The 71,545-nt window shown below is 36.5% G+C and overlaps 10 protein-coding genes and 6 pseudogenes across 10 annotated transcripts; 8 read left to right on the top strand and 8 right to left on the bottom strand.

Moving 5' to 3' along the window:
- Nucleotides 1-101: 101 nt before the first annotated feature.
- LOC149016855 (putative calcium-binding protein CML19) lies at nucleotides 102-1,049 on the bottom strand. The gene has a single exon (XM_089156131.1). It carries the CDS (start codon nucleotides 1,046-1,048, stop codon nucleotides 305-307), a length of 744 nt encoding a protein of 247 aa, XP_089012257.1. The 5' UTR covers nucleotide 1,049; the 3' UTR covers nucleotides 102-304.
- Nucleotides 1,050-4,911: 3,862 nt separating this feature from the next.
- LOC149016854 (putative calcium-binding protein CML41 pseudogene) lies at nucleotides 4,912-5,905 on the top strand (annotated as a pseudogene).
- Nucleotides 5,906-8,766: 2,861 nt separating this feature from the next.
- Nucleotides 8,767-9,505, top strand: LOC149016853 (putative calcium-binding protein CML41). The gene has a single exon (XM_089156130.1). It carries the CDS (start codon nucleotides 8,850-8,852, stop codon nucleotides 9,462-9,464), a length of 615 nt encoding a protein of 204 aa, XP_089012256.1. The 5' UTR covers nucleotides 8,767-8,849; the 3' UTR covers nucleotides 9,465-9,505.
- A 3,579-nt stretch (nucleotides 9,506-13,084) lies between these two features.
- Nucleotides 13,085-14,028, top strand: LOC149016852 (putative calcium-binding protein CML41 pseudogene; annotated as a pseudogene).
- Nucleotides 14,029-14,643: 615 nt separating this feature from the next.
- Nucleotides 14,644-16,026, top strand: LOC149016851 (aspartic proteinase CDR1-like). The gene has a single exon (XM_089156827.1). The coding sequence runs from the start codon at nucleotides 14,644-14,646 to the stop codon at nucleotides 16,024-16,026; it is 1,383 nt and encodes a 460-aa protein (XP_089012953.1).
- Nucleotides 16,027-22,078: 6,052 nt separating this feature from the next.
- LOC149016850 (putative calcium-binding protein CML41 pseudogene) lies at nucleotides 22,079-22,803 on the top strand (annotated as a pseudogene).
- A 3,098-nt stretch (nucleotides 22,804-25,901) lies between these two features.
- On the top strand, nucleotides 25,902-27,299 carry LOC149016849 (putative aspartic protease At2g35615). Its single transcript, XM_089156826.1, has one exon. It carries the CDS (start codon nucleotides 25,902-25,904, stop codon nucleotides 27,297-27,299), a length of 1,398 nt encoding a protein of 465 aa, XP_089012952.1.
- A 1,201-nt stretch (nucleotides 27,300-28,500) lies between these two features.
- On the top strand, nucleotides 28,501-29,489 carry LOC149016848 (putative calcium-binding protein CML41). The gene has a single exon (XM_089156181.1). It carries the CDS (start codon nucleotides 28,581-28,583, stop codon nucleotides 29,190-29,192), a length of 612 nt encoding a protein of 203 aa, XP_089012307.1. The 5' UTR covers nucleotides 28,501-28,580; the 3' UTR covers nucleotides 29,193-29,489.
- A 5,563-nt stretch (nucleotides 29,490-35,052) lies between these two features.
- LOC149016847 (putative calcium-binding protein CML41 pseudogene) lies at nucleotides 35,053-35,919 on the top strand (annotated as a pseudogene).
- A 504-nt stretch (nucleotides 35,920-36,423) lies between these two features.
- LOC149016846 (NAC domain-containing protein 30 pseudogene) lies at nucleotides 36,424-38,323 on the bottom strand (annotated as a pseudogene).
- A 5,608-nt stretch (nucleotides 38,324-43,931) lies between these two features.
- On the bottom strand, nucleotides 43,932-45,335 carry LOC149016845 (putative aspartic protease At2g35615). Its single transcript, XM_089156825.1, has one exon. The coding sequence runs from the start codon at nucleotides 45,333-45,335 to the stop codon at nucleotides 43,932-43,934; it is 1,404 nt and encodes a 467-aa protein (XP_089012951.1).
- Nucleotides 45,336-46,873: 1,538 nt separating this feature from the next.
- On the bottom strand, nucleotides 46,874-48,028 carry LOC149016844 (NAC domain-containing protein 30 pseudogene; annotated as a pseudogene).
- A 5,639-nt stretch (nucleotides 48,029-53,667) lies between these two features.
- Nucleotides 53,668-55,068, bottom strand: LOC149016843 (putative aspartic protease At2g35615). Its single transcript, XM_089156824.1, has one exon. It carries the CDS (start codon nucleotides 55,066-55,068, stop codon nucleotides 53,668-53,670), a length of 1,401 nt encoding a protein of 466 aa, XP_089012950.1.
- Nucleotides 55,069-56,084: 1,016 nt separating this feature from the next.
- On the bottom strand, nucleotides 56,085-57,251 carry LOC149016842 (NAC domain-containing protein 30-like). The gene is made up of 2 exons (XM_089156823.1): nucleotides 57,092-57,251; nucleotides 56,085-56,428 (listed from the first exon to the last, which is right to left on the bottom strand). Exons 1-2 carry the CDS (start codon nucleotides 57,249-57,251, stop codon nucleotides 56,085-56,087), a joined length of 504 nt encoding a protein of 167 aa, XP_089012949.1.
- A 5,315-nt stretch (nucleotides 57,252-62,566) lies between these two features.
- Nucleotides 62,567-63,970, bottom strand: LOC149016841 (aspartic proteinase CDR1-like). Its single transcript, XM_089156822.1, has one exon. The coding sequence runs from the start codon at nucleotides 63,968-63,970 to the stop codon at nucleotides 62,567-62,569; it is 1,404 nt and encodes a 467-aa protein (XP_089012948.1).
- A 2,792-nt stretch (nucleotides 63,971-66,762) lies between these two features.
- Nucleotides 66,763-68,091, bottom strand: LOC149016840 (putative aspartic protease At2g35615). The gene has a single exon (XM_089156821.1). The coding sequence runs from the start codon at nucleotides 68,089-68,091 to the stop codon at nucleotides 66,763-66,765; it is 1,329 nt and encodes a 442-aa protein (XP_089012947.1).
- Between the last annotated feature and the right edge of the window lie 3,454 nt (nucleotides 68,092-71,545).

Genomic DNA, 71,545 nt, shown 5'->3' with positions numbered 1-71,545 from the left:
TTGCTATGACCGGCTTGATAACGACCGTGTGAAAAAAAAAAAATCATGTATGTGGGATGGTTGGTCATTCTCTCACAACTGAAAAATGCAAATTGCCACAATTTAGATAACAAGACACAACAAGCTTGATCTTCATAACCAAGAATACAAATAAAACATGTACATAAAACACTACCAGTGTTAAGGCCATTATTTACGTCCTCAAGACTTATTTGCATATGCTAGCTAGCACACAAAGAAACACGCACAACACTTAAGAGCATATACCAGTACAAACATGCAACTGGTGCAAACACTGAAACCATTAAGCAGCCATCATCTGCTGAAACTCACTGAAACCAAGCATGCCATCGCCGTCGCAGTCAAATGCTAGTATGATTTTCTTACACTCTTCCTCTGATACTTTATATCCAAGGCAATTGAACATCCTGTGCAATCCCTCTGGTTTAATGACCCCAGAACCCTTCTCCACAACGAACATCTCGAAGGTCCTTCTCAGATCTTCCTCCCCAGCTTCACGTACCATCAACTTCACAAAAGTATCGAAGTCCAGCGTCAGATTATCACCACCTGCTGATTCAAGATCATCGATCACAGCTTTAGCCTCCTCAGCAGACATGAACTCCTTGATGGAGGCAAGGTAGCATCTGAGTTCAGCGCCAGAGATAATCCCATTACCATCAGCATCAAAGTGACGAAATATTTGTTGCAGTTCTTCTTTTCTTTCTTGTTCTTTGCAATTGGGTGGGATGATTTGAGTATCACCTTCAGGAGGACATGGTTCACGCTTGGGAGGAGGACATGGTTCACGCTTGGGAGGAGCATTTAGAGTAGCCATCTTAGTTTTAGACACACGAAGGCTCAGGTCGAACTTGGAATGATGATGAAAGCGGTGGATGCTGAGCATGAAGCTCTTGTTGTGGAACCATTTGAATAAAGTTGGCTTGGAAACATGAGCAGTTGCCATTAGAGCAGGAAGGCTAGGTGAGTATTTGTTGCTTATAATTGCTTGAGGCCCAAAGCTCGTTGCTGTGATGGAAATGAACATCGAAAGACAATTATTTATAGACTTACAAAGGAAGGCCAAACCAACCCACAGATGCAAAGTTTGGAGCCAACTGGTTCTATTGGATCACAAAATTGAGTGGAGTAGAAATTCTAGCGTCACACACTACTTCATTATCAGATACCAAATTCGCATGTCATACAGATGCAAGGCTCCATTCCTACGTCGACCTAGAATGAGGTAAGAGCTAAAACAAACATGTAAAACACAGTTTTGTTTAGGTATACTTAATGAGGTTCTCTATTATATGCCCAAAGCTATAAGCCAAGATAAGAAGAAGTAAATTATTTCCCCTTGTTTATTCTAGTTTCATTGGGTGGCCTATAGAGGAAATTATATAATAAACTATAAGAACTATTTAAAAAAAAATCAGTAAAACAAACCCAAAAGAAAATAAGAAAGAGAAGGGTTCACAGTAGCCCAGACCCCCAACAAGAAAAGCTTTGTAAGGATCTTTGCAAGCAAAAATATAGGGGTGGTAAGATCCATACTTCTCAGTGGCCGGAGAGGTCATGGGTTCGACCCTTGCAGAAAACAAAGCTCCCCCTGAAGATGTAATCGAGGTGCATGCATGTTGACCCGGATGGCGAGGGTAGAAAATCCAGAATTGCTTATGTGAGATGAATTCGATGTTATCTAAATGCAACCTCTTTTTACCTAATTAACATTGTATAAGCATAATATATTATGTATTGCACCAAAGAAGAAAATTAAATATATTATCATGTGTTGACAAAAAATGAAGCTTGGTTCAATTAATAGTGAAACCTGCCTCAAGAAATCAGGAGCTACCTTGTTCAGGAAGATCTAGTGAAAATAATACCTGGTTCAGTTATTCCTGAAAGAGAACGAGTTTGAGAAGTAGTTATAAACCCAGACATATATAGTAGTGACAGATGAATAGAGCCAGTGAGTATCATCCATATAAAAGTGACGTGTTGAACTAAATTGGGTCGGGAAGAGCAGGTAAGTATTCCCAGAACACGAATTAAGTTCCAAGTGAATGATACAGACCAAGATTGTTCAGTTCCCTGCAGTGAGTTAGTATCCACTTACGTAAGAAGGAAAGTAATGGAACTTGATTCGGCAGAAATAAGGAAGTGACGTTTTGGTAAAATATGGTATCTTAAATGTCATTTTATGAAATCATTTATTGTTAAAATAAACACGAGGAAATTAAAAACATAAATAGAAACAAAAACAATAAAATATGAAGATTTAACATGGTCCACACGTCAATGTAGTCTGTTACGTGACTTACGTCCATGGACAAGGAAGAAGAAAATATTACTATGAAGAAGAAGAAAATAATGGAAATTTCTCAATCAATCATTAGAATTGTGTTACAAAAACTTTCATCCAAAACCTTAAGGCAAAACCCCCAATCTCACGATAACTTTATAGGAAAACTTGGGTACATCTTTATAGATTTTAAATAAGTAAATGGATCGACCTATCAAGCTCAGGTTATACAATACTGCATGCACTTGTACCCCGTCATTAATCGAGATTAGTGATGGGTTCACATTTTGCTTTCATCACAAAGATCTCCTGAATTGGGCCATTTAGGTTGCTCACTAAAACATGTCCGTGTAGGTTCTCTTAGTAGACCTTAAAGTAATGTTGGGTCCCTTTAGTACAATATATTACTAAACTAACACAATTAGTCACTGTGAATTATTTTCAAATTTCAAGCTTGTAGGAACCAAAATACCCTACAAGGTTTTTAATACGATGTGATATGGTGAGGTAGAAAAAGCTCACCATCCTTCTCCATACCACTAAAAGTGTACAGTAATCCCAATATTGTAAACCCAACTATTGCCATCGTTAGATGGTCCCCTATGTACCACCATTTCCCTAACAGCAACAAAAATGTCAAATTCTTACCTATCTTTCAAAACTGAAATTTCTTGTTTCTGACCGACGGCGACAACGATGACGATGAAGAAGGATTAAAATTAGGAAAAATAACAAAATCTTACCTTTGGATTCAAGAACAAACTGAACGCCAACATTGTCTTCTCAAGCATTCTCCTTTGAAAAACCTCTAGGTTTCGGAAATCCATTTTCCATTACTCTTTCATCTTAGTCTCAGTCTCTACCGTGAAGACCCTCCCGCTTTGAATCGGGAGTTTTTGGTCTCCAAGACTTCAGAGCAAATTAAATGTTTCCTTCTTTTTTTCACTTTGTTCCTTTTTCAGTAAAATTTCACATTTCATTATCATCTCTTGTTGTTGGTGTTCAATGGCAGAGTTAATGTTGCCGTCAGTCTTCAACCAGGGGCGGAATCAGGATTCAACATTGGGAATGGCCGAAGAATGAAAGTCCAGATCACCTTCCCGTTGAGGAAGCACTACGACTACATCCTCAGGGAAGCTTTTATATAATTAATATAGGCGTGGCTTCGCCCCTGGCCTCGAGGGGATTCGAACTCTGACCTCCTATATGGAAGCACTAATATTTCTTCGCCACACATATTGTGTGGGCCCTTATAAGACCCACTGGGGTCCCACCTCTAAATTATTTTATTATATTAAGGCATATACCCACATATATTTTGTGGGGCCCACACATATTTGAAAAAATAGGTAAATTATTGATAATGATATTTTTCCTCTCAAAATATAGGTAAATTAAAGCCAAAAAAAAAAAAAAAAAAGAAAAAAACAAAAGAAAAAAAGAAAGAGACACATGACTTGAACCCTAAAAAGTTATAGAAGAATTTTTCTAAATTTTTCTTAATTCACGCTTATAGAAAGGAAAGAGAATAAATTGGAAGAAAAGAGGAGAGAGGAGAGAATAAATAGGGTTTGAGGTTGTTTCTAATTAAGAATTATATTTTAAATACCTAATAAGATTTATAAGATTTTTTTTCTTCAAAAATTTCTTTAACCCATGTCTATAAAAAGATAAGAGAATAATATGAAGAAAATATGAGAAAAAAGAGAGGAAAGAATAAATAGGGATTCAGGACTTAATTTTTAATTAGAAATGACATTTATATTCATTATTATACTTTTAAAAATTATTTTCATTATTAAGAAGGGGGAGGAAATAGTGATGTTTCACATGTAAGAAAATAAATAATTAAAATAACTAAAGAAATTAATCAAAATTATCAAAAAATGGGTGGGCCAAAAATGGGTGGGCCAATGTAAGTCCGCCTTTGTCTTCAACTGCTGCGGATATTGTCCATTGGTCTTCAATAGCAGATAATCTCGTGGAAAATGAAAGTGACGTTGGTGGAATGCTTAAAGAAGACTATTCTGAATGCCTAAAGGATATTTTAGTTATACATTATATTAAACAACTTAGGGGCATTTTGGTTTATCTAGATTTTTAATTTGAAAACACTTAATGTTAGATAAAAAGTCAGTTCGTTGGAACTCAGATGTAATATATTGCACTATAAGGACTCAACAAATAGTTTAGGGCTACTCAGAGGACTCACACGTAAATTAATTAATTAATTTATTTTTATTCATCATTTGAAACATGAGATGACAAGGTTCCAAACGTACATCTAAGGCCTGGTTTTCATAAGTTCAATGTGTTCTTTCAGTTAGTGATTGCTGCAACTTCTTTTCTCCACCCTTTTTCGTAAGCATCCATTCCGGAAAGGTAGGACAAGTTGATGCGGCCGTCTGTGACGTAGAGAATGTCGGCTTTGTTGATGGTCTCTTTTACGCTGGGTTATTGCACTCGAACGAAGCTGCCATGCAGCTTCCTATGCCGCCCCAAAGCACTATGAGACGTAACGCAACAACCAACTACTAATTCTGTGTGTCCATCATGTCTATCTATATTGCATCTCCTTCAATTCCCATCTATATAAACCTTTCTCATGTTCAATCGTTTCTCAGAACTAGAAACATAGACTAACCAATCCACTGATCCAGCCTTCCTGATCCGATGGCAAGTGCTGCTGTTTCCAAGCCGTCATCATTAGGTAAATGGTTCTCTAAAAACAACAAAAGTTTCAGGTTAAGCTTCCAACGCCTTCTTCCTTCCAAATCTGACCTTTCAAGTCGTAATTTCTCTCTACCTCATGCAACTGAGCTTAGTGATCTTACTCCTCCTCCTCCTCCACCTCCTAAAGATGGCTCGTATTCCTCTGGAAGTTCTACTCCAAGAAGTGTACTCAGAGATCGATCAAGAAAGGACGAGCTCCAAGAAGTATTCAGTTATTTCGACACCGATAATGATGGGAAGATATCGGCTCACGAACTCAGATCCTACTTTGCGTCCGTGGGGGAGTACATATCGCACCAGGAAGCTCAAGGCGTGATCAATGATCTTGATGCAGATGGTGACAATTTGATTGACTTTGAGGATTTTATGAAGTTGATGGAACATGAAGCTGGACATGATGAGGATCTTAGAAGGGCCTTTGAAATGTTTGAAGTGGAGAAAGGATCTGGGTGCATTACTCCTAAGGGTTTGCAGAAGATGTTCAGACGCCTTGGAGACGAAATACCTCATGAAGAGTGCAAGGCAATGATACAGATATTCGATCTTGATGGTGATGGGGTTCTTGGTTTTAATGAATTCCAGCAGATGATGGCTTAGTTATATATGTCAAATTTTAGTATTTGTTGTATGTCTCATGTGTGTGTGTGTGGAGATATGTTTGTGTATGTTAGCATATGTGCTAGCAAAGGGTATTAGCACTTGCTTATAACAATAATAATTTTCCATTGCTTAATTGACAAAATGTAAGTTGTAAGTGTGATTATTAGCACTAGGTCTGCAATGGACAAGTTTGCATGTAATGAATTTGAATATGAAAAAGGTTTCTAGTTTGGCAATTTGACTGAGAGTTGGTTTATTAACTAGTTCTTTCTATTAATGATAGGTCTTTGGATTCGTCTTCGCAAGGATTGCTCATACAAAACCTTAATTTTAATGGACTCTCATTGCATGGAGTGTTTACAAGTATCTGAATTCAGATGATTTGAATAGATAATTACTGCATGTTGCCCCTCTATGCTTTGGTTTTATTACTATTTTATCCCTTGTAATTTTTAAGATTACTAATCCAACCTTTAACTTTGTCCACAAGAACTAATGCCCCTTACCGTTAAGCTTTGTTAGTTTAGTGATGATGTGTCATCTATATATTTTCTCAAAATCCCAAAAATAACCCTGGACTTATCTCTTTACTTATTTCTCTTTTGTCAGTTATAATACTACTCTTAATTAACTATGGGGGGAAATTAACATTGAATCTTTTTTTTTCTTCTTTAAAATGAAATCATCGAATAAAGGAAAGATGTGATTGAATAAAACTCAAAATAGAAACTAAATATGAGAAACGATCAAATTTAATTCTAAGTTGGAAATTGAAAATCACCTAATATATGTTAACCATTGTGCATGATACCAAATTTCCTATCAATTAACATCTTATATGCTAATTTGTTTGTAAAACTTCCATCACTGTGATTGTGGAAAATTTGAGTTAATCTTGAGAGTTTCAACAACCATAATCGTGTGGTCCCACCAATCCTCGAATTAAATTCTCAGAAGAAACAAAAAGAAAAGTAATTTCAGGACAACGCTTCCATTGAAGATGAACCTTATCTGAAAAATCCATGTATTTATATTTTTTAGTGCAATAGTAAGACCCTCATTAACAAGTATCACGGTGCAACAGAAATCATTGTTGTTTTGTTCTTTTGTGTAAATTCCAAGAATTACAACACTCATACAAAGATTCATTTGTTTTCTTCCAAATATGTGCTCCTACTATTTGATCTTAAATTTACATTCATAAATAGTTCATCTTCACCACAATGCACATTTTGATGGAATTAAGGATAAAGAAGCAAGATCTCAAGAGGAAATTCATTCACAAATTTTCTTGATTTGAGTCTTCATTAATTTTAAATGTAGATGGCTGGTATTTTTTCAAATCCAAATTTGATTCTAAAATATAAAATTTTAAAGATATAATTGGCATTCAATATAGTTTCTATAAATGAGGGTAATGTCATCTTTTTGACTTCTTAATTTTAACGAAGGGCAAAATAGACATTACACATTCAATGTTAACAACCACTTATAACACCATTAGAGGTGGGGGTGGGGTGGGGGGGGGGTTTAGGCAATAGTAATTTCATAAACAATAAAATTTCATTAGTAATAAAATCAAAGTATAGGGGGCAACAGTAATTATCCCTATTTTGAACTATACAAAAGTTTGAGTTTAGCTAGAATTCATCTTGAACTGTACAAGAGGGTTGTTGATGATGATGCCATCATGCATCACTTGGGAATATCCTGGTTAGGCTCTTCTCTACTGGATTGCTTGAGAGACTCCCCTGGCTATCGGCCTTCTAGTTTGACCACAACATCCCTAGACATTTAGGACAAAGCTTCAAATGATCAAAAAGTGAAATTTATGTCATTGAAAACCTTTTTGACACTGTTTTTTATAGGGATATTTTTAAAAATAAATAGTGATTTAATTGTTTTCAGTGTGAAATTTGACAAATATATCCAATGAAAATCCAATTTTGGGGTCTCTGTGTTTTTTAAACATAAGTGAGGGTGTCAGTGCTTTAAGGCCTCCATTTTGGGGTGCCACTACAATTTGCTCTAATTTTTTATATTTTAGAATAAGAAAGGAACAAAGCCATCCATCATTTTGGATATCTATGCAGATATAGGATATGGTTATAGCTAGAGATCTACAACTCTAAAGGGAAGGCAATGAGTCTAGAATCTAGATCATATCCTTGTACAATGATGGATGCCAAAGACTGTTTATAAACCAGGAATGCACTAAATTGGAAATGTGATCAACTCTACTGTAGGTCGCATGGTGCATTCTTTCCAACTGATTCCTACAGTACCTTTGATTTTTTTTTTTGGGGGGGGGGGGGGGGTTGGAAGGATTAGGAAGGAAGTGACCTTGTTTCATTGGAAAAAAGAGAGAACATATTTATGCTTTTTTGGGGGGTTGGCATGGGTGTGAATCAGATTTTGATTGGATAGTGCAATGGCGTGCATGGTGCTTGTGGTGCCTATTGTCGAATGAACGTCACATGAACTTCAGTAAATCGTAGGCACTCAAAATGCCATGGACACATATAATCAACTCAAGTGAAAAAAATTGGTTTTCTTTAAACAAACCGAACTTTATTTTGAGTGGCTGGGATTTAATAGGATCCACATGGCCACCATGTTTTTTTTTTGGTAATAGACACCATCATGTGAGAGACACTACCCAAGCAAGATCCAAAACCAACAAAACTAATTAAAGCAAAGAAGAGCAAATATGAAATATTTTACTTCCTCTATCTTGTGTCATAGGTTTTTAATATAAAATGCCAAAAACCTAACATATTTGTCCAAACAAAAACGCTTATTCTATAACTATTAATGATATTCATCCCCCTCCCTCCAACCCAAAAGGAAAAATAGAAAAATTCAATGATCTTATATACTTCTTTCATGCCTAATGTTTGTTTTACATGAGAAAAGTCTGCTTCCTTTTAGTTCTGTGACCCAAGCGAAGCTTCCATGAAACTTCCGCGAATTTTCGTTCGGTGAAGAAGACAACAATGGCTGATGCACCTAACGAAGGATATTGCTTCTATGAGATGGAATATTTTACCAAAAAAAGATGGAATATTTTAGAACTTCAACCGAACCAGTCCTTTCACTAACAGAAAAAGTCTATAAATTTCTCTGGATGTTCTTTTGCTTCCATCACAGCAACGAGCTTCAAGCGACAACTAACTAGCAGAAAACACTACCTGGCCTTCCTGCTCTAATGGCGACTGCTATTGTTTCCAAGCCAACATTATCCAAATGGTTCTCCAACAAGAGTTTCATGCTCAGCGTCCATCGATTTCATCATTCCAAATTCAACCTGAGCCTTTCTCAGACGGAGATTGTCACTCCTTCTCCCAAGGATGAATTATGTCCTCCTGAGAGTGCTACTCAAGGAACACCGAAAGAACAATCAAGAAAGGATGAACTCCAAGAAATATTTCGTCACTTTGATGCTGATGGTAATGGGAACATCTCAGGTGCTGAACTTAGATCATACCTTGCATCCATTGGGGAGTTCATGTCCCCTGAGGAAGCTCAAGCTGTGGTCGATGATCTTGATGCAGCAGGCGGCGACAATTTGACGCTGGACTTTGATGATTTTGCGAAGTTGATGGACCGCGAAGGTGGGGAGGACGATCTGAAAAGAGCCTTTGAAATGTTCGTGGTGGAGAAGGGTTCTGGGACCATTACACCAGAGGGATTGCAGAGGATGTTCAGTAGCCTTGGGTACAAAATAACAAATGATGAGTGCAAGACCATCATACAAGCATTCGACTGCGATGGTGATGGTGTGCTTGGTTTCCCTGAGTTTCAGAAGATGATGATGGTTTAATATTATCCAATTTCGCACCTCTCCTGTGTTTGTGTAAGCTACTATTTATGCAAATAATTTCATATCTCCTGTTTGGTTAAGAAACTGCAATGTAAGTGGAGTTAGCTCCGAGGACTCTTATTGTCCGGAAGACAAGTGGGTATCTGTTGTTATGCTTAAGGTGGGTGTTTTATTTTTATCTTTCCCTTCTTAACTCTTTGTTGGATTGGTTTCATATATGAGTATTTGACCCTCTATTGGTATGGAATATATCTCAAAATAATAGAATAAAGTTGATGGTAGTACTCAAGATGCTCGACTGAATGTCTATAAGCTCAACACTGGGACCAATATCTATAGTTTGTAATTGATTCCCAAAAAGTTACCCAATAATGAACTTAGGATGAGAACCAGTTAATGGTATTGTGAGAGGCTGGCCGACTGGGCTAGAGGAGAACTTGATTCAATGCATTTGGATGAGGTTGAGAACATATGGTGGTCATTTTTATTGGTATCGTGTTCAAGTCTGATCTTAGAGGACTCCATGAGTATTGCCTTCTCCCAAAAGGCATCAAAAAGTCCTTGATAGCCGAGGCAAGAGGTGAATCCAACATTTGCGAAGTAGATGCACATATTGTGTTTTCTTTAAGTCCTTGAGACTCTTGTGTGCTTGCACACTTCAATTCACATCAATGGCAGTGGCCGAAAATGGACTCATGTTTTCATGGGGAAACAAGTTCTTTTTAAAAAAAAAGTTTTTAAAGTTACATACGATCTTCGATACCTTAAAGACTTGTGCACAAACAATTCTAATACTAACAACTCTAGAGCGGACTTAACCTCTTTCCATCGCGCTCTATCTAGCTTTGTGTTGACAAGCATTCCAATGTGTTAATTTTCTCTTTTTTTCATTTATTATATTGCTTAATGTTAGAATGAACACCACCAAAATACAAATATAGATAGAAACAAAATGAAAGGAACATAAAGATCTAAAATGGTTCACACACTAATGTGATGTGCTACATCCACGGGTGAGGAAGAACTTTCCATGTTAAAACAAACACCACGAAGTAGTGAATGAAAATAAAATAATAATAAAAAAGCCGAAATGAACAAATAGAGTTTAAACGTGACATACAAACCAATGCGATGTGCTACGTCCATGGGCAAAGTGGAAGAACTTTTTCACTATGTGAAAGAAGTATAGAAGATCTCACAACTAGTTTCCAAGAAATAACATTATAAGAACTCTCACCCAAAACCCTAAAAAAAAAATCCCAAACCTCTCAATAATGTGGTAGGTGAACATAATATACATATATATCGACTCTAATCGGGTGAATTGGTTGACCCACAGGTCGGGGTGAATTGGTTGACCCACAGGTCGGGTCATACCGTACTAACTTTTTATAAGCATAATATTATGTATTCTACTAGAGAAGCAAATTAAATATTTATCATGTGTTGGTAATAGTGAAACCTGCCTTAAGAAATCAGGAGCCACCTTGTTCAGGAAGATCTAGTGAAAGTGATACCAGGTTATTCAGTTATCCCTGAAAGAGAATGAGTTTGAGAAGTAGTTATAAACCCAGATATAGTTGTGACAGATGAATAATGCCAATGAGTATCATCCATAAGTGACATGTTGAACTAACTTGGGTAGGGAAGAGCAAGCAAGTATTCCCACAACACGAATTAAGTTCCAAGTGAATAATACAAACCAAGCTTTTCTAGTTCCTGCACTGAGTTAGTGTCTACTCACATAAGAAGGATACTTATTGAACTTGATTCAGTGGAAATAAGGAAGTGATGTGATGGTAAAGTATGATATCTTAAATGCCATTTTATGAAATCATTTCTTGTTAAAATAAACACCAAAAAATTAAGAACATAAATAGAAACAAAACAATAAAATACGGAGATTTAACATGGTCCACACATCAATGCAATGTGTTATGTCCATGGACAAAGAAGAAGAAAATATCACTATGTAGTAGAAGAAAATAATGGAAATCTCTCAATCAATCATCAAAATGGTGTTACAAAAATTTTCACCCAAAACTCTAAGGCAAAAATCCCAAATCTCACAATAAATTTATAGGAAAACCTAGGTACATCTTTATAGATTTAAATGAGTCAAAGGTCGACCTATCAGGCTTGGGTTATACAATATTGCATTGCACTTGTACTCCCACCATTAATTGAGATCAATGATAGGTTCACCTTTTGCTTCCATCACAAAGATCCAGAATGGGGTCATTCGGGTTGTACACTAAAATATGTCAATGTGAGTCTACCTTTGAAGTCAAGGTACAAGATTTGGGTCACGACAACTTCTTCTTCTTTCTATTTTTTATTTTTTATTTTTATGTGTGGGTCTTCTTAGTAGACCCTAAGTCCTTTTAGTGCAATATATTGTATCTGCATCCCAACTAGACTAACATAGTTACTCACCATCAGATGGTACCGTACCCTGCATACCACCACTTCCCCGTCAACAACAAAAAAAAGAGTCAATTTATTACCTACCTTTTACAACATAATTCCTTGTTTCTGATCTAATACCACCGACAACAAAAATAATGATGATGAAAATCAATAAAATTAGAAAAAATAGCGAAATCTTACCATTGGATTCAAGAACAAACTGAAACCAACACCACTTCTCGAGCATTCTCCTCTGAAAAAACTCCAAGTTTTGGATTTCCATCTTCATTGCTCTTTTGTCTCCGTCTCAACCTCTACTTTGAAGACCTTCGCACTTTGAATCGGTAGTTTTTGGTCTCCAAGACTTCAGAGCAAATTAAATGTGATTTGCCTTTATTTCACATTTCTTTTTCCTTTTTTTTTTTTGGGGGGGGGGGTGGGCAAAATTTCACATTCCTTCTCATCTCTTGCTTTTGGTGTTCAATGGCTGAGTTAATCTCGCCTCCAGTCTTCAATGGAGGTGAAAATTGTCGGTTAAAAAAAAAAAAAAGAAGAAGAAGAAGTTAGTTTAGCTTTAAGTGGTAGACTATTGTGAATGACTAAATGACATTTTAGTTATTTTATATTAAGCAACCTGAGGGGTATTTTGGTTCGTTCAAGTTTCTTAATTTGAAAACATTTAAAAGTGGATAATATTGTTGGTTTGGTTGAGACCCAGACGTAATGTATTGTACTATGGGACCTAACATTAGTTTATGGTTTACTTAGAAAACCCATTTGTAAAAAACTTTTTTTCTTTTTGTTTTTTTTTTTTTAAATTCATCAGCTAAAACGTGAGATGACTAGGTTCCAAAAGAACATCTAGGGCCTGCTTATTAGTTCAATGTGTTCTTTCAATTAGTAATTGCTGCAACTTCTTTTCTCCAACCTTACGTAAGCATCGAATCCATTCCGGAAGGTAGGACAAATTGGTGCCGTCTGTGACCTAAAAACTGTCGGCGTTGTTTGATTGTCTCTTTTACGCTGGGTTATTGCACTCGAACGAAGCTGCCATGCAGCTTCCTATTCCACCCTAAAGCACCATGAGACGTAACGCAACAAACCAATTTGTAATTCTGTGTGTCCATGTCCATCTAATGTTGCATCTCTTTCCCATCTATATAAACCTTTCTCATGTTCATTCGTTTCTCATAACTAGAAACAAACACTAACCAATCCAGCCTTCCTGCTCCGATGGCAAGTACTGCTGTTTCCAAGCCGTCATCATTTGGTAAATGGTTCTCTAACAACAACTAGAGTTTCAGGTTAAGCTTCCAACGCCTTCTTCCTTCCAAATCTGAACTTTCAAGTCGTAATTTCTCTCTACCTCATGCAACTGAGCTTAGTTTTACTCCTCCTCCTCCTCCTCCTAAAGATGGCTCGTATTCCTCTGGAAGTACTACTCCAAGGAGTGTACTCAGAGATCGATCAAGAAAGGACGAGCTCCAAGAAGTATTCAGTTATTTCGACACCGATAATGATGGGAAGATATCAGCTCACGAACTCAGATCCTACTTTGCGTCCGTGGGGGAGTACATATCGCACCAGGAAGCTCAAGGCGTGATCAATGATCTTGATGCAGATGGTGACAATTTGATTGACTTTGAGGATTTTATGAAGTTGATGGAACATGAAGCTGGACATGATGAGGATCTTAGAAGGGCCTTTGAAATGTTTGAAGTGGAGAAAGGATCTGGGTGCATTACTCCTAAGGGTTTGCAGAAGATGTTCAGACGTCTTGGAGACGAAATACCTCATGAAGAGTGCAAGGCCATGATACAGATATTCGATCTTGATGGTGATGGCGTTCTTGGTTTTAATGAATTCCAGCAGATGATGGCTTAGTTATATATGTCAAATTTTAGTATTTGTTATATGTATCATGTGTGTGTTTGTGTGGAGATATGTTTGTCTATGTTAGCATATGTGCAAGCAAAGGGTATTAGCACTTGCTTATAACAATAATAATTTTCCATTGCTTAATTGACAAAATGTAAGTTGCAAGTGCGATTATTAGCACTAGGTCTGCAATGGACAAGTTTGCATGTAATGAATTTGAACTTTGAAATATATTTAATATTGCAACAAGTGCCCATCTGTGGAGCAATTTCATCGATTTGAGAAGAGTATTTAGAATTTTGGTTAGCCTTATGCCCTGTACGTGTATTTCCCAGATTATTGATGATTTATATTCTTCCAGTAACCCAAACATGCATAATTGGTTTTGTCTCAATGGTTAATTTCACAATTTTCTTTTCATTGCATTTATCAAGAAAGTTGGTGTTTTCATGAGTTCAGATCGAACCTCTCTACTCAAAATTTTATTTCAGTCTACCTGATAATAAGTGGACTTAAGTACCTGTATTAATTAAAAATAGGCTGTGAAACATAAAGTTGGATGGAGGAAATCCAAATCGTGTTCTCAATTCCTTTGCCTTTGTTTAGTTTGATGAGTACAGGTTGATGTAAACTTCTAAGAGGTGTGAGCAGCTACGCCTTACCACCTTTAGACTTTCTTCACACCTACAACTTACCACCAGACCTTATTCTCACCTTCCTCAAACCTGCATCACCAAGACCTTATTCACACCTTAAATGCCATCGTTATTCAAACCTGCAACACCTTCCACATTCACAGCATCGTCTTACAAATTAATTTGTATATATAGATGAAATCTTTGCTATCATTTCCACTCTAATTCACTTTCATCGTTCACAGTTCTTTTCGAGAATGGCAACTTCCTTCCAAGTTTATGAACTCGTCATCATCTCATCCTTCACCCTATTGTTCATCTCCTTGCCCTGCTTATCCATCGACACCAATATTACAGCAAATCCTAAACACCCTCGATTAGCAATTGAACTCATCCACCGCGACTCTCCACTTTCTCCACTCTATAATCCTCAAACCACTTTCTGGGACAGAGCTGAGAAGTCATATGAAATCTCAATTGCTCGCTATGACTATTTAACCTCCAAAAGAAGGGATAGATACCGAGCTGATACGATTCCTTTCGATTTTTCTTTCCTTGCAAAACTCAACGTTGGTACACCACCGGTTGATGTCTTCGTGCTTATCGACACCGGTAGCGGGCTCTTATGGATCCAATGCGACCCCTGCAACCATTGTTATCCACAGACAAATCCAATCTATGATCGCACCATGTCAATAACGTTTGCAAACGTAAAATGCAACTCTATATATTGCAAAAAGTCACCTACGTATTGTGATAAGGACCTTTGTAGTTATACACTCGGCTATCAAGATTCTAGTTTCAGCGAAGGCATTCTTGGCCACGAGTTCATATTTTTCACCAACTCCAATAATGGAATCAAAACCACTATCAGGGACTCCAATAATGGAATCAAAGCCGCTCTCAGGGATGTAGTCATTGGTTGTGGTCTAGACAACAATCTTTCGGAGGATTATCAAGGGGGGATTGGTGGAGTACTAGGCCTTGCTGCTAATGACCTGTCACTGGTTGCCCAGCTTACACCTTCCAATGCAAAACCACGATTCTCTGTTTGCATGGGTAATGCAAGTGATCCTTCTTCCAAAGGTAATCTGATCATTGGTGAAGATGCACATATAGCTGGCTTCACTACTCCCTTCACATTCTATCGTCATTATCATGTCCGAGTTGTTGACATTAAAGTGGGTTCACAAAGTCTTGATCTTCCTCCATCGGAATATGCTCAACCTGATAGAAGGGTGATCCTTGATACGGGTACCATGTACACGTTTATTCCAAGACATGCATTTTATACGCTTACCGATGTTATACATCAGATACTGCAAGAAAGATTCAATACCCCACTGATTTTCTTTGACCACAGGGCAGGGAAAATGTGCTTCAACGGAAGCATTGCCAAAGACTTGAATGGCTTTCCAACTCTGACTATTAGTTTTAAAGGACATGCCAAGCTAGTTTTAGAGAAATGGAGTATTTTCCATCAGCAAGTTAAGTCAGTGTTTTGCTTAGCTTTCACCACCCCAGCCGATGGTGGCAAAGGCCCAAGTATTATTGGTAGCTTGGCTCAACAGTATTACAATTTTGGGTTTGATTTTGCTACAAAACAATTGTCTATCATCCATTCTGAATGTATTCACTGAGACAAACATTTGACCTCTTAGCTTTGCCTTCCCTGTTTCTCTATCATGTTTTTTTTATGTATATTTGGATGGTGCGGGCTGGGCTGAAATTGTCTGGGGTTCCTATCTCTGTCAATTCTTTCCAGCCCTGCAAATTTTCGATTGATAATAAAGTTAAGACAAATAGAATCTGTTTGCATTCGAAGGGGAAGAAAGAACCCAAGGGGTGGGGGGGCAAGATGAATCCCCCCCCCCACAAAACAAACACCCACCTTTTTTTTTTTTTTTTTTGGGGAAAAAAAACAAAAAAATTTATTAAAAAAAAAAAAACAAACCACCCCAATTTTTTTTTATAAAAATAATAATAATAAAAAAAAAAAAAAAAAAATTTTTATTAAAAAAAAAAATATTTTATTTTTAAAAAAAAAAAAAAAAAAAAAAAAAAAAAAAAAAAAAAAAAAAAAAAAAAAAAAAAAAAAAAAAAAAAAAAAAAAAAAAAAAAAAAAAGGTAGAGGTGATGAGATCAAGAGGACCATTTTTTCATGTTTCTTTTCTCCAAAAGAATTCTTGTCCCGTAAAAGTTGTTCTTCAAGCCACTTTTCTCACTATTTCATTCTTAAAGAACAAAAGATTTAACAAACACCTACAATCCATTCTTCTATTATTTGAGAACAAAGAACACTAACTATTCTTTGAAAATGTTAACATACACATTATAAATATCCTAAGTACACCATGTTCTTACATGGTAGGGAATCAAGTTACAACCTATAGATTCGGATTCAACATTGGGAGACGTAGAAGAGGATAGAAGCTTTGTAGGTGAGCATACTAGGACATATTTTGAGTCAAAACAGAACACAATTAGTGATGAATCCTTTAATGTTAAAGTTAAAATAACCCTAATCTCATTCAAATTAACTCTATCACTTTTTCATTCATAAGCTCCTCCTTCTTTAGGATAGAAAAGCCCTCTTTAAAAGTTTTCAAGGACAATAGAAATGGCTACATTTGGCTTTCTCAAAATACCCTTGCCTATTCAATTCGTTAGATCTTTAAATCATTTAAAAAGATGTTTGAAATTGTAATTATCATTCATAAACACAATAATAATTAATAGAATAATCTAATAATTACCATTAATTGATCACAAACTCAAAGGACATGGTTGTATTTCTCTTTCCCAAAATACCCTTGCCTATTCAATTCATTAGATGTTTAAATCTTTTAAGAATGATGTCCAAAATTATGATTATAATTCATAAATGCAATATTAATTAATAAAATAATATAATAATTATCATTAGTTGATCTCAATATATTTCTTTATATTGAAAATCCCAATGTTTAAAAACTACTTAAATGATAGAGAAGGACATTCATTAATGAGGTTAACCTCTTAATTATATGCCATTAGCCCTCAACCTAACTAATTCCACCCCGATTTCACACATAACTAATTTTCACTTGTTTATATTCTTTCATTATGAAATTAACGCCCAACCCAAAGGAAAGTATATACAAATTTTGAAATAATTTAAATCACAAATTTATATGAAGTACTTTAAAATAATGAAAACTTCCCATAATTGAGAATGATAATAGACACCAAAAAGAGCCTTAAAGGACTCCATGAGTTTCTATTGCCTTCTCCCAAAAGGCATCAAAGTCCTTGATAGCCGAGGTAAGAGGTGAATCCAACATTTTCTTGGAGGTTAGATGCACATATTGTGTTTTCTTTAAGCCCTTGGGACTCTTGTATGCTTGTGCATTTCAGTTCACATCAGTAGCGGTGGCCGAAAATGGACTCATATTTTCATGGGGAAACAAGTTCTTTAAAAAAAAGTTTTTAAAGTTACAAAAATCTTCAATGCCTTAGACACCTGCTGCACAGACAATTAGAATACAAACAACTCTAGAGCGGACTTAACCTCTTTCCATCACACTCTAGCTGGTTCTGTGGTTGACAAGCATTCCAATGTGTTAATTTTCTCTTGTTCTCATTTATTACATTGCTTAATGTTGGAATGAACGCCAACAAAATAAAAATATAGATAGAAACAAAATGAAAGGAACACAAAGATCTAACATGGTTTACATACTAATGTGATGTGCTACATCCACAGGCAAAGAAGAAATTTCCATGTTAAAACAAACACCACAAAGTAGCCAATAAATAAATTAAAAAAAAGGAAACGAACACATAGAGTTTAAACGTGGTTTACAAACCAATGTTGTGTGCTACGTCCATGGGTGAAGTGGAAGAACTTTTTTACTATGTGGAAGAAGTACATAAGGAGATCTCACAACTAGTCACCAAGAAATGGCATTACAAGATCTTTCACCCAAAACTCTAATTGAAAATCTCAAATCCCTCAATAATGTGATAGGACCGTACTAACTTTATATAAGCATAATATTATGTATTCCATCAGAGAAGCAAATTAAATATTTATCATGCGTTGTTAATGGTGAAATCTGCCTCAAGAAATCATGAGCCACCTTGTTCAGGAAGATCTAGTGAAAATGATACCATGTTATTCAGTTATCCTTGAAAGAGAACGAGTTTGAGAAGTAGTTTTAAACCCAGATACAATAGTGATAGATGAATAATGCCAATGAGTATCATGCATAAGTGACATGTTGAACTATCTTGGGTCGGGAAAGAAGGTAAGTATTACCACAACATGAATTAGTATTAACTCACATAAGAAGGAAGCTTATTGAGCTTGATTAAGTGGAAATAAGGAAGTGATGTGATGGTAAAGTATGATATCTTAAATGCCATTTTATGAAATCATTTCTTGTTAAGATAAACACCAAGAAATTAAGAACATAAACAGAAACAAAACAACAAAATACATAGATTTAACATGGTCCACACATCAATGCAATGTGTTATGTCCATGGACAAAGAAGAAGAAAATATCACTATATAGTAGAAGAAAATATCACTATGTAGTAGAAGAAAATAATGGAAACATCTCAATCAATCATCAAAATGGTGTAACAAAAACTAAGGAAAAAATCCCAAATCTTACAAAAAATTTATAGAAAAACTTGGGTACATCTTTATAGATTTTAAATGAGTGAAAGGTCGACTTCTTAGGCTTGGGTTATACAATACTGCATTGCACCTGTACCCCCACCATTAATTGAGATCAGTGACAGGTTTACCTTTTGCTTCCATCACAAAGATCTCCAGAATCGGGTCATTCGGGTTGCCCACTAAAATATGTCCATGTGAGTCTATATTTGAAGTCAAGGTACAAGATTTGGATCACGACAACTTTTGTTTCTTTGTTTCTTTTATTTTGTTTTTAAATAGTTTTTTTATGTGTGGGTCTTCGTAGTAGACCCTAAACTGATGTTGGGACCATTTAGTGCAATATATTGTGTTTAGGTCCCAACCAGATTAAGACAGTTTACTCACCGCTAAGTATTTTCAAATTTCAAACTTGGAAAGACCAAAAATATCCTACAAGCTGCTTAATACAATTTGATATGATTAAAGTACCCTTCAGCCATTCACAATAACTTTTAGAGAAGATAAGAATATGAAAAAGTCAACGCCAATATCGTCAATTCAACTATCGCCACCATGAAATGGTACCCTGCATACCACCACATCCACAGCAACAAAAAACTTAAATTCTTACTAACCTTTTACAACCAAAATTCCTTGTTTCTGATCTAAAACCATTGATGACGACATCGACAATGCAAAGTACTAAAATTAGAAAAAATAACGAAATCTTACCTTTTGATTCAAGAACAAACTGAACACCAACACCATCTTCTCGAGCATTCTCCTTTGAAAAAACTCTACGTTTTGGATTTCCATCTTCCATTGCTCTTTCGTCTCAGTCTCAGCCTCAGCTCTGCTGTGAAGACCTTGTTGCTTTGAATCAGAAGTTTTCAGCCTCCAAGACTTCAAAGCAAATTAAATGTGATATGCCTTTAATCAGGGGCGGACCTATGAAGGGGCCGGAGGGGGCATGTCAAAAAATTTTATCCATATTCCCCTAATTCCTTTAATTTTTCGGTTTTTCTCTCCCCCATGTGAAATGTCACTATTTGGCCCCCCCAATATTGTGAACAATTTTTAAAGGTAAAATGATGGGTATAAATGTCATTCCTAATCCATCAATCCCTATTTATTTTGTCCTCTCTTCTCTCTCATCTTTTATTCCTATTTATTCTCTTCAATTTCTATAAACGTGGGTTAAAGGAAATTTTTGAAAAAAAATCTTATTAGGTATTCAAAAATCAAAATGTTATTTCTAATTAAAAACTAACTCTTCAATCCCTATTTATTCTCTTATCTCCTCCTCTATCCTCTTTTTTCCTATTTATTCTCTTCCCCTTCTATAAGAGTGCCTTAAGAAAATTTGGAAAAAAATCTACTCCACAATTAAGTCTCTTTCTCTTTCTCAATTTTTTCATTGTTTCTTTTTTTTTCTCTTTTCTTTTGTTATTCTTTTTAATTTAATTTTATATTCTATGTTTCTTTATCGCAATTTTGTTATTTGATTTTGTATTGTGAATAAAATGTCTATAGTTAGTAGGTAACTAACTACCATTGATTTGTATCTCTTACCTAAATTTTTTTTTTGTTTACATCTCCTACCAATGAAATTTTGGTTTGCATTTAACTTTTTAGGGTTGAAGTCATGTGTATATTTTTTTTATATTGTTGCTTTAATCTTACCTATATTTTGTTAAAAAAAAAAATATATCATTATCAATAATTTATCATTTTTTTCAAATATGTGTGGGCCCCACAAATATATATGTGGGTCTATTCTTTAATTTAATAAAATAATTTAGCGGTGAGACCCCAAATAGGAAGGTTAGTGGCTTTCATTCTTCGGCCCCCCCACTATTTCATCCTGGGTCCGCCACTGCCTTTAATTCACATTTCGTTCTCTTTTTTCTTGGGGGGAGGGGCATTATTTCACATTTCCTTCTCATCTCTTGCTGTTGGTGTTCAATGGCAGAGTTAATCTTGCCTCTAGCCTTCAATGGCGTTGAATATTGTCAGTTTGGTCTTCAATAGTAGAGTAATCTTGCGGGAGATGAAAATGACGGTGGTGGATCAGTAAACAATATGATAATGATTAAGAAAAAATAGTTATTTGGACGAAAAAATGAAGTTAGTTTAGCTTTACGTTGTAGTTTTAAAAAGAAGACATTGTGAATGACTAAAGGGTATTCTAAATGGTAAGAAAAAGAAACGCTTAGACCAAAGTAATTACTAAAATGAGCATTGTGATGTGGGTTCTGGTGGATTAAAGCACAGACAACAGACCAAAGTACTTCAGTCAATTCAACGATCAAAGGATTTCCGCCAGAGGAGGGTTTTTAATAGAAGACCAGGGAAAATGACAAGCAGGGTTTGAACTTCGAATTTTATCTGATTTCGGACTAACTTTCGGCGAGATTTCGCCGGTTTGTCAGGTAGAGAACCGGTGATCTCTTGTCAGGTAGAGAACCGGTGATCTCGGCCGAAATTTCACACCTTGTCTGGGTATTTCGGTTCATTTAGGTTTTATAATTTGAAAACTGGGACCCAGACCTAATATATTGCTATGTGGGCACCCAAAATTAGTTTATGGTCTCCTTAGAGGACCCACATGTAAAAAACTATTTTTTTTTTTTTTTTTTTTGTTCATTTTCAATTCATCTGAACATGAATGAGATGACAAGGTTCCAAACGTACATCTAGGGCCTGCTTATCATAAGTTCAATGTGTTCTTTCAATTAGTAATTGCTGGAACTTCTTTTCTCCAGCCTTTCGTAAGCATTGAATCCATTCCGGAAGGTAGGACAAATTGGTGCCGTCTGTGACGTAAAAAATGTCGGCGTTGTTTGATCGTCTCTTTTACGTTGGGTTATTGCACTCGAACGAAGCTGCCATGCAGCTTCCTATGGCACCCTAAAGCACCATGAGACGTAACGCAACAAACCAATTTGTAATTCTGTGTGTCCATGTCCATCTAATGTTGCATCTCTTTACCACCTGTATAAACCTTGCTCTTGTTCATTCGTTTCTCATAACTAGAAACAAGCACTAACCAATCCAGCCTTCCTGTTCAGATGGCAAGTACTGCTGTTTCCAAGCCGTCATCATTAGGTAAATGGTTCTCTAAAAACAACAAAAGTTTCAGGTTAAGCTTCCAACGCCTTCTTCCTTCCAAATCTGACCTTTCAAGTCGTAATTTCTCTCTACCTCATGCAACTGAGCTTAGTGATCCTACTCCTCCTCCTCCTCCACCTCCTAAAGATGGCTCGTATTCCTCTGGAAGTTCTACCCCAAGAAGTGTACTCAGAGATCGATCAAGAAAGAACGAGCTCCAAGAAGTATTCAGTTATTTCGACACTGATAATGATGGGAAGATATCGGCTCACGAACTCAGATCCTACTTTGCGTCCGTGGGGGAGTACATATCGCACCAGGAAGCTCAAAGCGTGATCAATGATCTTGATGCAGATGGTGACAATTTGATTGACTTTGAGGATTTTATGAAGTTGATGGAACATGAAGCTGGACATGATGAGGATCTTAGAAGGGCCTTTGAAATGTTTGAAGTGGAGAAAGGATCTGGGTGCATTACTCCTAAGGGTTTGCAGAAGATGTTCAGACGCCTTGGAGACGAAATACCTTATGAAGAGTGCACGGTATTAATGATATGGATATTCGATCTTGATGCTGATGGTGTTCTTGGTTTCCATGAATTCCAGAAGATGATTTTTTTTCCCGCTAAAAGGGTCATTTTATAACGAAAAGAAGAAAAAGAAAAGAAATACAGCAATTAGTACCTACCTTGCTCACCCGCAACAATAGTTGCCCCCAATACACCCTTTCTCACTGGTTCCTACTCATAATTGACAACAACTAAACCATCATAAACGAAATGTAGGACGTCTAGATGCATCCAAATAAAGATCTTTAAGAAAACTTGGTAAAAAGGCTCACGCAGTGAAGAAAGTAGTAACTAGTAAAAAGGGTTCTATGGCAGAGGAAGTCAAGAAGGTAGATGCAGCTTTAGAGAAAGTATCCACAATACATCAGAGAACCTTACGAAAGTGGTAGAACTACTTTCAATTGCAAAGTTTCATCATTGGCCGAACTCTCCAACCTGGCCGAATTCTGATGGGCCCCACAACAGTCCATGTCATCCTCCCTAGTTCCTTCAATGGCCGAACTTCTAATAATATTTGCAACTTCAGGTCCCACCAATGAACACCCCAAAGAAGGGTTTCCAATTTGCTTAGAACTCTTACCTGCAACAAACACTTTTTGAAATTCAAATGGACTGGCCGAACCACTTTCGAGCTTATTTGTAGGTCCCACTAATGAACTCCCCAAAGGAAATTTACCAATTGAATTAAAACACTTTGCCGCATCTAAGGAATTTTGAATTTCAAAACTAGAGTCCACGGCCAAAGAAGCTGTTTTAAAATTATTCAAATTCTGTTGGGCCCCAAATGACCCCACTTGAAGCTCCAAACTAGAGTTCACGTCCAATGCAGCTTCTTCCAATCTAATCGAATTTTGTTGTGTAGAAAAGTCTTCCACAAAAACCGAATTCTGTTCCATAGAAGAGTCTTCCCCTTTAACCGAATTCAGCAGGGCTCCACAAGGCCTCTCATGAAGCTTTTCAAACTGTTCAAAAGAGCCAATATCCTTAGTGGCCAAATTAGGTGGAAGTTTGTTAGTCGTGGGACCAACAAAGGTAACCACGTTCTTTGAAAGATTACCAACCAACATCGAATTCTTGCCCTTATCTAAAATTTTTTGAAGTTGAAAATGATCACTTTCAAGAGAGAGAGAAAGATCAAGAGAAGAGTTCTTGATGCGATCACCACATCAGAGGGAACCAACCTTGTTGATTTGAAATTTGAATTGAAATTTGAAATTGAATTTGCTGCACCCTCATTGGATGAAATAGAGTCCTCCAAACCCGCCACCTCTAGAGTCACACGAATCTGATGTTGGAGTGAGCTTGGAGTCTGCACTCTCACACCGTCAGTAGGAATCCCATCCACAATAGGATTATCTCCTGGGAGGTTTTCTGCAGGAACGATAAAGGGTTGAACCTGCAAACCATCCACATAATTGTTTGAAGCAAACCTACAATGAAGACCCAAGTGGCCTTCTTGATTACACCGTGAGCACCGCAGAATATCATCCTAAAAAATTACGTTCTGAAGAAAACTAAAAACTCGAAGAGTTCCTTGTTCAAGGCGCTCAATTTGAACCTCATTCACTTGAACAACATCGACCTCCAATTCAACAAAAATTCGAGCATAATGACCAATAGAACCAAGACGAGTTCGTCTATCAAGAGAAACAGGTCTCCCAACAGATTTTGCTATAGAAAGAAGCACTTTCTCATGCCAATACTCAAGAGGTAAATCAGGGAAACGAACCCACACCAACTTACCCACTGGTTGAGGAGAGTGGATATTAAAATCACGCCTCCATCGCTGAAAACAAACGGATGTATTGCTTTCCAACATTCCAAAAACCTTTGCGCCACATCTCAGTCATATCTGCCTCACTATGAAACTGAAAGATGATAAACCATTTCCCCAATGAATGTAAGATCACCCCTTGAGACAATTTCCAAGCACCCCTAGCTAGCTCTCGCAATTTATCCATGGTAGTGATGCGAAATTAGCTCGCCCAATCAACGAAAAACGGAACTGATTTTGTTGCAGCTCGTATTCCTGCTTGTATAGGAGAAGGGAGGGAATCGATCTCAGGCAACAACAAACTCCCCACTACTCCCGCATAAGATTTGTCCCCATTGGTAGGCACCTTTGGAGGCTTCAAACGCAGGAAAACCGATTCCCTAGGCACCTCCGAATTTCCTAGAACTTCCATCTCCTCCATCTCACATCTTCCTTTTTCTCAAAACTAGAATGATAAATATGAAAGTCTTACTTTCTTTTTAAAATCCAGAAGATGATGTCTTAGTTATGTATGTCAAATCTTAGTATTTGTTATATGTCACATGTGTGTCTGTGTGGATATATTTTTGTGTATGTTAGTATATGTGCAAGCAAAGGGTATTAGCACTAGTTTTTCCATTGCTTAATTGACAAAATGTAAGTTGCAAGTGCGATTATTAGCACTAGGTCTGCAATGGACAAGTTTGCATGTAATGAATTTGAACTTTGAAATATATTTAATATTGCAACAAGTGCCCATCTATGGAGCAATTTCATCGATTTGAGAAGAGTATTTAGAATTTTGGTTAGCCTTATGCCTGTACGTGTATTTCCCAGATTATTGATGATTTATATTCTTCCAGTACCCAAAGTCCAAACATGCATAATTGGTTGGTCTCAATGGTTAATTTCACAATTTTCTTTTCATTGCAGTGAGCAAGAAATGTTGGTATTTTCATGAGTCAAGAACCTCTCTACCCTGGTGCACCCTCTTCTCAAAAATTTTATCTCATAGTGTACCTGATAATAAGTGGGCCTAGATACCTGTATTAGAGATGGGTTGTGAAACATAAAATTGGATGGAGGGTGGGAACTGGGTGGAGAAAATCCAAATCGTGTTCTCATTTCCTTTGCTTTTGTTTAGCTTGATGAGTACAGCTTGATGTAAACTTCTAAGAGATGTGAGCAGCTACGCCTTACCACCTTTAGACTTTCTTCACACCTACAACTTACCACCAGACCTTATTCTCACCTTCCTCAAACCTGCATCACCAAAACCTTATTCACACCTTAAATGCCGTCATTATACCAGCTTCAAACCTGCAACGCCTTCCACATTCACAGCATCGTCTTACAAATTAATTTGTATATAAGATGAAATCTTTGCTATCATTTCCACTCTAATTCACTTTCATCGTTCACAGTTCTTTTCGAGAATGGCAACTTCCTTCCAAGTTTATGAACTCGTCATCATCTCATCCTTCACCCTATTGTTCATCTCCTTACCCTGCTTATCCATCGACACCAATATTAATACAACAAATTCTAACCACCCTCGATTAGCAATTGAACTCATCCACCGCGACTCTCCACTTTCCCCACTCTATAATCCTCAAACCACTTTGTGGGACAGAGCTGAGAAGTTATATGAAATCTCAATTGCCCGGTACGACTATTTAACCTCCAAAAGAAGGGATAGATACCGAGCTGATGGGATTCCTTTTGGGTTTTTTTTCATTGCAAAACTCAAAGTTGGTACACCACCGGTTGATGTCTTCGTGCTTATTGACACCGGTAGCGAAGTCTTATGGATCCAATGCGACCCCTGCAACCATTGTTATCCACAGACAAATCCAATCTATGATAGCACCAAGTCAATAACGTTTGCAAACGTAAAATGCAACTCTATATATTGCAAAGGACAGCTTACATATACGTTTTGTGTTAGAGACCTGTGTTTTTATAGAGTCAATTATGCGGGTAAGAATACTTTCAGCGATGGCATTCTTGGCCACGAGTTCATATTGTTCAGCAACTCCAATAATGGAGTCAAAACCACAATGATCAGGGACTCCAATAATGGAATGAAAGCCGCTCTCAGGGATGTAGTCATTGGTTGTGGTTTTAACAACAGTCTTTCGGGGAATCATCAGGTGATTGGTGGAATACTAGGCCTTGCTGCTAATGACCTATCACTGGTTGCCCAGCTTACACCTTCCAATGCAAAACCACGATTCTCTGTTTGCCTGGGCAATATAAGTGATCCTTCTTCCAAAGGCAATCTGATCATTGGTGAAGATGCACATATAGCTGGCTTCACTACTCCCTTCACATTCTCTGACTATTATCGAGTCCAAGTCGTTGACATTGAAGTGGATTCACAAAGTCTTGATCTTCCTCCATCGGATTATGGTCAACCTGATGGAAGTGTGATCCTTGATACGGGTAACCTATTGTCGTTTATTCCAGGAATTGCATTTTATAAGCTTGCAAATCTTATACATCAGAAACTGGGAAGATTCAATACCCCGCTGTATTACTTTGACCGCGCGCCAGGGCACCTATGCTACAACGGAAGCATTGCCGAAGACTTGAATGGCTTTCCAACTATGACTATTAGTTTTAAAGGACATGCCAAGCTAGTTTTAGACAAATGGAGTATTTTCGTTCAATCGCGAGTTGATGAGTCACTGTTTTGCTTAGCTTTCACCACCCCAGCCGGTGGTGGCAATGGCCCAAGTATTATTGGTAGCTCGGCTCAACAGTATTACGATTTTGGGTTTGATTTTGCTACAAAACAATTGTCAATCATCCATTCTGATTGTATTCACTGAGACAAATTACATTTGACCTCTTAGCTTTGCCTTCCCTGTTTCTCTATCATGTTTTTTTATGTTTTTTATTTTTTTTATTTTTTTATATATATATATATATTTTTTAATATATATTTGGATAGTGCGGGCTGGGCTGAAATTATCTGGGGTTCCCATCTCTCGATGCTTTCGCCTGCTAATTTGATTTTCGATTGATAATAAAGTTAAGACAAATGGAATCTGTTTGCATTCAAAGGGTAAGATAGAACTCAAGGAGTTGAGGACCCACAACATCAACCATCAACTTTCAGTTTTTTACTTACTTGGGTCAAAAATGCTCAAAAGCTATTTACAAAAATTACACAGATTGACTCACCAATTTTATTTTCAATTTTATAATTAGTTTTAATAAATACCAAAAGGATTTTTATTTTTGATAAAAATTAGATTTCTATTTTGTATATTTATAAATAAGAATAAGGAGACTGAAAAATGATAAAAAAAAAAAACCTTAAAAAAACAAAAGGGGCAAGCAAAACCAGGTGGAAGAGGTTTATGAGCAAAATTGAAAGTAGAGGTGATGAGATCAAGAGCGCCATTTTTTCATGTTTCTTTTCTTCAAAGGAATTCTTGTCCCACAAAAATTGTTCTTCAAACCACTTTTCTCACTATTTCATTCTTAAAGAACAAAAGATTTAACAAACACCTACAATCCATTCCTCTATTATTTGAGAACAAAGAACACTAACTATTCTTTGAAAATGTTAACATACACACCATAAATATCCTATGTACACCATGTTCTTACACGGTAGAGAATCAAGCTACGACCTATGGATTCGGATTCAACATTGAGAGACGTAGAAGAGGATATAAGCTTGTTGGTGAGCATACTGGGACAGATTTTGAGTCAAAACAAAACACAATTAGAAAAGTATGCTTCCTTTGGAAAAAAATTCAATGATCTTATATACTTCTTTCATGCCTAATGTTTGTTTAACATGAGAAAAGTTTGCTTCCTTTGAGTTCTGTGGCCCAAGCGAAGCTTCCATGAAACTTCCGCGAATTTTCGTTCGGCGAAGAAGACAACAATAGCTGATGCACCTAACGAAGGATATTGCTTCTATGGCCAATCTATGACATGGAAAACGAGAAAAATATTTTAGAATTTCAACCGAACCAGTCCTTACACTAACAGAAAAAGTCTATAAATTTCTCTGGATGTTCTTTTGCTTCCATCACAGCAACGAGCTTCAAGCGACAACTAACTAGCAGCAAACACTACCTGGCCTTCCTGCTCTAATGGCGACTGCTATTGTTTCCAAGCCAACATTATCCAAATGGTTCTCCAACAAGAGCTTCATGCTTAGCGTCCATCGATTTTATCATTCCAAATTCAACCTGAGCGTTTCTCAGACGGAGATTGTCACTCCTCCCAAGGATGAATCATGTCCTCCTGAAAGTGCTACTCAAAGAACACCGAAGGAACAATCAAGAAAGGATGAACTCCAAGAAATATTTCGTCACTTTGATGCTGATGGTAATGGGAACATCTCAGGTGCTGAACTTAGATCATACCTTGCATCCATTGGGGAGTTCATGTCCCCCGAGGAAGCTCAAGCTGTGATCGATGATCTTGATGCAGCGGGCGGGGACAATTTGACGCTGGACTTTGATGATTTTGAGAAGTTGATGGACCGTGAAGGTGGGGAGGACGATCTGAAAAGAGCCTTTGAAATGTTCGTAGTGGAGAAGGGTTCTGGGACCATTACACCAGAGGGATTGCAGAGGATGTTCAGTAGCCTTGGGTACAAAATAACAAATGAGGAGTGCAAGACTATCATACAAGCATTCGACTGCGATGGTGATGGTGTGCTTGGTTTCCCTGAGTTCCAGAAGATGATGATGGCTTAATATTATCCAATTTCGCACCTCTCCTGTGTTTGTGTAAGCTGCTACTATTTATGCAAATAATTGCATATCTCCTGTTCGGTTAAGAAACTGCAATGTAAATGGAGTTAGCACCTAGGACTCTTATTGTCCGGAAGACAAGTGGGTATGTGTTGACTATGAAGGTGAAGTAATAAGGTATGTGTTGTTATACTAAAGGTGGGTGTTTTATTTTTATCTTTCCCTTCTTAACTATTTGGTTTCATGGGTAAGGATCATTAATCCTAGAACCTGGCCAGGTTAATTAAGCTCCAACAGACTCGAGAATCGCCCAAAATAAGTAAGTATAAAAGTCAATATTGAAACTTGAGCAGCTGAACTGACTTCCTGAGATTTGGGTATGCCACATGGTCCAAACTTTCTATGGTATGAGAAAATCCTTACATCTTTATGAGCCCAACTAACTCGATCATCTAAATAATGAGTAAAAGATGTATCCAATGGTCTTTGAGCCTCTATTAGTGTGGAATGTATTTTTGATGATTTTCGAAGAAAACCCAAAATAATAGAATAAAGTCGATAGTAGCACTCAAGATTAGGCCTGTAAACGGCTCGGATTCGGCTCGGATACACCCCTATCCGAATTCGAATCCGATAAGAAAATCGTCTATCCGAATTCAATCCGATAACCGACGGATATGTTTAAAGGGTATCCAAATTCGAATTCGATAATTTATCGGATATCCGATTATCCTCCGATTTGCGAAAATATCCGATTACTGGTTATCATTTTCTGAGTTCCGGTGACTGCGAGCTGAAGAACCTGAGTTTAGGTGAAGAGGTGAAGATCGTTAGATTTTATTCAAAGACAAACAGAGCTACGTTCTTACCGGCCGTAAGAAGCACAAGAAGCCAACGAAAGAGAAGAACAATAAGGGTCTGATGAAGAATCACCGATATACTTATCCGAGTATATACTTTAACGCTCTAGAAAACCCTTACAGCTTGTGGAACTCAGATTTAAAGTTTAAACCATGAGAGATCCACTCTCAAGCAGATCCGGTGTTTTGCATTTCAGAGAAAAGCCTTCATCTAGCAATCGTGGGCGATGGAGTCTCAAATAAGGCCTTCCACTGCCGCTAGTTGCTGCTACTTGCTGGTTGCTGTTGCTTATTGCTACTTGCAGACTGCCGCTAGTTGATGGAAACATTTTAGGGTTTCTCTGTTTCCGTTGTTCGCAAACTCAAAAGAATGAAGGAGAAGAACAAGGAGACTTCATCCCGCATCTAGTTAAACAATGTGTAAAAACGTTTCTAAGAAAAATGGTTATTTTAAAACTTCTTAAAGTAAAACCGACAAACCCATGTTGATGCATGTGTGTAAAGTAATGAAGTTTGCCATGTGATGCGTGTGTGTGAAGTTTGCCATTATCTAAAAATATTAATTATTTAAACTTAATATGGATGATGTGACAAGTGACAACTGATTATTTAAAAATCCACAAAATGCACAAAAGTGATAGAAATGCTCCGAATAGTCAAAATCACGTCTCGTTAATTAATCTTATTAAAACTTATATATATATATATATATATATATATATATATATATATATATATATATATATATATATATATATATATATATATATATATATATATATATATATATATATATATATATATATATATATATATATATATATATATTTTTTAAACGGATAAAATACTATCCGGATAATATCCGATCCGTTTAGTAAATATCCGAATCCGAATCCGTTTGCTTGTCGGACGGATACGGATACTTTCCGGTAAGAAAAAATTCGGATTCGGACGCTCTTAAACGAATACGAATGCGAATACGGAGGCGGATTTCGGTTATTCATTTACAGGTCTACTCAAGATGCTCGACAAAATTTCTATAAGCTCAACAACGGGACCATCTGCCAAGCTAGGTGGGCCCCATGACATGGCAGTTAATTATTTTATCTTTTCATCAAAAACAACGGAGATCAATATCGTGATATAACAACAGAAACGTCTATTTAAAAAGAGAGGGCAGGTTCAACTCTGATTATCTGATGACAACTCACTCTATGTATGAATTTATTATACAAAAGTTACAGTTTTCAAAATACAGTGTCGTCTAAACTGAACATCTTTGCCATATACAAACATTAAGGATACAAGCATAACCATCGAATTAAGATAAGCTGAACTATATATTGAAACCAAAAACAACCTTGAGCTTTCAATCATGTTCTTGGATGGCTATGCCCTTACCCCTTGTCCTGTGTCCGTTCATCTGTACATGGTAAGGAAGATTGAGCTACACTAGCCCAGTGAATATTATAACACACTCATGTTACAGTCATATACAACATGCATATCTTCATTAAAATAGATTATTCAATCTTATTGAAAATATGTTTATAGAAAATACTTATTTTCAAATCCTTCCAATTTCATTTCCTCTTTCAGTTTTAGTCATAAGCCCTAAGCAAATCATGGAGAATGTACATCTATCTATACCACCGAAGTAGTTTTAGTCTCACTTCTAAAGTGACTTTAGTCTCACCACCGAAGTGGCTTCAGTCTTACAACCAAAGTGGCTTTAGTCTCAAGGCACAAGGCCATGTACACCTCATTGACTGCTATCATCGGCTTAGACTCAATCTTTTCACTTTACAATCTGGTCACAAGATATGTGCTCATCAGCACAATGTCTTTTAATCCATTTCAGTCTTGCATTTATAAAGTCCTTTACATGAACAATCATTTATCATTATGTTTGAAACAAGTATATGTATCAAACCAGAATGTAATCATATATAAACAAAGTAATGTAGTATACTACTCATTGTACAATCATAAGCTTAAGTACAATGTTCTTACCGTCATACAGTCACTCATAACCTCATTTCAGTCATTTCATAATTGAAGAATCATTCATCTATAAGATATAGTATCTTAGTACCTTACAATCATACATACAAGTCACACTCCACACATTATACATAATAATCACATATATCTATGAGTGGAGTTACAATCCTCATATCATACACTACACTCATTCAACATAAATTGAGTTATAATACTCACATTATATATTATAGTCATATATCCACATGAATCGGGTTACTCACATCATACACTACAATCATATATATGCATGAGTTGAATTCTAATACTCACGTCATACATCATAATCATATATACGTATGAGTTGGGATTATAATGCTCACCTATCTTTTCAATACAAATAGCCTCTCTTCAGAATCAATATGATTTTATGCTATTTCAGAGTGAATGTCTTTTCCTTGAAAATTTTCACGATCTGATCGACACCTAAACCGTTGAATGAATGATATCAGCGTAATCTTATATTTATGATGATCCTACACTCAAAAGTCATTCAATCCACTCTTCTGCCATACACTCTTGCCTTATGAATTTTAAAGCATGGCTCTAAAACCTCATCAATATATTTTAACTCTTTTTTGCTAGGCTCCATATGAATTTTCATAGCCCAATAGAGACTTAGTGCTTCATTTGACAAGAGTGTAGCATCAGTGTACTTGGTTCGGACACTACACTCATGTCCTACACTCTTTAACAAAAGTCGTATTTAACCCCATTTTCAATCCAAACTTTGGGGCTTCTAGTTCTACGGCCTCACTAAGACTAAGCTTTCATTCAATTCACATCTAGTAGGTTAATCAAGTCAGAAAAACATTAGTATAACAATGTCAATGATATATTTTGATGGGTTTTTAAATTGTGCATATCATTTTGGTGAAAGTTTGAGGGTATTTTAGGGGGAAAATCGTAACCATCTTCCATGAGTTTGAGGGTATATATATCACTTGACCCATGGTTTGACCAGTGTGTGGTCCCACTAGATTCTTACGTAGGTTCATTTATTGGTACATCCATATTCAAAAAGTTTTCTTGCTTTCAGTTCAGTCTAATTCCATCTATGTGGGGCCTACAAGCGATGTTGGATCTCTACCAAAATACTGATTGAGTCCAATCCTAAACCATTTGGTTAAATCATCAAACAAACCATCCTGGCACATGGTCCAACCACCATGATCCATTAACTATCTTGAGTAGAGAAACATTTCAACATAGTGTTAAAATAATAATATAAAATATGCGGGACATCACTCCATCTCAATCTAGTTTTGAGTAAAATGTTATGTATCGATAGTCGGTAATTGATTCCCAAGAAATTATCAATCGTAGGTCAGTTCAATAATGAACTTAGGATGAGAACTAGTTTTACGTTGGCCCAGATTAATGGTATTGTGAGAGGCAAACTTGATTCGATGCATTTGGATGACGTTGAGAAGATATGATGGTTATTAGTTATATAGAAGTTGTGATGGTCAGTAATTATGTAGAAGTTATGTTATATTCAAGAGGAGCTAATGTAACTTCAAGAGGGAGTTATAGCATTAATTAACTACCTCTGTACCTATTTAAGGAGCATTGGAGAAGGATGAAAACACAATACAATACCATCAATTAGTTTATTTTAGATAATGGATTCAAGTCCGCTCTTAAAGGACTCCATGAGTTTCTATTTCCTTATTCTAAGAGGCATCAAAGTCCACAATATGAGGCAAGAGGTGAACCCAACATTTGCCTAGAGGTCAAATGTACATATTATGTTTCCTTTAAGTCATTGGAACTTTGGTATGCTCTCGCACTTCAATTCACATTAGTAGCGGTGGCTGAAAATGGACTTGTATTTCTATGAGGAAATTTTTTTTTTTATTTTATTTTATTTTTTTTAAGTTTTTAAAGTTACAAACAATCTTCGATGCCTTAAAGACCTGCGCACAGACAATTTGAAGGAAAACAACTCTAGTGCAGACTTCACCTCTTTCCACTGCGCTCTAGTTGGCTCTATGGTTCAAAAGTATTCCAATGCATTAATTTTCTCTTGTTCTCATTTAATATATTGTTTAATGTTAGAATGAACATCAATAAAACACAAATAGAAACACAAACAAAATGAAAGGAACACAAAGATCTAACGTGGTTAACACAACAACATGATGTGCTACGTTTATGGGTGAAGAAGAACTTTCCATTATGTAGAAGAATAACATAATAGAGATCTCTCAACCAATAGTTATAATGGTATTACAAGAAGAATTCTCACTCAAGAAACCCTAAAGCCAAAATCTCAAATCTCACAATATATAGACTTTAACGGGTAAATGGCTCGAACCCAAATCCTCTACTTCCTTCATTGATTTTCAGAATTAGATCATTGGGTTGCCCACCAAAATATGTCGGTAAATGTCCATTTTTAAAATCGGGTACAAGAATTCAAGTCATAACATAACACTTTATTTTTATTACCAAAAAAGAAAAAGGTATAACACTTTATTTTATTTCTCTTTTCTTACTTTAGACGATGGAATTGCATTAATTTCTTTGACTCTTGGCGAAGGAACTGGCAAAATTCTAAGGAGAAAAATGCTTGAAAGTAACCTCTTATATAAGAAACGATGGCATTAAGGCGCCCATCTCTCATGTCACAACACTAAGTCAGTATTTGGCTTTGGCTGTTGTCGTAACTATTAGTGCTTCTTCCTCCAATTGCTAAGGTCATTTCATGATTTCTTTAAGCTGAACAGAGATAGTCGGCTGTCTTCACTCGAATTCTATGTTGGTTGTCTGACTTCATCAATTCTGGGACCCGAACGAAGCTGCTATGCAGTTTCCTTCTTCCACCTAAAAGTCTAAGATAAGAGATGTAAAGTAATGCAACTAACTTTCTTGTTGCATTGTGTTTGACTCATTCTGCACTTACCCATCTATATAAACCTCTCTATGTCCATTCGTTTCTCACAAATAGAAACAAACACTAAGAAATCCAGCCTTCCTGCTCCAATGGCAACTGCAGTTTCCAAGCCATCATCTTTAGGTAAATGGTTCTCCAAAAACAACAAGAGCTTCAGGTTAAGCTTCCAACGCCTTCTTCCTTCCAAATCTGACCTTTCAAGTCGTAATTTCTCTCTACCTCATGCAACTGAGCTTAGTCTTACACTTCCTCCACCTCCTCCTCCTAAAGATGGCTCTTGTTCCTCTGGAGGTTCTACTCCAAGAAGTGTACTTAGAGATCGATCAAGAAAGGATGAGCTCCGAGAAGTATTCAGTTATTTTGATACCGATAGTGATGGGAAGATATCAGCTCATGAACTCAGATCCTACTTTGCATCGGTGGGAGAGTACATATCGCACCAGGAAGCTCAAGGTGTGATCAATGATCTCGACGCAGACGGTGACAATTTGATTGATTTTGAAGATTTTATGAAGTTGATGGAACATGAAGCTGGACACGATGAGGATCTTAGAAGAGCCTTTGAGATGTTTGAAGTGGAGAAAGGGTCTGGGTGTATTACTCCTAAAGGATTGCAGAGGATGTTCAGAAGGCTTGGAGACGAAATACCTCCCGAAGAGTGCAAGGCCATGATTCAGATATTCGATCTTGATGGTGATGGTGTTCTTGGTTTCCATGAATTCCAGCAGATGATGGCTTAATTTTATCGAACCTTTGTATTTGTTGTATGTGTTTAGTTCATGCGGATGTTTGTGTATGTCAATTAGTATGGGCAGGCAACTGGGTTTCTTCATGATAGATAACTTTCTAGTAACATCAAAGGTTGCTAAGTTGTCAATGACCAACATCTCTTAGCGTCAACTCTCTTTTGATGGTACCTATTTTTTCTTTTTAGTAAATTCCTGGTGGTATATGATAAGCTGTCTCGGATGAACATCTAATTAATAAACATATGTATTTCTTGGTTTACTAACAAAATCTAACTTGCAATTAGGGTTAGGCACTTGAAGTATGATAGATGGACAAGTTCGTTCCCGATATTGTTGAACTTGAACATCCAAGTTGTCAAGCCAAAAAATAAAAATAAAACAACAAATTTTAAAAAATAATAATAATGTGTTAAGAGTATAAATATTTGTAATGATGCTTATTTTACAGTTATAAAAGGGTAACATCAATTAATAAATAGAACTGAGAAAGAGAATTTTGGAGCTAGTAGACAGCAGTTGACAGGAAATCAGCTTTAAATATTTCTCCCTTATTGCAGAAACAAATGTTTATCCTAGGAGCAGTCAATTGCAATTTGCAAAAAATTGTTGACAACAACTAGTTCTTCTAGGATACAGAGAAAAAACCACACTTGATTCTTACCATTCTGTCAATTAACTATGGCTTACAAGTTCTGAAAGTAATAACCATTTCCTCGATTTTCATAATCTTGTTTGATTAATGGAAATCTGGCTGTGGGACTTGAGGGAATGCTATTAAATTGTGATCCCAGAAGGTTATGCAGAGTTTTCCAATCGACGAATTCTCCTTCATTAATGTTCACTTCATAATCATAATCCTCCTTTGATATTCCACTTGGCTCAGTACCTTCTCTAGTAAATAAACTGGTTGACAGCCCAGGGCTCTCTAGTTGTGGAAGATCGATGAGTTGATTATCCAAACAAGTATTCTTAGAGAAAAGCTCCTTCTCACAGCAAACAGATCCATGAGGAAAACTGGTGGTTCCTTGATAATGGTTGATTATATGCATGGGACTCTTAACATCTGCGAAGGCTTGAAGATCAATGTGGTCATGATGATCTGTTGCATAATAAGCACGATTCATCATCTCAAAACCCTGCGGATGACTTGAACTTTGTTTCTTGAATGCTCGACATACGACCCATCCTTGTTCCTGTGGTTCATATCCATAACACAAAATACTTAGTTAGAACCATATATATCAAGTTTTGGTAGCCTATTTATCTTCTTCTTTTTTTTTTTTTTTTTTTTTTTTTTTACTAAAAAGGGTCATTTTCCTTCCAAGCTAAACGAAAAGAAATACAGCAACAATACAATATAGCTCACAGATGAAACCACATATTCAATCCCGCAACATTAGTTGCTTTCAATACACCATTTCTTACCGGTTCCCATGCACTAGATCATAAAATTCAATGGAAATTAGTGATTTTTAACTTGCCTGAAGGGGTCCATTCTCAGATGTTTGGAGCCGATATTCATGCATGATCCAGTCAGTTTTCTTTCCATTGGGTGCCCGGCCTTCGTAGTACACTAAGGTCTTCCTCATCCCTATAGTTCTGTTGTTAGAGAGCACTGTCTTGTCTCTCCCGGTTGCCTTCCAGAATCCGGCTGCCGTTGCTCTATTGGTCCTGGTTCCAGTTGGGTATTTCTTATCTCTGTGACTGAAGAAGTACCACTCATTCTTTTCCTCATAGCCTAGCTTGCATCTATCTACAAGATCCAATCAAACATCTTTTATTATTGGGGTTTCACGTGGAAGGTGAAAACAATAATCTGACATTAGATGCGAACATCCAAATGAAGAGTTTTATATGTGTTAAAGTGAACATTAAAAACAAAAAAAATTTAATAATAATAATAATAAATTCACAAACAGAAATGAAAAAAAGTTCAAAATAATATAGAGTTTTAACGTGATTCACACACCAATTCAAATTTCTATGTCCATGGGCGAAGAAAAAGAACTCTCATTATATCTATAAGAAGATTATAATGAAGATCTCACACCAATCAAAATTCTCACCAAACTCACTAAAATCCCAACTTTCACACTAACTCTATGAGAGAGTGTAAGGTATTTATTTTTAGAGTTTAATTGGGTAACAGGTCGGCACAAACCCCTGCTCCTATTTGATTTCTGAAAAATGGGTCATTCGAGTCATCCACGAAACTATATTCGTGTGACTCATCTTTCAAAACCGGGTACAAGAATTCATGTCATACATAACAATATGAATTCAATCATCGATCCTAGCTATTTTTATGGATAACTGTTTAAGGATGGGTCGGATCCAACTTCCTAACATGTATATGTTAAAACAAATAGTTTTAGGCTTTTCTATTCAAGTTCTTTTTCTTTCTTTTTTTCGGTTGATCATACCTTGGATGTCCCATGGCTCTATCCGGTAGAGATCAATTTCAGAGATGACATCTATTTCAATCTTCTGGGAGTTCAGCTTTCTCTTGAGATAGTAACCCACAAGCTCTTCTTCTGTTGGGTGGAATCTGAAACCTGGTGGGACACATGATTCTACTTCCATTGGAGATGTCTACCTGAGAATCAAAGTATACAATGAGAGAAAGAAAGAGAGGAAGGAAGGGGGGGGGGGGGTTTGAAGAAACCCTATTTAGGAGTTCCCTTCACCTAGTTGTACCCTTTTAAGTGTCCCAATCCATAGAAATACTCCAGAAGGTCTCTAGATTGGACGGTTGCAATGTCAATTTTGTTAATGACAATAATCATCACGTTTGACATTTAGTGCTTCCATGCATGCTAATGAAACATTTCTAGTTTCTGTAAACATTTTTTTGCACAAGTACAGAGAGATTCTTTATCTTATCAAGTTAATTCTCATTATTCTATCAAAAAAAGTTAATTCTCATTAAAACCCTTTTCTTGAACTCCTATGAAGAACTAAATTCTGATTATAATGGTTTCATGACGATTGCAACATGAGTCCCTTAAGCAAGATTCAAAGATCACTGGCTCCATATGAGAAATATGACCCATCAAGCAACATAAGTGTCCACTACCTAAGACTTTGCTTTGGTTACATCTTACATGAACTTGGCCGAAGTACGTATGTTGCAAAGAAGCACAAACATAATTTGACTCTAAGCCCATGGCGGTGGGCATTCCATCCCCACAACCGCCATGGATGGTATACAGTTTCACTCAATGGTGACCGGAGTATATCCATCTCACTGCCATCGCAATTCCAAAAAAGGCTTATTTCTAATCCCTTGACACAAGTCATGGTTCTTCAATACGAGATGAAAAGGAAGATTAAGCTAGAGGTGTCAACATTGAATCAAACTAAAACAATCACGCGAGTATGTTTTGAGAGTACTAACCAGAAATGTGAATTTGCTGTGCTCTTCAACTTGCCTCTGAGAAAGAGAGAGAGAGAGAGGTACTGTGGTGTGTATATCTGTTCTGCACTGTTGTGTTATGAACTGCTATAGTATCAAGGGACGGAAGAGTTAAGATATAAAGAAGAGACATAGAGGAAGCAAGGAAGGTGGTCATCGATTGCGCGTGGGGTGGTAGAGATGAAAGGGAGTTATTTGGACGGTGTGACACCAGATTTTCACGCCACCCTCCACCAATACATTTTGCCTCAAGATTTGCCCACACAACCCAGATACCTTTCCTTGATTGGCTTATCCAGCTTAGTTCTTTCTCTTCTGTGTCTGGTGCGCCGCCCTTAATTTGCCATATGTCAACCTCACCACCAACCCAGATTCCTGCCTATCAAGTGAGATTACAATTGGAACTCATCCAGTCCCCCACATGTTACTTTACGTAATGTTTTACTTCCCTTAGTTAGCTATTCCTGGTTTAGATCTAAGAACCTTATCATTCACTTCCTTGTTTAGATCTAGTCCATGTATATACGCTCAGGTTTTTATCAAATCAGTAACACTTGGAAAATGCATGACAGACATTTAGATAGATTGATCAAGAGGGTCTCATCAAATCATTGTGTCCGGTGATCCACCACGAAGGTACTCTTCACTTAGGCCTGCGTAGATGGTGTTTCGGTATAGGGCATATGAGGATTATAAGTAATAATGGATGTCTTAGTCTCTTAGCCATCATATGCGTGTTGTCGTTCTACAATTGAATACGAGTGTCTTCATAGAAGTTTATCATGTCTATTTCCTAGTCAGAAGTACTTGTTCATCATTTATTTGTAGATGTGTGACATGTGTTTCGACATCACATCAAATAGTTGAAATCCATTTATAAATCACATCAAAGAATTGATTGATGTGACATATAAATAAATTTTAAATTGATGTGATGTTATGACACATGTCACACATCTACAAGAAAGTCAAAAATGGACTAGATATGAGTCTGTGTCTTCACATGGTATGTCTGACCGATCCGTTTTTGGACTTGGGTTTGATCGGTTGGTGGGGCTAGTTAGGTTATCGATGAACTACACAATAGTGTTCTACACAAATTCAGATCTTACTCTCGTTACGATCCTCAGAGTTGATTTTATAAAGATGTTTGTTCAGTGAGACTGACATTTTGAGAAAGTGGGAGAATACCAAGCCGGACGAAATTCTGCTTTCACCCATTTCTTGGTCTTTGTTTGGGATTTGGGAGTCAAATGATGGGTCTGTTTTTGTAAATTAGTAAATTTAAATCCTTAAAATGTAAAAATAAAAAATAATATTTACAAAGTAAACGGCCAGTCTGTGCCATTTGATTATTAACTGTTCACTCTTATTTTGATTATTTGGCGCGATCACCACTATTGGTAGTAGAGCAAATAAAAATCCAAAGTTCCAAACACTATTTTAAAAATGCTCCAAAATACAAGAAAGCTGTTCCTCTTCACTGTTTTTTTGGGTAACCAATTACAGATACGTAAGTCTTTCAGAAAGTTATAAAATATTACAGATCCGCAGTCGTCCCTTTCTTATATGAGAGAAATAAGTGCAGCTTAGGGAAGGGTACCGAAAGTGATTTATCAGTATTATCTTACTTTAGAAGCACTTCAAGGTTTCCCTTTTCAAATAAATACATTAAATTGGGGTTAGAATCACGTTTGGTACCAAGACAACCTTAGCCGTTTTCTTCGTATGAAAGATTACGAAGTGTTTTATGTTTTCTGCAGATATAGCCACAATGCTGACGGTAGTAGTGAGATCAGAACCCTAACCGTGAAAATTTGGCTTGCCATTTCAATTCCTATCTACACTTGTAGCAAGATCTGGGTTTTGGAACTTCAAATCAGCTACAGTTTTTACAGTAAATCTGAATCTAAGTTGATCCAAGTCGATTCAGTTCAACTAGATAAAAGAACAGATCATTGGATTTGATTAGAAATTGGGTCATATTCAACCATATCACTTTCCTATTTTTTAGGGTTAAGTCGGTTTGCAGGTGGGAGAGAATGTTTTCCCTTCAATGTAGGACAAAACCCAAGATACCGAAAGCATTTCTAAGGGTTGGTTCTGTTTGTTTCTTCCCCACTCAAATAATCAAAGCCCTTATTTCCTAATCAATCAAATCCACGTAATCATTCTATATCAGCTCATTTATCTACAAACAGACAATCCAATTAAGAAAGCCAAACATGGACCACAACTGGACAAGGAAGAAGATAAAGAAAAGATGATCAGTCACATCGAAGCCTCTAAGGGTTGGATCTGTTTGTTTCATGCAAGTGTCAGCCTAATTGGATGTTGAACAGTTTGATCATAGAAACGTAGTGTTTGGATGAAATTAAGGATGGTTGTTTTATTATCAGAAACGCGAAATTGGGATTTTCTACCTGTTCACATTCTTTCTAGTTATCATATATTAAGATTAGGGTTCAAGTTTGGATCATCTACCTGTTCACGTTCTTTCATGCAATCCACTGTTGCTCGCTCCAGTATATAGTTTAAATATCGAGCTCTTGCTAATGTTGTTGCTAAGCTCACTTGGCTACAAGCTCTCCTTCAAGAACTTCATATATTTCTAAGTGTTGCTCATGTCCTCTGGTGTGATAATATTAGAGCAATCTATCTGACTGCAAATCCTGTCTTTCATACTCGGACCAAACATGTGGAGATTGACTTCTACTTTGTTTGTGATAAAGTTGCCAAAGGAGATATTCACGTTCATTTATTATCTACTACGGATCAACTAACTGACATCGTCACCAAGCCGCTATCTACTCCATGTTTCAGCACCTTGCTAGCCAACCTCAAGGTCACTTCACCTCCCTTGAGTTTGCAGGGCGTATTCGGGATATTTCTGAAAAATCAACTAAAACCCTAGCCGCCACTCCATCTCAAGATTTTGCGGCTAGGGTTACTTCCATGAGTTCCAAAGCTGCTAGGAGTCCCACAGCTGATCAAATACTGGCCACTACATCTAAGAAGGACTCTACAATTGATACTCACAAAGACTCTAGTCAACCCAAAGAAGAGTTTGATATATATTATAATTATAATTGCTACAAAATCCTAGTCAATATTTTATGTAATCTAAAACACCTATTTTCATGTAAATCCAAACATTGTAACTCAGGGTATCTAGAATATCACAACTACAAGAGTTCTAGAACACTGATGAACAATGACTCTATTTCTGTATAAAGAAGTCATGTACACAACTCTTAGAATAGTGAAACATCCGAAACTCTCTCTCTCTCTCTCTCATGAATAAGGTCCTGCATGGTGTTGTGAGGAAGGTGTGAATAAGATCTGCAGCTAAGCTACAAGTGAGTGGAAGGTCTAAAGGTAGTAAGATATAGGTACTCACATTAAATAGAATAGAAGTTTACATCAACCTGTACTCATAGTGCAAAAGAACTACTTTTCAGTGTTAAAAGTTCCAATAACAAAAGCAAATTATAGAAATCATCAATAGGGACTCAATAATCTGGGGAAAACAAGTAGAGTTGTAGGGCATAAAGCTGAGAGAAATTCTAAATACTCCTCCAATTAATGAAATTTCTCCATAGCCAAATGGACATTCGTGTTCTACCAAAAAAAAAAAAAAAAAAAAAAAAAAAAAAATGGACATTTGTTGCAAAACATTTAACCCTTAATTGGTAACGCAATAACCCAGCTCTATTTTGTAGAATTAGTTGAAAGGTGTAAGAACTAATATCGTCTGTGCATGCATGGCATATCAAACAATATTTGTATAAAGAGACTAAGAATAATTATACTTTTGATCATCAAAGAATTGTTCAGTTGGTATTAGTGATCGACCAATGTCTCTCAATGAAAAGGTCAGAGTTCGACTCCTAGTACTATACATAATAGCCATCTCCCTCATATATCAAATTTGCCCATTTCAAAAAAGAATAATTATAGTTCCATTTTCTCCTTTTTTTTTTTTTTCAATGGTAGGTGGATAGTTCCATTTCCTATTTTTCTTCAAATTTTTCCCAGAAGCCTTGATAGTTTTGATCTCAACGACATTGTCTTCTTCAAGGTGGTGGTGCCTCAGGTGGTGGTGCCTCAGGTGGTTCGGCTCAATTTTGGACATCATTCTTAAATGATTTAAACATCTAATGAATTGAATTGGCAAGGTATTTTGGAAAAGAGAAATACAACCATGTCCTTTGAGTTTGTGCTCAAATAATTGTAATTATTAGATTATTCTATTAATTATTATTGTGTTTATGAATGATAACTACAATTTCAAACATCTTCTTAAATGAGTTAAAGATCTAACGAATTGAATAGACAAGGGTGTTTTGAGAAAGCCAAAATGTAGCCATTTCTATTATCCTTGAAAACCTTTAAAGAGTCATTTTCTATCCTAAAGAAGGAAGAGCTTATGAATGAAAAAGTTATAGAGTTAATTTGAATGAAATTAGGGTTATTTAATTAACTGTAACATTAAAGGATTCATCACTATTTTTGTTTTGTTTTGACTCAAAACCCGTCCTAGTATGCTCACCTACAAGCTTCTATCCCCTTCTACGTCTTACCCTTTGAATGCAAACAGATTCCATTTGTCTTAACTTTATTATCAATGGAAAATCAAATTAGCAGGGCGAAAGAATCGAAAGATGGGAACCCCAGACAAATTCAACCCAGCCAGCACTATTCAAATATATATACATAAAAAAACATGATAGAGAAACAGGGAAGGCAAAGCTAAGAGGTCAAATGTAATTTGTCTCAGTGAATACAATCAGAATGGATGATAGACAATTGTTCTGTAGCAAAATCAAACCCAAAATTGTAATACTGTTGAGCCAAGGTACCAATAATACTTGGGTCATTGCGACCACCGTGTGCGGTGGCGAAAGCTAAGCAAAAATCTGGCTCCTTCGGTGGTTGAACGAAAATACTCCATTTGTCTAAAACTAGCTTGGCACGTCCTTTAAAACTAATAGTCATAGTTGGAAAGCCATTCAAGTCTTTGCCAATGCTTCCGTTGTAGCATAGGTGCCCTGCCGCGCGGTTAAAGTAATTCAGTGGGGTATTGAATCTTTCCAGCAGTTTCTGATGTATAACGACTGCAAGCTTATCAAACGCAATTCTTGGAATAAACGAGAATATGGTACCAGTATCTAGGATCACACTTCCATCAGGTTGACCATATTCCGATGGGGGAAGATCAAGGCTTTGTGAACCCACTTGAATGTCAACCACTTGGACTCGATAATAGTCAGAGAATGTGAAGGGAGTAGTGAAGCCAGCTATATGTGCATCTTCACCAATGATCAGACTGCCTTTGGAAGAAGGATCACTTACATTGCCCAGGCAAACAAAGAATCGTGGTTTTGCATTGGAAGGTGTAAGCTGGGCAACCAGTGACAGGTCATTAGCAGCAAGGCCTAGTATTCCACCAATCACCTGATCATTCCCCGAAAGACTGTTGTTAAAACCACAACCAATGACTACATCCCTGAGAGCGGCTTTCATTCCATTATTATTATTGGAGTCCCTGATCATTGTGGTTTTCATTCCATTATTGGAGTTGCTGAACAATATGAACTCGTGGCCAAGAATGCCATCGCTGAAAGTATTCTTACTCACATATTTGACTCTATAAAAACACAGGTCCCTAACACAAAACGTATATGCAAGCTGTCCTTTGCAATATATAGAGTTGCATTTTACGTTTGCAAACGTTATTGACTTGGTGCTATCATAGATTGGATTTGTCTGTGGATAACAATGGTTGCAGGGGTAGCATTGGATCCATAAGAGCTCGCTACCGGTGTCGATAAGCACGAAGACATCAACCGGTGGTGTACCAACGTTGAGTTTTGCAATGAATTGAAACTCAAAAGGAATCGTATCAGCTCGGTATCCATCCCTTCTTTTGGAGGTTAAATAGTCGTAGCGGGCAATTGAGATTTCATATGACTTCTCAGCTCTGTCCCAGAAAGTGTTTTGAGGATTATAGAGTGGAGAGAGTGGAGAGTCGCGGTGGATGAGTTCAATTGCTAATCGAGGGTGCTTAGGATTTGTTGTATTAATATTGGTGTCGATGGATAAGCAGGGTAAGGAGATGAACACTAGGGTGAAGGATGAGATGATGACTAATTCATAAACTTGGAAGGAAGTTGCCATTCTCGAAAAGAACTGTAGTGAACGATGAAAGTGAATTAGAGTGGAAATGACAGCAAAGATTTCATCTATATATACAAATTCATTTGTAAGACTCGATGCTGTGAATGTGGAAGGTGTTGCAGGTTTGAATAACGATGGCATTTAAAGTGTGAATAAGGCCTTGGTGATGCAGGTTTGAGGAAGGTGAGAATAAGGTCTGCTGGTGAGTTGTAGGAGTGAAGAAAGTCTAGAGGTGGTAAGGCGTAGCTGCTCACATCTCTTAGGAGTTTACATCAACATGTAATCATCAAGCTAAACAAAAGCAAAGGAATTGAGAACACGATTTGGATTTCCTCCACCCATCTCCTACCCTCCATCCACCTGTATGTTTCACAACCTATCTTTAATTAATACAGGTACTTAAGTTCACTTATTATCAGGTAGACTGTGAGTTAAAATTTTGAGTACAGAGGTTCTGAAGTCATGAAAACACCCACATTTCTTGCTAAATCCAATGAAAAGAAAATTGTGAAATTAACCATTGAGACAAAACCAATTATGCATGTTTGGGTTACATGAAGAATAGAAATCATCAATAATCTGGGAAATACACGTACAGGGCATAAGGCTAACCAAAATTCTAAATACTCTAATCAAATCGATGAAAATGCTCCATAGATTCACTTGTTGCAATATTAAAGAATTGGCTTATTAAAGAATATTTGTACGAGAGATCGACTAAGAATAGTTATAGTTATATTCTTTCTATCAAAGAATTGCCCAGTTTGTAGTGATGGACCAATTAATGTATCTTACTGAAGAGGGTAAGGTTTGAAGTGGTAAACCCTCACCCTCATATATATATATATATATATATATATATATATATATATATATAAAATCACATGTTAAAAAAAAAAAGAATAATTATAGTCCTATTTTATCCCTTTTTTATTATTAAATATTAATGATAGGTTGATAATCATAGTTAGACCCGGTAACGGATCGGATCCGGCTCGGATACACCTATATCCGAATCCGAATCCGATTAGCAAAATCGCTATCCGAAAATCCGCCAGAAATTTAGAGGAGGCATCCAAATTTGAATCCATAATTTTATCAGATATCCGATAATAATCCGATTCGATAAACTATCCGATTATATATTGGTGATTGTCATTTTTTTATTTATTTTCGATTTTCGATTATCCAATTACCAGTTTTTGAATCCGATTATTAACCCATTTTCTAGAGAAAAGTATTTAATCATTTACTCTAACCGGATAATTTTCAATTATTCGATAATCCAATTACCGGATTTTGAATTCGATTATCATCCTTTTTTAAAGAAAAAAAATATTGAGTACTTTACTCTATCTGGATAATTTTTTATCCAGATATTATACAATTCAATAAACAATTATCCAAATCTGAATCTGGTTGCTTAGCTGATGGATACAAATATTTTTGGGTAAGAAAAATTTTCGAATATAAACACCCTTAAACAAATACGAATGCGAATTCATCGGAGAATTTCGATTATCTATTTACAGGTCTAATCATAATGTGATTTTTCCCATGCACCCATCGACTTGACCAAAAACATTAATAATGACAAGTTTTCTAGTAATCACACTAAGGTACTCTTCAGATGTTTGGAGCCGATATTCATGCATGATCCAGTCAGTTTTCTTTCCATTGGGTGCACGGCCTTCGTAGTACACTAAGGTCTTCCTCATCCCTATAGTTCTGTTGTTAGAGAGCACTGCCTTGTCTCTCCCGGTTGCCTTCCAGAATCCGGCTGCCGTTGCTCTATTGGTCCTGGTTCCAGTTGGGTATTTCTTATCTCTGTGACTGAAGAAATACCACTCATTATTTTCCTCATAGCCTAGCTTGCATCTATCTACAAGATCCAATCAAACATCTTTTATTATTGGGGTTTCACGTGGAAGGTGAAAACAATAATCTGACATTAGATGAAGAGACTTATATGTGTTAAAGTGAATATTAAAAAAAAAAATTTAATAATAATAATAAATTCACAAACAGAAATGAAAAAAAACAACAAAATAATATAGAGTTTTAACGTGATTCACACACCAATTCAAATTTCTATGTCCATGGGCGAAGAAAAAGAACTCTCATTATATCTATAAGAAGATTATAATGAAGATCTCACACCAATCAAAATTCTCACCGAACTCACTAAAATCCCAACTTTCACACTAACTCTATGAGAGAGTGTAAGGTATATATTTTTAGAGTTTAATTGGGTAACAGGTCGGCACAAACCCCTGCTCCTATTTGATTTCTGAAAAATGGGTCATTCGAGTCATTCACGAAACTATATTGGTGTGACTCATCTTTCAAAACCGGGTACAAGAATTCATGTCATACATAACAATATGAATTCAATCATCGATCCTAGCTATTTTTATGGATAACTGTTTAAGGATGGGTCGGATCCAACTTCCTAACATGTATATGTTAAAAGAAATAGTTTTAGGCTTTTCTATTCAAGTTCTTTTTCTTTCTTTTTTTCGGTTGATCATACCTTGAATGTCCCATGGCTCTATCCGGTAGAGATCAATTTCAGAGATGACATCTATTTCAATCTTCTGGGAGTTCAGCTTTCTCTTGAGATAGTAACCCACAAGCTCTTCTTCTGTTGGGTGGAATCTGAAACCTGGTGGGACACATGATTCTACTTCCATTGGAGATGTTTACCTGAGAATCAAAGTATACAATGAGAGAAAGAAAGAGAGGAAGGGGGGGGGGGGTGTTTGAAGAAACCCTATTTAGGAGTTCCCTTCACCTAGTTGTACTCTTTTTAAGTGTCCCAATCCATAGAAATACTCTAGAAGGTCTCTAGATTGGACGGTTGCAATGTCAATTTTGTTAATGACAATAATCATCACGTTTGACATTTAGTGCTTCCATGCATGCTAATGAAACATTTCTAGTTACTGTAAACATTTTTTTGCACAAGTACAGAGAGATTCTTTATCTTATCAAGTTAATTCTCATTATTCTATCAAAAAAAGTTAATTCTCATTAAAACCCTTTTCTTGAACTCCTATGAAGAACTAAATTCTGATTATAATGGTTTCATGACGATTGCAACATGAGTCCCTTAAGCAAGATTCAAAGATCACTGGCTCCATATGAGAAATATGACCCATCAAGCAACATAAGTGTCCACTACCTAAGACTTTGCTTTGGTTACATCTTACATGAACTTGGCCGAAGTACGTATGTTGCAAAGAAGCACAAACATAATTTGACTCTAAGCCCATGGCGGTGGGCATTCCATCCCACAACCGCCATGGATGGTATACAGTTTCACTCAATGGTGACCGGAGTATATCCATCTCACTGCCATCGCAATTCCAAAAAAGGCTTATTTCTAATCCCTTGACACAAGTCATGGTTCTTCAATATGAGATGAAAGATTTTCATGTTAATCGAATTTAGTTTTTAATGAAAAGGAAGATTAAGCCAGAGTTGTCAACATTGAATCAAACTAAAACAACACGAGATTATGTTTCGAGAGTACTAACCAGAAATGTGAATTTGCTGTGCTCTTCAACTTGCCTCTGAGAAAGAGAGAAAGAGAGAGAGGTACTGTGGTGTGTATATCTGTTCTGCACTGTTGTCTTATGAACTGCTGTGGTATCAAGGGACAGAGGAGGTGAGATATAAAGAAGAGACATAGAGGAAGCAAGGAAGGTGGTCATCGATTGCGCGTGGGGTGGTAGAGATGAAAGGGAGTTATTTGGACGGTGTGACACCAGATTTTCACGCCACCCTCCACCAATACATTTTGTCTCAAGATTTGCCCACACAACCCAGATACCTTTCCTTGATTGGCTTATCCAGCTTAGTTCTTTCTCTTCTGTAGTTCTGTGTCTGGTGCGCCGCCCTTTGCCATATGTCAACCTCACCACCAACCCAGATTCCTGCCAATCAAGTAAGATTACAATTGGAACTCATCCAGTCCCCTACATGTTACTTTACGTAATGTTTTACTTCCCTTAGTTAGCTATTCCTGGTTTAGATCTAAGAACCTTATCATTCACTTCCTTGTTTAGATCTAGTCCATGTATATACGCTCAGGTTTTTATCAAATCAGTAACACTTGGAAAATGCATGACAGACATTTAGATAGATTGAGCAAGAGGGTCTCATCAAATCATTGTGTCTGCGGTGATCCACCACGAAAGGTACTCTTCACCGAGGGCGTAGATGGTGTTTCGGTATAGGGCATATGAGGATTATAAGTAATAATTGATGTCTTAGTCTCTTAGCCATCATATGCGTGTTGTCGTTCTACAATTGAATACGAGTGTCTTCATAGAAGTTTATCATGTCTATTTCCTAGGTCAAAGTACTTGTTCATCATTTATTTGTAGATGTGTGACATGTGTTTCGACATCACATCAAATAGTTGAAATCCATTTATAAATCACATCAAAGAATTGATTGATGTGACATATAAATAAATTTTAAATTGATGTGATGTTATGACACATGTCACACATCTACAAGAAAGTCAAAAATGGACTAGATATGAGTCTGTGTCTTCACATGGTATGTCTGACCGATCCGTTTTTGGACTTGGGTTTGATCGGTTGGTGGGGCTAGTTAGGTTATCGATGAACTACACAATAGTGTTCTACACAAATTCAGATCTTACTCTCGTTACGATCCTCAGAGTTGATTTTATAAAGATGTTTGTTCAGTGAGACTGACATTTTGAGAAAGTGGGAGAATACCAAGCCGGACGAAATTCTGCTTTCACCCATTTCTTGGTCTTTGTTTGGGATTTGGGAGTCAAATGATGGGTCTGTTTTTGTAAATTAGTAAATTTAAATCCTTAAAATGTAAAAATAAAAAATAATATTTACAAAGTAAATCGTGCCATTTGATTATTAACCGTTCACTCTTATTTTGATTATTTGGCGCGATCACCACTATTGGTAGTAGAGCAAATAAAAATCCAAAGTTCCAAACACTATTTTAAAAATGCTCCAAAATACAAGAAAGCTGTTCCTCTTCACTGCTTTTTTTGGGTAACCAATTACGAGATACGTAAGTCTTTCGAAAGTTATAAAATATTACAGATCCGCAGTCGTCCCTTTCTTATATGAGAGAAATAAGTGCAGCTTAGGGAAGGGTACCGAAAGTGATTTATCAGTATTATCTTACTTTAGAAGCACTTCAAGGTTTCCCTTTTCAAATAAATACATTAAATTGGGGTTAGAATCACGTTTGGTACCAAGACAACCTTAGCCGTTTTCTTCGTATGAAAGATTACGAAGTGTTTTATGTTTTCTGCAGATATAGCCACAATGCTGACGGTAGTAGTGAGATCGGAACCCTAACCGTGAAAATTTGGCTTGCCATTTCAATTCCTATCTACACTTGTAGCAAGATCCGGGTTTTGGAACTTCAAATCAGCTACAGTTTTTACGAGTAAATCTGAATCTAAGTTGATCCAAGTCGATTCAGTTCAACTAGATAAAAGAACAGATCATTGGATTTGATTAGAAATTGGGTCATATTCAACCATATCACTTTCCTATTTTTTAGGGTTAAGTCGGTTTGCAGGTGGGAGAGAATGTTTTCCCTTCAATGTAGGACAAAACCCAAGATACCGAAAGCATTTCTAAGGGTTGGTTCTGTTTGTTTCTTCCCCACTCAAATAATCAAAGCCCTTATTTCCTAATCAATCAAATCCACGTAATCATTCTATATCAGCTCATTTATCTACAAACAGACAATCCAATTAAGAAAGCCAAACATGGACCACAACTGGACAAGGAAGAAGATAAAGAAAAGATGATCAGTCACATCGAAGCCTCTAAGGGTTGGATCTGTTTGTTTCATGCAAGTGTCAGCCTAATTGGATGTTGAACAGTTTGATCATAGAAACGTAGTGTTTGGATGAAATTAAGGATGGTTGTTTTATTATCGAAACGCGAAATTGGGATTTTCTACCTGTTCACATTCTTTCTAGTTATCATATATTAAGATTAGGGTTCAAGTTTGGATCATCTACCTGTTCACGTTCTTTCATGCAATCCATGTTGTTGCTCGCTCCAAGTATATAGTTTAAATATCGAGCTCTTGCTAATGTTGTTGCTAAGCTCACTTGGCTACAAGCTCTCCTTCAAGAACTTCATATATTTCTAAGTGTTGCTCATGTCCTCCGGTGTGATAATATTAGAGCAATCTATCTGATTGCAAATCCTGTCTTTCATACTCGGACCAAACATGTGGAGATTGACTTCTACTTTGTTTGTGATAAAGTTGCCAAAGGAGATATTCACGTTCATTTATTATCTACTACGGATCAACTAACTGACATCGTCACCAAGCCGCTATCTACTCCATGTTTCAGCACCTTGCTAGCCAACCTCAAGGTCACTTCACCTCCCTTGAGTTTGCAGGGCGTATTCGGGATATTTCTGAAAAATCAACTAAAACCCTAGCCGCCACTCCATCTCAAGATTTTGCGGCTAGGGTTACTTCCATGAGTTCCAAAGCTGCTAGGAGTCCCCAAACTGATCAAATACCGGCCACTACATCTAAGAAGGACTCTACAATTGATACTCACAAAGACTCTAGTCAACCCAAAGAAGAGTTTGATATATATTATAATTATAATTGCTACAAAATCCTAGTCAATATTTTATGTAATCTAAAACACCTATTTTCATGTAAATCCAAACATTGTAACTCAGGGTATCTAGAATATCACAACTACAAGAGTTCTAGAACACCGATGAACAATGACTCTATTTCGTATAAAGAAGTCATGTACACAACTCTTAGAATAGTGAAACATCCGAAACTCTCTCTCTCTCTCTCTCTCATGAATAAGGTCTGCATGGTGTTGTGAGGAAGGTGTGAATAAGATCTGCAGCTAAGCTACAAGTGAGTGGAAGGTCTAAAGGTAGTAAGATATAGGTACTCACATTAAATAGAATAGAAGTTTACATCAACCTTGTACTCATAGTGCAAAAGAACTACTTTTCAGTGTTAAAAGTTCCAATAACAAAAGCAAATTATAGAAATCATCAATAGGGACTCAATAATCTGGGAAAACAAGTAGAGTTGTAGGGCATAAAGCTGAGAGAAATTCTAAATACTCCTCCAATTAATGAAATTTCTCCATAGCCAAATGGACATTCGTGTTCTACCAAAAAAAAAAAAAAAAAAAAAAAAAAAATGGACATTTGTTGCAAAACATTTAACCCTTAATTGGTAACGCAATAACCCAGCTCTATTTTGTAGAATTAGTTGAAAGGTGTAAGAACTAATATCGTCTGTGCATGCATGGCATATCAAACAATATTTGTATAAAGAGACTAAGAATAATTATACTTTTGATCATCAAAGAATTGTTCAGTTGGTATTAGTGATCGACCAATGTCTCTCAATGAAAAGGTCAGAGTTCGACTCCTAGTACTATACATAATAGCCATCTCCCTCATATATCAAATTTGCCCATTTCAAAAAAGAATAATTATAGTTCCATTTTCTCCCTTTTTTTTTTTTTCAATGGTAGGTGGATAGTTCCATTTCCTATTTTTCTTCAAATTTTTCCCAGAAGCCTTGATAGTTTTGATCTCAACGACATTGTCTTCTTCAAGGTGGTGGTGCCTCAGGTGGTGGTGCCTCAGGTGGTTCGGCTCAATTTTGGACATCATTCTTAAATGATTTAAACATCTAATGAATTGAATTGGCAAGGTATTTTGGAAAAGAGAAATACAACCATGTCCTTTGAGTTTGTGCTCAAATAATTGTAATTATTAGATTATTCTATTAATTATTATTGTGTTTATGAATGATAACTACAATTTCAAACATCTTCTTAAATGAGTTAAAGATCTAACGAATTGAATAGACAAGGGTGTTTTGAGAAAGCCAAAATGTAGCCATTTCTATTATCCTTGAAAACCTTTAAAGAGTCATTTTCTATCCTAAAGAAGGAAGAGCTTATGAATGAAAAAGTTATAGAGTTAATTTGAATGAAATTAGGGTTATTTAATTAACTGTAACATTAAAGGATTCATCACTATTTTTGTTTTGTTTTGACTCAAAACCCGTCCTAGTATGCTCACCTACAAGCTTCTATCCCCTTCTACGTCTTACCCTTTGAATGCAAACAGATTCCATTTGTCTTAACTTTATTATCAATGGAAAATCAAATTAGCAGGGCGAAAGAATCGAAAGATGGGAACCCCAGACAAATTCAACCCAGCCAGCACTATTCAAATATATATACATAAAAAAACATGATAGAGAAACAGGGAAGGCAAAGCTAAGAGGTCAAATGTAATTTGTCTCAGTGAATACAATCAGAATGGATGATAGACAATTGTTCTGTAGCAAAATCAAACCCAAAATTGTAATACTGTTGAGCCAAGGTACCAATAATACTTGGGTCATTGCGACCACCGTGTGCGGTGGCGAAAGCTAAGCAAAAATCTGGCTCCTTCGGTGGTTGAACGAAAATACTCCATTTGTCTAAAACTAGCTTGGCACGTCCTTTAAAACTAATAGTCATAGTTGGAAAGCCATTCAAGTCTTTGCCAATGCTTCCGTTGTAGCATAGGTGCCCTGCCGCGCGGTTAAAGTAATTCAGTGGGGTATTGAATCTTTCCAGCAGTTTCTGATGTATAACGACTGCAAGCTTATCAAACGCAATTCTTGGAATAAACGAGAATATGGTACCAGTATCTAGGATCACACTTCCATCAGGTTGACCATATTCCGATGGGGGAAGATCAAGGCTTTGTGAACCCACTTGAATGTCAACCACTTGGACTCGATAATAGTCAGAGAATGTGAAGGGAGTAGTGAAGCCAGCTATATGTGCATCTTCACCAATGATCAGATTGCCTTTGGAAGAAGGATCACTTGCATTACCCATGCAAACAGAGAATCGTGGTTTTGCATTAGAAGGTGTAAGCTGGGCAACCAGTGACAGGTCATTAGCAGCAAGGCCTAGTATTCCACCAATCACCTGATCATTCCCCGAAAGACTGTTGTTAAAACCACAACCAATGACTACATCCCTGAGAGCGGCTTTCATTCCATTATTATTATTGGAGTCCCTGATCATTGTGGTTTTGATTCCATTATTGGAGTTGCTGAACAATATGAACTCGTGGCCAAGAATGCCATCGCTGAAAGTATTCTTACTCACATATTTGACTCTATAAAAACACAGGTCCCTAACACAAAACGTATATGCAAGCTGTCCTTTGCAATATATAGAGTTGCATTTTACGTTTGCAAACGTTATTGACTTGGTGCTATCATAGATTGGATTTGTCTGTGGATAACAATGGTTGCAGGGGTCGCATTGGATCCATAAGAGCTCGCTACCGGTGTCGATAACCACGAAGACATCAACCGGTGGTGTACCAACGTTGAGTTTTGCAATGAATTGAAACTCAAAAGGAATCGTATCAGCTCGGTATCCATCCCTTCTTTTGGAGGTTAAATAGTCGTAGCGGGCAATTGAGATTTCATATGACTTCTCAGCTCTGTCCCAGAAAGTGTTTTGAGGATTATAGAGTGGAGAAAGTGGAGAGTCGCGGTGGATGAGTTCAATTGCTAATCGAGGGTGCTTAGGATTTGTTGCAATATTGGTGTCGATGGATAAGCAGGGTAAGGAGATGAACAATAGGGTGAAGGATGATATGATGACTAATTCATAAACTTGGAAGGAAGTTGCCATTCTCGAAAAGAACTGTAGTGAACGATGAAAGTGAATTGGAGTGGAAATGACAGCAAAGATTTCATCTATATATACAAATTCATTTGTAAGACTCGATGCTGTGAATGTGGAGGTGTTGCAGGTTTGAATAACGATGGCATTTAAAGTGTGAATAAGGCCTTGGTGATGCAGGTTTGAGGAAGGTGAGAATAAGGTCTGCTGGTGAGTTGTAGGAGTGAAGAAAGTCTAGAGGTGGTAAGGCGTAGCTGCTCACATCTCTTAGGAGTTTACATCAACCTGTAATCATCAAGCTAAACAAAAGCAAAGGAATTGAGAACACGATTTGGATTTCCTCCACCCATCTCCTACCCTCCATCCACCTGTATGTTTCACAACCTATCTTTAATTAATACAGGTACTTAAGTTCACTTATTATCAGGTAGACTGTGAGTTAAAATTTTGAGTACAGAGGTTCTAAAGTCATGAAAACACCCACATTTCTTGCTAAATCCAATGAAAAGAAAATTGTGAAATTAACCATTGAGACAAAACCAATTATGCATGTTTGGGTTACATGAAGAATAGAAATCATCAATAATCTGGGAAATACACGTACAGGGCATAAGGCTAACCAAAATTCTAAATACTCTAATCAAATCGATGAAAAGTATTTAATCCTTTACTCTAACCGGATAATTTTCTAGAGAAAAGTATTTAATCCATTTTCTAGAGAAAAGTATTTAATCCTTTACTCTAACCGGATAATTTTCAATTATTCGATAATCCAATTACCGGATTTTGAATTCGATTATCATCATTTTTTAAAGAAAAAAAATATTGAGTACTTTACTCTATCTGGATAATTTTTTATCCAGATATTATACAATTCAATAAACAATTATCCAAATCTGAATCTGGTTGCTTAGCTGATGGATACAAATATTTTTGGGTAAGAAAAATTTTCGAATATAAACACCCTTAAACAAATACGAATGCGAATTCATAGGAGAATTTCGACTATCCATTTACAGGTCTAATCATAATGTGATTTTTCCCATACACCTATCGACTTGACCAAAAACATTAATAATGACAAGTTTTCTAGTAATCACACTAAGGTACTCTTCAGATGTTTGGAGCCGATATTCATGCATGATCCAGTCAGTTTTCTTTCCATTGGGTGCACGGCCTTCGTAGTACACTAAGGTCTTCCTCATCCCTATAGTTCTGTTGTTAGAGAGCACTGCCTTGTCTCTCCCGGTTGCCTTCCAGAATCCGGCTGCCGTTGCTCTATTGGTCCTGGTTCCAGTTGGGTATTTCTTATCTCTGTGACTGAAGAAGTACCACTCATTCTTTTCCTCATAGCCTAGCTTGCATCTATCTACAAGATCCAATCAAACATCTTTTATTATTGGGGTTTCACGTGGAAGGTGAAAACAATAATCTGACATTAGATGCGAACATCCAAATGAAGAGACTTATATGTGTTAAAGTGAACATAAAAAAAAAAATAATAATAATAATAAATTCACAAACATAAATGAAAAAAAAAATCAAAATAATATAGAGTTTTAACGTGATTCAAACACCAATTTAAATTTCTATGTCCATGGGCGAAGAAAAAGAACTCTCATTATATCTATAAGAAGATTATAATGAAGATCTCACTCCAATCAAAATTCTCACCGAACTCACTAAAATCCCAACTTTCACACTAACTCTATGAGAGAGAGTGTAAGGTATTTATTTTTAGAGTTTAATTGGGTAACAGGTCGGCACAAACCCCTGCTCCTATCTGATTTCTGAAAAACGGGTCATTCGAGTCATCCACGAAACTATATATATTGTGACTCATCTTTCAAAACCAGGTACAAGAATTCATGTCACACATAACAATATGAACTCAATCATGGATCCTAGCTATTTTTCATGGCTATCTGTTTAAGGATGGGTCGGATCCAACTTCCTACCATATATATATGTTAAAACAAAATACTTTTAGGCTTTTCTATTCAAGTTCTTTTTTTTTTTCGGTTGATTATACCTTGGATGTCCCATGGCTCCATCCCGTAGAGATCAATTTCAGAGATGACATCTATTTCAATCTTCTGGGAGTTCAGCTTTCTCTTGAGATAGTAACCCACAAGCTCTTCTTCTGTTGGGTGGAATCTGAAACCTGGTGGGACACATGATTCTACTTCCATTGGAGATGTTTACCTGAGATTAATCAAAGTATACAATGAGAGAAAGAAAGAGAGGAAAGGGGGGGGGGGTTTGAAGAAACCCTATTTAGGAGTTCCCTTCACCTATTTGTACTCTTTTTAAGTGTCCCAATCCATAGAAATACTCTAGAAGGTCTCTAGATTGGACGGTTGCAATGTCAATTTTGTTAATGACAATAATCATCACGTTTGACATTTAGTGCTTCCATGCATGCTAATGAAACATTTCTAGTTACTGTAAACATTTTTTTGCACAAGTACAGAGAGATTCTTTATCTTATCAAGTTAATTCTCATTATTCTATAAAAAAAGTTAATTCTCATTAAAACCCTTTTCTTGAACTCCTATGAAGAACTAAATTCTGATTATAATGGTTTCATGACGATTGCAACATGAGTCCCTTAAGCAAGATTCAAAGATCACTGGCTCCATATGAGAAATATGACCCATCAAGCAACATAAGTGTCCACTACCTAAGACTTTGCTTTGGTTACATCTTACATGAACTTGGCCGAAGTACGTATGTTGCAAAGAAGCACAAACATAATTTGACTCTAAGCCCATGGCGGTGGGCATTCCATCCCCACAACCGCCATGAATGGTATACAGTTTCACTCAATGGTGACCGGAGTATATCCATCTCACTGCCATCGCAATTCCAAAAAAGGCTTATTTCTAATCCCTTGACACAAGTCATGGTTCTTCAATATGAGATGAAAGATTTTCATGTTAATCGAATTTAGTTTTTAATGAAAAGGAAGATTAAGCCAGAGTTGTCAACATTGAATCAAACTAAAACAACACGAGATTATGTTTCGAGAGTACTAACCAGAAATGTGAATTTGCTGTGCTCTTCAACTTGCCTCTGAGAAAGAGAGAAAGAGAGAGAGGTACTGTGGTGTGTATATCTGTTCTGCACTGTTGTCTTATGAACTGCTGTGGTATCAAGGGACAGAGGAGATGAGATATAAAGAAGAGACATAGAGGAAGCAAGGAAGGTGGTCATCGATTGCGCGTGGGGTGGTAGAGATGAAAGGGAGTTATTTGGACGGTGTGACACCAGATTTTCACGCCACCCTCCACCAATACATTTTGCCTCAAGATTTGCCCACACAACCCAGATACCTTTCCTTGATTGGCTTATCCAGCTTAGTTCTTTCTCTTCTGTAGTTCTCTGGTGCGCCGCCCTTAATTTGCCATATGTCAACCTCACCACCAACCCAGATTCCTGCCTATCAAGTGAGATTACAATTGGAACTCATCCAGTCCCCCACATGTTACTTTACGTAATGTTTTACTTCCCTTAGTTAGCTATTCCTGGTTTAGATCTAAGAACCTTATCATTCACTTCCTTGTTTAGATCTAGTCCATGTATATACGCTCAGGTTTTTATCAAATCAGTAACACTTGGAAAATGCATGAACAGACATTTAGATAGATTGAGCAAGAGGGCTCTCAGGTTTTTATAAATGAATTTTAATCATTTGATGTGATGTTATGACACATGTTACACATCTAGAAGGAAGTCAAAATTGGACCAGACGTGAGTCCGTGTCTTCACATGGTATGTTTGACCAGTCTGTTTTTGGACTCGGGTTGATCGATTGGTGGGGCCAGTTAGGTTATCCATGAACTACACAATAGTGTTCTACACAAATTCAGATCTTACTCAGGTTACAATCCGCAGAGTTGATTTTATAAAGATGTTTGTTCAGTGAGACTAACATTTTGAGAAAGTGGGAGAATACCAAGCTGATGAAAAACTGCTTTCACCCATTTCTTGGTCTTTGCTTGGGATTTGAGAGTCAAATGAGGAGTCTCTTTTTGTAAATTAGTAAATTTAAATCCTTAAAATGTAATAATAAAAAATAATATTTACAAAGTAAATCGTGCCATTTGATTCTTAACCGTTCACTCTTATTTTGATTATTTGACGCGATCACCACTATTGGTAGCAGAGCAAATAAAAATCCAAACACTATTTTAAAAATGCTCCAAAATACAATAAAGCTGTTCTTCTTCACTGTTTTTTTGGGTAACCAATTACAGATACGTAAGTCTTTCAGAAAGTTATAAAATATTACAGATCCCTAGTCGTCCCTTTCTTATATGAGAGAAATAAGTGCAGCTTAGGGAAGGGTACCGAAAGTGATTTATCAGTATTATCTTACTTTAGAAGCACTTCAAGGTTTTCCTTTTCAAATAAATACATTAAAATGGGGTTAGAATCACGTTTGGTACCAGGACAACCTTAGCCGTTTTCTTCGTATGAAAGATTACGAAGTGTTTTATGTTTTCTGCAGATATAGCCACAATGCTGACGGTAGTAGTGAGATCAGAACCCTAACCGTGAAAATTTGGCTTGCCATTTCAATTCCTATCTACACTTGTAGCAAGATCTGGGTTTTAGAACTTCAAATCAGCTACAGTTTTTACAGTAAATCTGAATCTAAGTTGATCCAAGTCGATTCAGTTCAACTAGATAAAAGAACAGATCATTGGATTTGATTAGAAACTGGGTCATATTCAACCATATCACTTTCCTATTTTTTAGGGTTAAGTCGGTTTGCAGGTGGGAGAGAATGTTTTCCCTTCAATGTAGGACAAAACCCAAGATACCGAAAGCATTTCTAAGGGTTGGTTCTGTTTGTTTCTTCCCCACTCAAATAATCAAAGCCCTTATTTCCTAATCAATCAAATCCACGTAATCATTCTATATCAGCTCATTTATCTACAAACAGACAATCCAATTAAGAAAGCCAAACATGGACCACAACTGGACAAGGAAGAAGATAAAGAAAAGATGATCAGTAACATCGAAGCCTCTAAGGGTTGGATCTGTTTGTTTCATGCAAGTGTCAGCCTAATTGGATGTTGAACAGTTTGATCATAGAAACGTAGTGTTTGGATGAAATTAAGGATGGTTGTTTTATTATCAGAAACGCGAAATTGGGATTTTCTACCTGTTCACATTCTTTCTAGTTATCATATATTAAGATTAGGGTTCAAGTTTGGATCATCTACCTGTTCACATTCTTTCATGCAATCCACTGCTGCTCGCTCCAGTATATAGTTTAAATATCGAGCTCTTGCTAATGTTGTTGCTAAGCTCACTTGGCTACAAGCTCTCCTTCAAGAACTTCATATATTTCTAAGTATTGCTCCTGTCCTCTGGTGTGATAATATTAGAGCAATCTATCTGACTGCAAATCCTGTCTTTCATACTCGGACCAAACATGTGGAGATTGACTTCTACTTTGTTTGTGATAAAGTTGCCAAAGGAGATATTCACGTTCATTTATTATCTACTACGGATCAACTAACTGACATCGTCACCAAGCCGCTATCTACTCCATGTTTCAGCACCTTGCTAGCCAACCTCAAGGTCACTTCACCTCCCTTGAGTTTGCAGGGCGTATTCGGGATATTTCTGCAAAATCAACTAAAACCCTAGCCGCCACTCCATCTCAAGATTTTGCGGCTAGGGTTACTTCCATGAGTTCCAAAGCTGCTAGGAGTCCCACAGCTGATCAAATACTGGCCACTACATCTAAGAAGGACTCTACAATTGATACTCACAAAGACTCTAGTCAACCCAAAGAAGAGTTTGATATATATTATAATTATAATTGCTACAAAATCCTAGTCAATATTTTATGTAATCTAAAACACCTATTTTCATGTAAATCCAAACATTGTAACTCAGGGTATCTAGAATATCACAACTACAAGAGTTCTAGAACACTGATGAACAATGACTCTATTTCTGTATAAAGAAGTCATGTACACAACTCTTTAGAATAGTGAAACATCCGAAACTCTCTCTCTCTCTCTCTCTCTCTCATGAATAAGGTCCTGCATGGTGCTGTGAGGAAGGTGTGAATAAGATCTGCAGCTAAGCTACAAGTGAGTGGAAGGTCTAAAGGTAGTAAGATATAGGTACTCACATTAAATAGAATAGAAGTTTACATCAACCTGTACTCATAGTGCAAAAGAACTACTTTTCAGTGTTAAAAGTTCCAATAACAAAAGCAAATTATAGAAATCATCAATAGGGACTCAATAATCTGGGGAAAACAAGTAGAGTTGTAGGGCATAAAGCTGAGAGAAATTCTAAATACTCCTCCAATTAATGAAATTTCTCCATAGCCAAATGGACATTCGTGTTCTACCAAAAAAAAAAAAATGGACATTTGTTGCAAAACATTTAACCCTTAATTGGTAACGCAATAACCCAGCTCTATTTTGTAGAATTAGTTGAAAGGTGTAAGAACTAATATCGTCTGTGCATGCATGGCATATCAAACAATATTTGTATAAAGAGACTAAGAATAATTATACTTTTGATCATCAAAGAATTGTTCAGTTGGTATTAGTGATCGACCAATGTCTCTCAATGAAAAGGTCAGAGTTCGACTCCTAGTACTATACATAATAGCCATCTCCCTCATATATCAAATTTGCCCATTTCAAAAAAGAATAATTATAGTTCCATTTCCTCCCTTTTTTTTTTTTTTTTTTTTCAATGGTAGGTGGATAGTTCCATTTCCTATTTTTCTTCAAATTTTTCCCAGAAGCCTTAATAGTTTTGATCTCAACGACATTGTCTTCTTCAAGGTGGTGGTGCCTCAGGTGGTTCGGCTCAATTTTGGACATCATTCTTAAATGATTTAAACATCTAATGAATTGAATAGGCAAGGTATTTTGGAAAAGAGAAATACAACCATGTCCTTTGAGTTTGTGCTCAAATAATAGTAATTATTAGATTATTCTATTAATTATTATTGTGTTTATGAATGATAACTACAATTTCAAACATCTTCTTAAATGAGTTAAAGATCTAACGAATTGAATAGGCAAGGGTGTTTTGAGAAAGCCAAATGTAGCCATTTCTATTATCCTTGAAAACCTTTAAAGAGTCATTTTCTATCCTAAAGAAGGAAGAGCTTATGAATGAAAAAGTTATAGAGTTAATTTGAATGAAATTAGGGTTATTTAATTAAGTGTAACATTAAAGGATTCATCACTATTTTTGTTTTGTTTTGACTCAAAATCCGTCCTAGTATGCTCACCTACAAGCTTCTATCCCTCTCCTACGTCTTAACCTTTGAATGCAAACAGATTCCATTTGCCTTAACTTTATTATCAATGGAAAATCAAATTAGCAGGGCAAAAGAATCGAAAGATGGGAACCCCAGACAATTTCAACCCAGCCAGCACTATTCAAATATATATATACATAAAAAAAACATGATAGAGAAACAGGGAAGGCAAAGCTAAGAGGTCAAATGTTTGTCTCAGTGAATACAATCAGAATGGATGATAGACAATTGTTCTGTAGCAAAATCAAACCCAAAATTGTAATACTGTTGAGCCAAGGTACCAATAATACTTGGGTCATTGCGACCACGGGGTGGGATGGTGAAAGCTAAGCAAAACACTGGCTCCTTCTGTGGCAATTGAACGAAAATACTCCATTCGTCTAAAACTAGCTTGGCACGTCCTTTAAAACTAATAGTCATAGTTGGAAAGCCATTCAAGTTTTTGCCAATGGTTCCGTTGTAGCATACGTGCCCTGCCCCATAGGAATTCAGTGGGTTATTGAATCTTTCCAGCTGTTTCTGATGTATAACATTTGCAAGCGTATAAAATGCATTTCCTGGAATAAACGAGTATAGGGCACCCGTATCAAGGATCACACTTCCATCAGGTTGACCATAATACGATGGAGGAAGATCAAGACTTTGTGAATCCACTTGAATGTCAACGACTTGGACTCGATAATGTTCAGAGAATGTGAAGGGAGTAGTGAAGCCAGCTATATGTGCATCTTCACCAATGATCAGATTGCCTTTGGAAGAAGGATCACTTACATTGCCCAGGCAAACAGAGAATCGTGGTTTTGCATTGGAAGGTGTAAGCTGGACAATCAGTGAGAGGTCATTATTAGCAGCAAGGCCTAGTATTCCACCAACCACCTGATGATTCCCCGGAAGACTGTTGTTAAGACCACAACCAATGACTACATCCCTGAGAGCGGCTTTCATTCCATTATTATTATTATTGGAGTCCCTGATCATTGTGGTTTTGATTCCATTATTGGAGTTGCTGAACAATATGAACTCGTGGCCAAGAATGCCCTCGGTGAAAGTATTCGTACCTGCATAATTGACTCTATAAAAACACAGGTCCATAATACAAACCGTAGGTATATGCTGTCTTTCGCAATACATAGAGTTGCAATTTACATTTGCAAAAGTTATTGACTTGGTGTGATCATAGATTGGATTTGTCTGTGGATAACAATGGTCGCAGGGGTCGCATTGGATCCATGAGAGATCGCTACCGGTGTCGATAACCACGAAGACATCAACCGGTGGTGTACCAACGTTGAGTTTTGCAATGAATTGAAACCCAAAAGGAATACCTTCAGCTCGGTATCTATCCCTTCTTTTGGAGGTTAAATAGTCGTAGCGGGCAATTGAGATTTCATATGACTTCTCAGCTCTGTCCCAGAAAGTGGTTTGAGGATTATAGAGTGGAGAAAGTGGAGAGTCGCGGTGGATGAGTTCAATTGCTAATCGAGGGTGCTTAGGGTTTGTTGCAATATTGGTGTCGATGGATAAGCAGGGTAAGGAGATGAACAATAGGGTGAAGGATGAGATGATGACTAATTCATAAACTTGGAAGGAAGTTGCCATCCTCGAAAAGAACTGTAGTGAACGATGAAAGTGAATTAGAGTGGAAATGACAGCAAAGATTTCATCTATATATACAAATTCATTTGTAAGACTCGATGCTGTGAATGTGGAAGGTGTTGCAGGTTTGAAGGTGGTATAATAATGATGGCATTTAAGGTGTGAATAAGGCCTTGGTGATGCAGGTTTGAGGAAGGTGAGAATAAGTTCTGCTGGTGAGTTGTAGGTGTGAAGAAAGTCTAAAGGTGGTAAGTGCGTAGCTGCTCACATCTCTTAGAAGTTTACATCAACCTGTAATCATCAAGCTAAACAAAAGCAAAGGAATTGAGAACACGATTTGGATTTCCTCCACCCATCTCCTACCCTCCATCCAACTATATGTTTCACAACCTATCTTTAATTAATACATGTACCTAAGTCCACTTATTATCAGTAGACTGTAAGATAAAATTTTGAGTAGAGAGGTTCTGAACGAACTCATGAAAACACTAACATTTCTTACTAAATGCAATGAAAAGAAATTTGTGAAATTAAGCATTGAGACAAAACCAATTATGCATGATTGGGTTACAGGAAGAATAGAAATCATCAATAATCTGGGAAATACACGTACAGGACATAAGGCTAACCAAAATTCTAAATACTCTTCTCAAATCGATGAAATTGCTCCATAGATGAGCACTTGTTGCAATATTAAAGAATTGGCATATGAAGAATATTTGTTGCAATATTAAAGAATCTTTCTATCAAAGAATTGCCCAGTTTGTAGTGATGGACCAATTAATGTATCTTACTGAAGAGGGTAAGGTTTGAAGTGGTAAATGTAATAGCCCTCACCCTCATATATATAAAATCAGACGTTTAAAAAAAAAGAATAATTATAGTTCTATTATATCCTTTTTTATTATTAATGATATGTTGATAATCATAGTTAGACTTGTAAACGGATCGGATCCGGCTCGGATACACATGTATCCGAATCCGATTAGAAAAATCGCTATCCGAATCCGCCAGAAATTTAGAGGAGGCATCCAAATTTGAATCTAGAATTTTATCGGATATCCGATAATAATCCAATTCGATAAACTATCCGATTATTGATTGGTGATTGTCATTTTTTTTTTTTTTTCGATTTTCAATTATCCAATTACTAGTTTCTGAATCCGATTATTAACCCATTTTCTAGAGAAAAGTATTTAATACTTTACTTTAACAAGATAATTTTCAATTATCCAATTACCGGTTTTCGAATCCGATTATCATCCTTTTTTAAAGAAAAAAAATGTTGAATACTTTACTCAATATGGATAATTCTTTATCCGGATATTATACGATTCAATAAGCAATTGTCCAAATCTGAATCTGGTTGCTTAGCTGATGGATACAAATATTTTCGGGTAAGAAAATTTTCAAATATGAACACCCTTAAACGAATACGAATGCAAATTCAGAAGAGAATTTCGATGACTATCCATTTACAGGTCTAATCATAATGTGATTTTTCCAATACACCCATCGACTTGACCAAAAACATTAATAATGACAAGTTTTCTAGTAACCACACTATATACCCACTTGTTTAAAATGTAACAACAAAATTACCAATTTGTTAATAAAATCACTATATATTAAGTGATGATGAGATAGGCAACTTAGCCTTCAAATGACTCAAATGCCCTCCTTTTCTGTCTTTTTGACACTCTGACCCTTCTATACTAAATCAACCATAACTTCTTTGTTATGTGTCGACAAGTACTAAAAACCTATAATTCATATGTTGGTGAGAAAACCCAAAAAACCAACCAGAAAATGCTCAAAACGGCTGATGAATTTACTAGTACGTATGGAATCCAACCGATCAAGAGTGGGTTTTGTTTTATACATTATAAATTGGCCTTTTACTGTGATTTATACATGAGTTTTTTTATAAATAAATTATTTATTCGACATTTTTGGTGATGTAGGGTGAAGCAGTAATTTTGTAGAGGAGGGTATCCGATTTAAAAGACAAGAAAAAACTGATACATTGTGAGTATTATAACTCAATTCATGTTATGTACAATTGTAATGCAATTTTTTAACTATCATGAGTCACTTAAAATTTTATTTGTCGTTTGATGCAAATGAATTATACAATAATATTTTATTTAGTATTTGTTGGATTTTGCTTCTGATTATTATATGCATGACTGATTTATATGCAGGTGTTGTAAGATTTGGTTATGACTAAGTAATCCAATGGATTTCTTTGTTTGTGGATTATCATTATTCATGCATTTTAAATGATCAAATGTAAAATTTGATAAATGCAAGATTGAAATCATATAAAAGACATCATACTGACGAACACTATCCATGTAAGTCTTGATACCTTAAGTACCTAGATGGTTAGGCATTGTGGCTAGAGTTAGAAGGGAAATATTGGACCTGAGACAATGATAGCATATTTGAGGAGTACATGACCTTGTGACTAGAGAATGAAAATACTTTGATGGGTGAAGAGGTAGCCACTTTGGTGGCCTAAAGAGATATAGATCCTCCATGGATCTGCTTAAGCTTATAAATGTAAAGAAAATGAATAGAGAATCTTACAAGAAGTATTAAACAGTATCTTCCACCAAACCAGTGAACCAGCATGCATCCATTGTTTGGTCATGAACATCCCCGCTTTGTTATTAAACAGTATCTTCCACCAAATTCATTATATGCTTTTTGTTTGCCTCTTAAACAAAAACATCCCTATTTCAAGAAGTTGTTTATACAAAAACAACTCTGCCCGAAAGGCAAAATGTTTCTTAATAAATGCAACTGGAACGGGTGATCGACACTTCCCTTGTGTCAAGGTTAAACCCAAAATTGTGGAACTGTTGGGCCATGCTGCCCATTATCTTGTTCTTTCTATCATCACTGGTTGGGAGGAAACCCAGACAGAATACGTTCTCTTGCTCTTGGATGAAGGTACCCCATGTCTCTAAAACCAGGTCAGCATTTCCTGCAAAACGAATTGTCACAGCCGGAAATCCATTTAAATCCTTCTGAATACTTCCTCTGTAGCACAACTCCCCTTCTCTTCTGGGCTGAATTGGTTCGACCTTGAAGCTTTTGATTGTCTGGGAAATAGCATCTGCCAGCTTCTTATGTATTCCTGGTCCCAGAAATGAGTATATAGTGCCGGCATCTAAGATCATGAGCCCAAACGGACCAGTCTCCCATTGAGAAAGATCAAGACTCTGTGACCCGAGTTTTATGTCAACAAGAGAGATTCTGTAAAAATTATCAAACAAGAAACGAGTAGTTGGGCCACTGATATTTGCATCTTCACCGATGACTAGATTACCTTTGGCATCTGGATCACTTGAGTTGGCAAAGCAATATGAGAATTTTGGTTCTGACAAGGAAGCAAACTGTTCAACCAGTGACAATTCAGTTGCAGCAAGGCCTAGTATTCCACTAAACGGGAGACGAGCTCTATTAATATTGTTAACTCCACAACCAAAGATCACAGTCTCGACCCTGGTCATGACCTCTCCTTCTGAGTCTTGAAATGATAGAACTTCAGTACCAAGAAGCCCATAGCTATAACTGTTATCAGCATATGAAATATGGTAAACACACATGTTACGGTTATCACAACTCCTATGAGGAAGTGATGAACAATTGGATGAGTTGCAGGTTATGTTGGCAAAAGTAGTTGATTGGGTACGATAGTAAAATGGTCCCAGATGTCGATCGCAATTTAAGCATGGTCTGCATTGAATCCAAAATAGTGAGCTAGCTATATCAATTATCGCAAAGACATTAACTGCAGGGGTGCCAATGGTGAGTTTCGCGAAGTAAAGAAACTCCTCATGAACAACAGCAGATCTGTATAGGTCACTTCTTTCGGAATTTAAATAGTTATAGCGTGCAACTGAGTTTTCATATAACCTCTCAGCGTTGTCCCAAAAACTGATTTCAGGATTATAGAGTGGAGAAAGTGGAGAATCACGGTGGATGAGATCAATGGCAAATCGAGGGTGTTTAGTGTTTGTTGTAATGGTGTCGATGGATAAGCAGGGCAAGGAGATGAAGAAGGTGAAGGATGAGATGATGAAGAGTTCATACACTTGAAAGGAAGTTGTCATTCTCAAAAGGAACTATAAACGAGAGTGAAATGACTGCAAAGATTCATATATATACAACTTAATTTGTAAGGAGATGCTGAGAATGTGGGAGGTGTTTACCCCAGAAACAAAAACAGAAACGAATGTGAAAGGTGTTGCAGGTTTGAGGAAGGTCTAACGACGGTAATTAAGTTGTGAATGAGTTCCTGGTGCTGCAGGTTTGAGGAAGGTGTGAGTAAGGTCTGAAGCTAAGCTGCAAGTGTGTGGAAGGTCTAAAGGTGGTAAGATATAGGTACTCACATCAAGTAGATTAGAAGTTTAAATCAACCTGTATTCCTAATGCAAAAGAACTATTTTTCAACTTTAAAAGTTCCAATAACAAAAGCAAATTATAGAATCATCAATAGGGACTCAATAATCTGGGGAATACACGTACGGTTGTAGGGAATATTTAACCCTTAATGTAAGTTTGAGTAAACTAGATGGTTACATAAAACATATCCATCCTTTTAATACAGCTACAAGGATTTCATACCGGAACCTTGCTTAAGGGAACCAAGCTACTTACCACTTGGACCAACCCCGTTGGTACCCTTCTTTTTCTTTTTTTTTTTCTTTTTTTTGGTTGCCAACCCCGGTTCCAAGGCTTTGGCCTGACTAATCCGGTGTTCAACCAGGGTCGCACACCTGGCTGTGGTGGGTGAGTCTCCCAACGGGGATTTTTACATCCACAAAGTTTGGATACCGTAACTTTGCTTAAGTGGACCAAGTTGCTTACCACTTGGACCAACCCCCATTGGTTACCCTTCTTTTTCTTTTAAATACGTTTAGTATGCTCTTGTCTACTATTTATTTAACTATTTTTTATTATATTTTTTGACATTTTTGATTACTTATAATGAGATATGCCATTAAAAAAGAAAAAAGAAAAGAAAGTCTTCTCCTAAATTTAAACCCTTCATCTACGATTTTTATTAATCTTTTATTTATCCAATACAATATTTATTCTTACACAATAAGAACTATATGGAAAGAAGATTAACCCCCAAATCTTTCTTGCCATGTTAAATTTACCAATATTGCACTTGAGGAAGAGATCTTCAATGGAAGACAATCTCTTTGGGGTAATGGACATCCATAATAAATATATATATATAACATTCTCCTAAATATAAACCTCATATATATATATATAATATATATATATATCTATATATTTATCCACATTTTTTTTCTTACCATAACTATGCAAATTAACCCCCAAATCTTTCTTGCCATGTTAAATTTAACACCACTTTCTCACTAAAGCCTTTATATATATATATTGCAGTAGTCTCTACCTTTGGATTTTTGTTGCTTGCCTAGTTTTTTATGTTCTTTTCCCAAGGTTGAAGAAGACAAGGTAGGTTGAAGAAGACGCAGAAGAAGACGCAGCAAGTTGAAGAAGACGCAACAGGTTGAGACTTGAGAGAAAGGACGGTTGAAGGTTGAGTGTCCGAGACGTTTCAACTTCCATGTTTCAAGCTTTGAATGATGTTTTCTTTTTGGTAATTGTGTTTGTTACTTTGTTTTGGAAAATGATCTTTTGAAGATTAATTACCTAAAAAAGAAATTGATTTGAAATTTAAATTTTAAACGTGTTAAGTTTTTAGTTTTTAGTTTTTATCTTTTACTTTTTAGTTTTAATAAAAGAAATATATTTTATCATAACCGGATAATATTTTATCCGGATAATATGCGGTCCGTTTAGCAAATATATCCGAATCCGAATCCGTTTAGTTATCGGACGGATTCGAATATTTTCCGGTAAGAAAAAATTCGGATTCAGATGCTCCTAAACGAATACGAATACGAATTAGGAGGCGGATTTCGGTTATCCATTTACAGGTCTAATCTTATTTGACTATTAAAGCCATTGAATCAGTTAATCTTCTATATCTCTTGCTACTTCATGTGGCTTTATTCGTAGCTTTTTAAGTGAGAGGAGAATGCAAAAACTTAGTTCCTAAAAGCTGATATTTGGCTCTTGTAAAGTGCATGATTTTGAGTATTTTTGTCATGTTTTGTTACTTTGATTTACTTGTATGTAAAACAATGTAGCAAATGGGGGTTGTTTTTTTTTTTACTATCTTGCATCATGTCATTGATGAAGAGATCTAGAAAGGCATCCAATACCCTTCTATTTCAAGTTGTTCTTAATTTGTAACTCAGAGACGACCTTAAATTGTTTGTTATTTTCAACATTTAATGCTGGACTTGGATGGCAGTTTGGCCAAAAGTATGTCATTGATGCAAGTGGGAGTTATATATTGAACTTTCCAATAAAATATAAAATGTTTTGAATAATGTGCAAGAGCTTCAATTTTTTATTTTTCTAAAGAGTCTATCCTTTGGTTTCCATCTTCTGCTCAACTTGGGACATTGCTTGTATTTTTTTCAAGTGAATGTATCGAAGTAAATTTAGGCATCCAAACCTCATCAATCTTATAGAAGCCTGTGTTGTAGCTCCAACACTATCTCTGTTTGTAGTTTTCTTTTCAAGGGATAAAAATAAATTCTATTTTTTTTTTTTATTTTATTAAGATGCTGCTCATCAATTTGAGTTTCAAACGATGGCATCCTCCTACGGTGCCTTTCGTATCAGGAAGTAGATGAAGTCCTAAAGGAGATGTAGATGCATGACGGCGTCTGTGGTGCACACCAACCGGGACCGAAGCTGCAAGATCGAATACGCAGAATGGGCTTATAAATCATCTTTTCCCTTAAAACTTTCATATTTGGTTATTTTTTTCTTCTAAGATTTCTATCTCACTCCTTTCCCCACACATGGCCACACGTGCGAACTTTACTAGTATATGTGTGTGTGTGTGTGTATAAATATATAGATAGATAGAAAGATACTATACATACATATACATACATGGTATAATTAGTGGGCCTAACTTATGGGCTTGCAGGCCCACTCGCATATCTTACATGGGGCCCACTTGGGATCTAATTATTTATACCTCTGGTTTTAGAAAATTGCGATGATTCTTTCCTTGTCATCATTCAACTTAATTCCATCGTATAAGAGGTTGATGGACAAAAATGCATATCAACCCGGTTATGGATCAGGGTTTATACATTACTAATTATTTAAATAATCTACAAGATTCGGAACATACTAATACAATATTAAAATAATAGTATAACAAATGCGGGGCATCACATGAGAATCTACAAGAGATGACCAAAGTAGCCTTGAGAGCATGTTTATGTTGAAGGACCCACTAGCTATTGCTAGATCTTCCTCATGCAGAAACAAAGTGGAGTTATACAAAATGGTCGCTACTTGTCATCCCTACCGTTTAGGGCATTGTGTGGCATCAAAAGACGTCACACACAAAGATGATGCCTGAAAACTTTGCAAGAAGAGTAATGAGGGTGTCTATAGTTAAAGTGGATTCCTGCTTCAAACTGACTTCGAATTCCT

The sequence above is a fragment of the Hakea prostrata genome, chromosome 5, assembly GCF_041222555.1.
Source record: "Hakea prostrata isolate BN-2017 chromosome 5, UWA_Hpros_2, whole genome shotgun sequence".
Lineage (NCBI taxonomy): Eukaryota > Viridiplantae > Streptophyta > Magnoliopsida > Proteales > Proteaceae > Hakea > Hakea prostrata.
The sequence above is the reverse complement of the archived record's forward strand: the minus strand, read 5'-3'. Positions and strand labels throughout refer to the sequence as shown.

Coding starts and splice junctions, on each gene's coding strand:
- LOC149016841 (XM_089156822.1), bottom strand. CDS start 63,970: ATGGCAACTTCCTTCCAAGTTTATGAATTAGTCATCATCTCATCCTTC.
- LOC149016848 (XM_089156181.1), top strand. CDS start 28,581: ATGGCGACTGCTATTGTTTCCAAGCCAACATTATCCAAATGGTTCTCC.
- LOC149016845 (XM_089156825.1), bottom strand. CDS start 45,335: ATGGCAACTTCCTTCCAAGTTTATGAATTAGTCATCATCTCATCCTTC.
- LOC149016842 (XM_089156823.1), bottom strand. CDS start 57,251: ATGGAAGTAGAATCATGTGTCCCACCAGGTTTCAGATTCCACCCAACA. Junction 56,429..57,091: donor GGAGCCATGGGACATCCAAG/GTATAATCAACC, acceptor TGGATCTTGTAG/ATAGATGCAAGCTAGGCTAT.
- LOC149016855 (XM_089156131.1), bottom strand. CDS start 1,048: ATGTTCATTTCCATCACAGCAACGAGCTTTGGGCCTCAAGCAATTATA.
- LOC149016843 (XM_089156824.1), bottom strand. CDS start 55,068: ATGGCAACTTCCTTCCAAGTTTATGAATTAGTCATCATATCATCCTTC.
- LOC149016851 (XM_089156827.1), top strand. CDS start 14,644: ATGGCAACTTCCTTCCAAGTTTATGAACTCGTCATCATCTCATCCTTC.
- LOC149016840 (XM_089156821.1), bottom strand. CDS start 68,091: ATGACAACTTCCTTTCAAGTGTATGAACTCTTCATCATCTCATCCTTC.
- LOC149016849 (XM_089156826.1), top strand. CDS start 25,902: ATGGCAACTTCCTTCCAAGTTTATGAACTCGTCATCATCTCATCCTTC.
- LOC149016853 (XM_089156130.1), top strand. CDS start 8,850: ATGGCGACTGCTATTGTTTCCAAGCCAACATTATCCAAATGGTTCTCC.